Source organism: Strix uralensis, chromosome 16 (genome assembly GCF_047716275.1).
Source record: "Strix uralensis isolate ZFMK-TIS-50842 chromosome 16, bStrUra1, whole genome shotgun sequence".
In the NCBI taxonomy this organism is placed as follows: Eukaryota; Metazoa; Chordata; class Aves; order Strigiformes; family Strigidae; genus Strix; species Strix uralensis.
In genome coordinates this window covers 5,677,785-5,749,024 of record NC_133987.1, presented here as the reverse complement: position 1 = coordinate 5,749,024, position 71,240 = coordinate 5,677,785, and the positions used below count along the sequence as shown (strand labels likewise).

The following is a 71,240-nucleotide window of genomic DNA, read 5'->3' as shown; positions in this document are numbered from 1 at the left end:
TAAATTAACTATCTGTAATGATTCTCCCTACAGTCACACCAAGCCTGAATGCTAATCTGAACATTGCTCTTCCTAATAATGAAAACTAAAATGTATTTAGTGAGATGCCTTAATCCAGATTTCTTAGCCAAGGTCTGCGCTTAATTGTGCAGAGGGTCTGCTGACAGGACAGTTTTGCATATCAGTATTTCAGGGGACAGATTTGAAGTACACAGGGAGATACACTAATTGGAGAAAAGCAGAGGGGAAGGGGCAGTGAAGGCAGCTCTTGAGAAGGAATTTTAGAGCTTCTGAGGAAAGAGAAAATGCATTAATGAATTAAGGCTAAACATAATGAATGAATGACTTTTCTTTGGGGGAAAAAAAAAAAGGTCATTTTATCTCTAAATCTATCAAATTGAATAGATTGTTTCTTCCACCAGGAACTGTGATCCTACTCAGCTTCACTTTGCCTTTGGTTAAACTCAGAAGCTAAATTAACCCACTGGATTAAGAAAGGGAAACTTTAGGATTCATTAAGTAAACACCTCGGCACAAGTTTAACTGTGGCATTTATCCCCCCTCGTTTCCTCAGTGTGTTCCTACGTCAGCACATCCTCAAAATGAGACGCTCCCTCCTCTTTCGGTGTCCCATCCTTTCTGATCAAGCTGATCAAGGATGTATTTCAAAACTGGCGTTTGTTGAAGGTGGGTCGTTCAGCTGAAGGATATAATTAATATTCATGGATATGGAGGCGATGCCTTCAGTAGCACTCTCAGAAGATGCATCCCTGATAATCTGAGGTCAGACCATCACAAAACAGATCTCAGCTGTTGAGGACCAATACTATAAATTGACTTCAAAGGAGCAAGATTGCCCCAGCCTGGGATCAAACCCTGCACCTCCTTTAATTTTAACAGAATTAAAGTCTTTTGCACAGCAGGAGTAGTAGGGTCGTGTTGAAGGTGAGACACAACAGGAGCCTCACACCATGCAGGGACCATGACAGAGCTGCCCATGTCTATACCGGTGCACACCTGGGGTCTTGGGGTACATCAGCAGGTACAATGTGGGAAAACCCAAAGGGACTGGGGTGGCAGAATCAGTGCTGTGGATTGCTGCTGCCCCAGGAAAATACTTTTACCAACCCCTTAGATTTGAAAGAGGATTTGAAACACTGGCGCTGTTACAGACTTAGCCCGGACAGCCCTTCCTGGCAATGTTGTTGTTGTTGTTGTTGTTATTATTATTATTATTATTATTGTTACCTGCTTAAATAGGACCATCTCTTACACATACAGAATGGGACACTTGAAGCAGTAGGAAAGTAATTGCAGCCTTTTTCCTTGACAGGCACCTAGAATTAACTCTGCTGCAGCAGCAACAACAGCGATCTGAATATGTATATGAAATAATTCATTCTGTCAGATAAATGATTAGAGCAAAGGCCACCATGTTTTTCACTTTCTAAAATGTAACTAAAACCCATTTAGCAGAAAGATCATTTTTATGTTTTATTAATTGCCACCTCGTGATTATTTTACTTCTAATGTCTTTCTCAAATAGTCCATAGAAGTGTTCTTTGATTCACTGAGGGTTTTTTGTGGTTTCTTTGTGAATATTTCCAGGCAGCTGCTGAAAAACAAGTACACTGAATAGACCGAGCAAAAGGGTCAGTCTAATATAAAGAACAATAGAGCAGAGAATCAAAAAGAATCAGAAATCCAGGGAAATTTTAGTCCATGTGCAGTAATGAGGGTTTCTGACAAAACATCAACTCTTTTCAGGACTAACATTGCAAATTCAGACAAAAACGCCTCACAAATTCAACAGAAACTAGCAAGAGTTTTGTATTTGGAAAGGAGGGATATCACTGAAATGCAAAAATTTTTGTTGAGAAGCATCAGTAGACCTTGTGAGCAATAGGATACCAACAAATCAGTCTTACGGCAGAGCTACTGTTGATTTTGGGCTCAAACCCCTCAGATACAGTCAATATTACTCCCTGACAGCAGACACAGGAGCACAGCCCCAGGATCTGAGGGAAACCCCAGAGAAATGTCCTCAGCAGGGATCATGATGCAGAAACAGAGATGGAAAAGGCCAAGAGCTTTTTTTCCAGTGCATAAATTCAACATCTGGAGCGGCCAACTCCAGGTATGGGCTGTACATCAACCCTGGGAGGAGCCTATGGGGCACCTGCCTGGAGGAGTACAGTCTGCGTGGGCTCAGCATCAGCCTCCTGCAACCACCTAGAAACTGGAAGGAAGCCAGAAAATTAGTTTTTCAGTTTCTTCTAGGGGTGGGGACAACTGGTGTCTTTTGGATCCAGGTGGAGCATTGGAAGGTACTACTGTCACCTCCCAGAATATGGGGCTTGCCCTCATATTTTCCTTTTTCAGAGTAAAAGAAGAGCCTTTGTCTATTTTGTCCCCTTTTACCCCACTTTTCAAGGTTTCTGGTCCTTTAGCTAGGCAGAAAGTAGAACAAGAGACCAGGTTTGGAAAAATAATTTTGATCCAGAAACATCTTGGGTGAAGTCTGAAGCTCTCAGGTGGCATCTCCACCACCCAGCCTGGCGAAACCCTGTCTTTTGTCAGCTGATGTGTAACTTTATTGGTATTGCACATCTCCAGCCCCATCACTCCTCCGTGCACCAGCTATCCATTACAACAGTACTGCTCAGCTATTCACATCTAATTTGATTTATAACCCTCTAAAGTCAAGGGAAAGACCTGCCTTTGATTTCAGCGATTTTAGGATAAGCTCCTAATTTCATGCTTTGTCCGAGAAGCAGATAAAATGGATTTGAGAATGGCTTTTTTCTTTGGAAAATTAATCTTCTTTGAACTACTTCAAGACGCACAATTATTTCTAAAATGTCCCATAATAGAAATAACTGGTAGACTTGAAATAAATAGATTTTACAGTAATCAAATTCTTCAGTCTGGGTTTTTATCCTGTTTATTACCCTGTGAACTCCTCCATCATAAACAGGAGCACTTACAAATACAGAAATAAGTCACTGTCAGCGAGCTCAGAGGAGCTGAAAGATTTGCTCTAATCATACAACTGGTGCTTAGTGTCACCCGAATATCGCTGTAATTCCACGTGTTTATCTGATTCAATTACAAGGTGCACTGAGGAACTGAAAATATATTCCAAACACACTCGTGCGAGCGTGCCAAAACACAACAGCTCCTGCTGAAATACTCCCCAGTCTGCAGCCCCCGTTGTCCTGACTGGGATAGGGGTGGCTGGGATATGGGTGACTCCACTGAGGTGGGGTGAATCCCACATCTGCCAGGTATCCTTTGGTCTTTGAATAGATTCATTTAATTAAAAAAATTCTTTATTGCAAAATTAAATCTGACAATATAGATTGCACAATAGGATTCAGAATCTATGTCCACAAATATCCTATTTTGAAAAATTCCCTAGGGAGAAAATGTGGCTGACCTGTCAAAGCAGCCAGAATGGCACTTGGGAAGGCTTTTTTTTTTTTTTTTGTTCTTCTAACTGAATTTGTTTCCACTGTGAAATAGAAGTCATTTTCTAGGGAAACAGAAATAAAATTAAAATCAATACAGCTTGTCAGCCAAGCCAAAATTAGAAAGTTCATTGATTCCAGTTCACAAAAAATTGAGATTTTTCCATCCTCTCTCAGGTTCAGGGTGGAAAACCACTCGGAAATCCTAAAAGCTCCTTGGGGAAATAGGAAATCTGCTTTCCGTTCTGCTCTGCTTGAGATACAAGCTTTACACTGTGATGGAGGATTATGTAGTGAGGATCACTGTGCAGGGTGAAATAGGTTATACAGAGCAGGTTTAGCTTTTTCTAGAGGTGTGAACACTGAAACTTTGTCGCTTTCCCACGTTTTTGACTCATCATGACTCAGGGTTATGGCTTTGGACCATGGCTGATGCAGTTTATGTCTGCTACTGCCCCACTGCTCTGCCTCCACAAGGGAAAGATTGTCCTCTTCGGTGTAAAGTCCACGTGTTTTTCACTTCTTCTTCCTGAAAATATCGATGAAACTTGTTTTTTCCCTCCACCCTTAATTTTTTGTTTAATATACTTTTTACTGAATGTATCTATTTTATTGCATCCATTCAGGAAACAGAAGTAATATCATATGATAAGTATACTAATGAACAGCTGGAATTCATTAAGCGAACAGGAATACATTGAGCAAACATGTTTGTGAACAACCCAGAGATTGAAGCATGTTTGCAGAAAAGATCTATTGAACAGTTACGAGCAAACAAATTAGTAAAAATCTAAAACCAGATCTCACATCTTAATGGTAGAAAGAAAAGCTGTAACCCATCAATAAGCCATTAACCACGATGAGGTGCAATGACTGGGTCTCAGCTAGTTACCCCTCTGCTCTTCACGTCTCTCTGCAGATGGGAGGTGGATGTTTTACCCATACAGAGCCGAATGCCTCGGTCGCCACCGAGTTCTTTGAGTTGCCCAGCACCTGGGACCCCTTCCCCAAGGCCTGGCAGCTGCTCTGTGGAGGAGATAAGAAAGCCACCCCATGCCAAAATGTCCTCTTGTGACCCTCCCAGCAGGGAATGCATACATTTCTCATTATTTTGAAATGAAATGGTTTCATTCTATGCGCCAATATTTATCCCTGGAAACATTCAAGGTCAGGTTGGAGGGGGTCTGAGCAACCTGGTTTAGTTGAAGATGTCCCTGCTCATTGCAGGGGGTTGGACTAGATGGCTTTAAAGCTCCCTTCCAACCCAAACTATTTTAGGATTCTATAATTTTATGAAGTTTGAAATTCACATAGAGCATTGCGTTTGAATCACAACATTTCTTCACATTTAATTCCTTTCTGCTTCAAAATAAGAAGCAAATGGGGTGGAATTTCCTGCGTGGGGGAATCCAGCTCCTGGCCAAGCCCAAGAGTGTGCACACAGATACAGTGCCGTTGTCAGAGGCTTTGACACTCTCATAACAAGAGCTGTATTAATCCCTGGAGATGATTGATTTCAGGAAAAGGTTCAAGATATCTGCTGACATGAAGCCGTTTGCTGTAACAGGGGTTTTTTTTTCAGTTAATAACATGGCCCAAAATGGCACAAGTCTCGACTCAGTATCCTGTGCAACACAGCTATAATAAAATCCTGTCCTGGCATCAGTAAAAGACTGGCTGCACTAATGAGGTAAGGTTCTGTATTCTCTAGGGCAACAGAGAAATTACATTTAATTGCCAGAATAGAGCATCTCTGCTCATTGAACACAGTGCATCGCAGATGAGAATGATTCACTTTGCTCACGACTGCACTGAATACAGAGCAGAGCAGCCCCAGCTGTTATCGCACGACAGAGGAGGGGAATGCTCACTCATCCTAAGGCAGAGGTGCAGCTTACATGCCTTATCCACACATGAAACGGTTTTCAAAGAGAACAGTGTAAGAAAGGATGTGCAAGAGGTCTTAAATCTCTTTCCAGGAAGCTCAGTGATGCTCATTGACTGAGACAAAAATTTATGAGATATGCTTTATAACAACTTCTGGGTTTTATCCTTTTATTAGTGGTTTTTCTGAGGCGCAGCTCAGAAATGTCACTGAAACTCTTCAGGACACACAGCAGCGAATGATACTCAATTTGCAATGCCTGGAGGCAACTGGCTCTGTGCTCTAATGGGTCCATCACTACCTGTGACACAGAGGAAGGTGGATTTATCCCAGCCCTGCCAGAGGACTGTGTCACCCCGGGCACATCCTGCATCTGCACTCTCTATGCTCTGACTTTTTACCCTGAATAAATACACCCCCTATCCAAGGAAGCCCAGTGCTGGGGGTGCCTCATGACCCCACTGCAGTGAATTAGTAATAAATCCTCAGTGCCCATTCATCAGTGTTACGTGGGGACTTCGTGCCGGGAGTATTAATCTGCTGAATTGCAGCGTGTCGGTGTTGTGGAAAGGTAAGAAAATGGAACTGACAGCAGCTCTGCTCTCAGCGAGGCAACAAGGCTGCCTTAATTAGAGCTAATTGTAGCTTTCCATCACATTAAATTGTAATGCAGAATGTTTCAGGTTAGTCCACGCGTGAGTTGCGCTGGCTATCCCCCTCCTCCTCCCCAAAATGTTAGATGACATTTGTTTTTCTGCCTGTACAATATGCAGAAATGGCTACTCACAGAACGCAGCACGGACAGGACACCTCGAGGTCTGAAACAGGGAGCAGCTCACAACCAGCCCGTTGTATGTGGCAAATGGCCCCCATTAGCGCTGAGCCCAGCTGAGCATTGCTGGGGCCAGCACGCATGGGAGTCGAGCTGAGCCCTGCTGGGTGGTGAGCAGAGACCGTGGGGCAGGTTGGGGAAGGAGAAAGCAGTGCTGTTTCTCCAAGCATATGTGCAAGTCAGGTGCATCAGCACAGCTCCATTGTCTGCCTCCTAAAAAAGCTGGAGATGAAGTTTTGGGTCCATGCTCATCAGTGGTTTGGCATTGATAGTAGGTGGAGCTCACAGAGATAGAGGCTAACCATGCAAGTAGTGAGTCCTGCTCTGAACCAAGTGGGAGCTGATGAGCTGCAGCACCAGGCAAAACCATCCACACCCTGTCCCAGGGAAACCCCCCACCCCACCCCAGCAGCACCACTCGGGGCTGGGAAGTGGTTCTGTCTGGGTTTTAGTCCGCAGTGAGCACTCAGTCCTTGGCGTCTCTTTGGGGCTATTACTCAGCTGAATGTCTCTCAGATCCTGCCCAGGAAATGAGGCAGCACTGGAGTGGGGGAAATGCTGCTTTACAGCCTGGAGCTTCTGTATATTCATAGTAAATGTCTGCTTTTCATGGTGAATTTAGACACTTCAATGCCAAAAACCTTAAACCCTTTTTTTTCCAGACAGAAGCATGGTGCTTTCCCAGGGTTTCTCCTTCTTTCCAGAAAGGATGAATCACTCCCCCTCTCTTCACCAAAAACTCCCCCTGAAGAAGCTCAAGACACCCCACTGCCAGCCACCCCTCGAGACTTTCTACCCACAGCCCATTTCCAGCTAATCTTGTCTAACAACACCCGTATGCCTTACGGTGGGACCTGAATATGCAAAACCATAGGGGATTGAAGCACTGCTATTTATAAGACAGTATCTTTTCCAGGCATGCAGGCAATGTAATTTAAGACCAGAAAAACATCTGTCTGTCGGCAAATGCTGTTCGTGGTCGGGCAGATCTGCTCTGGCTCGGTCTGTGCTCCACGTTATGCCCTTGGCAGATACTTTCTCCTCTTTGTGCTTCCGTATCACCGCTGGCCGCCCTGAGACAGGAATCCAGCCTAATGATGAGCATCACTAAGACCAGTCATAGACTTTGCTTCCTGGCCATGCGAATGGACAGCTTTGTCTTCATCCGATGCATTTGATCCATGGCCAATGGTGAAATGTCAGAGTAGAGAGACATGATTTTTATTTAACAAAGGAGAAGGTAAGCTCAGCACAGAAGCACCTCGCAGCAATTGCTCATTTGATCCATGGTGGTTGTGCAAGAATAAGATTTTAAAATGCACGGGCAGTCCATATGAGGCCTTTGGCTGCAGTAACATTGGTTACCGCTGCCAGCAGCTTTGCTCTTATGCTACTGCCAAGGAGAAAACAAAATCTACCCCTGATCGTCACGCTGACCCCATACAAACCAGCCTGGAAGTCATTAACCTGAGAGATCCTGAATGGAGATCATTGCCACTCCCAAAAACATTTCACAGGACTGGATTCCCATCAACGGCAAATTTCTCAATATCAAGATGTTCAATTAAAACTCTTTGCTTTGCTTCTTATCCATTCTGCAGATATTAACAACCTCTCTCAGAGGCCAGTGGGAACGGAAGAGCTCCAGCTCAGTGCCCTTCTCTGCCAAAAGCTCAGTTGATTTTGCAAGTTGCTCAGACCAATCTGTAGCAGTCGCCTGCACTGTGGGAGTGACATTTCACAGAGATAAATGCAGTGAAGGCTACGAGGAGCCAGGCAGCATTGCACCGTGGCACTGGGAGGCACCGAGGTCCTGTGCCCACCCTGAACACTGACCCATAGAGTTGCATTGAGGCTGTGTCAGCCCCAGAGGTTTGACAACTGATGGCACTGATTCAGGTGAATTCAACCTCTGAACTTTTTTTGTACATTGGAGACTTGAAATGCTGCTTGAGTGAGACTCAAGAAAGGGACGCAGCTCCTGGTCTGCAGTGAGTCAGAGGTTCAGACAGTGAACATGTGCATTTCTCACCTTCACTTTGAAATGTTCCGGGTGCTCTGTCACCTCTTACCTCCGATTGCTCTGAAATTGCTGCTACTGTGCCTAGAAGTTACTGTACTACAGCCTCTTTTGAAAGTACAGTGCAGAAATGCATTTGATGATGGATGGGAGCTGCGCTGGCCAAGCTGGGAAGGGCACTGGGAATGCCACTGTCAGGGAGATGAGGCATTGCCTGTCTTCCTGACAAAGGTGTCTCCATTAGACCTGCTAAAGAGCAGCAAAAGTGGCAGCTAGCCCTTGAACCATTGCCGGTCTGCTGACAGCCCCCGAGGCTGCAGTGGGGAGGTGCAGTTTGATCCTGAGATTTATTCCCAGGTCTGCTGCTGTCGTACTGTGCAGACGGAGAGAAATCATTTAACCTTTCTGTGCCTCCCCTCTCCCGTCATAAAATGATTACCCTTATACTGATGTTGTAGGAGTGGTCTCAGGTGTCATGATGTGGCCAAGAAAAAGAGCGCTTGGATGCTAAAAATACTCATGGTATATGTCAATGTCAAGTGCTCCCGCAGATCAATGTTACATGCTGCCCTTCCTTCTCTTTTTCTCCAGATGCAAGAAGAAAAATGATGCTTTTGGCTACTGCTAGCTGTAGGTACAGGGCGCCGAGCTGAGCTCCTCAGTCTGGCAGCCAACATGGAAGAAAGATCTGTGTGGTTGCTCCTGGTGCTGGGTCCACCTGAGCAGACTGCTCCAGCTGAAGGGCCAAAGATCTCTTCCCATCCAGGCCTTACACTACTGACAATGTTGCACGTGCTTAAAAATGAGACCAAAATCAATATGACAAAAAATGGTCTCCAAAATTATACCAGACCAGCTGAAATCACCATCCCCTGCTGCCACGGGCATGTGGATTCCTGTCTGATGCGTTCACAGCTCAATGACTGATGTGGCACTGGAGCTGTATGAGTTGTCTGTGTGAATGCTCATACCTTGGCAGGTAAGAAAGATTGAAAGCACTAAACTAAATGCCAGGGAGAGAGATTCAAGTCTGTGTACTTTGCTCAGCATTTGATGTGGGCCAGGACCATGCACATCTCAAGGCGGTGAATCAGCCTGGTACCCGAGCACAGCTCGTGCAGGGGACATCACACACCGTCCCCAGGCTGTCCTGAGATTTCTGTGCCCACCTCTGACCCTGCCCTGCCTGAAGATTTTTCTCTAAGTTTCCTTCAATCACAAGTTCTTAAAAGCAAAGAGTTTTTTCCTGGGGTTTGTGGCAACTCAGGGGTAATACAAGGGCAGCAAAAGTTTTGGCATTGAATCTGTGTATAAAGCACATTCTGTGATTTTTTATTTAATTACCAAACTGCCTCATCTCTGATTTCCTCACGCAAATGAGTGATTTTTGCTCCCACTTTTATATCACAGGTCCTTGCTCTTGGAAAACTTTCTGGCTGGGTATTCATTAAATGTTAAGAGTAAAAATCTATAACTTCATAAAATAGCCTCAATTTGAGAAGTGAAGAATTATTCTCAGAGGAATGGAGGGGACAGATTTGGTTTATTGATATCTTAGCCAACTCTTCCACATTGCTTCTGCAACTGCCACCAGGGAATCAAAATCCTCCCATAGCTTCAGCCCTGTCTGCCACAGCTCAGGAAATAAGTGTGAAGCCCAAGCAGTGATAACTGGGGAGTGTTTAATAGGAGCTTACAAGAGGAGCTGTGAGCCATCCAAGAGCAGAAACGCTGCCAGAGCTCAGCAGCCTGAGCTGCCTGGGCTCAGCCCGGGGAGGGAGGGAAGGGAGAGGTGGGCTGTGGTGTGAAACCCTCCAGGCAAATGCGGCCTGAGCTCCTCTGTGCCGGGGAAAGGTCTGTGAGGATGACCCAAAATGTCAGCGTATTGATTGCGCTGGGGTGACCGACACATGTCAAGGCGCTGCCAGAATCAGTGGGGTTGAGCTGAGCCAGGCAACACGTCCTCAGACAAAAGGGCTTGTCTGGACCCAGCCCTTGCATTTATCTCCTGGGTGAAAAATTATTGCAATTCCAGTTTCCTTTTCTGACAGGAAAATCTTAGGTGAAAGGTGGGTTTCAGACTGACATTTTTATGAGGGCATGAGTGTGTTTGAGACTCAAACCTAGAACAGGCTGTAACAGCTCCTGGGGATGCAGATGGGCGATCCACAGGGAGAGACAGGACCTGCAGCTGCTCTTGCTGGGCGTGGGGAGGGCGAGCGTGATGTCCCACAGCCCAGCGATTCAACCAGCAAACACCATTTTAAAGTTGAAAAATAGAGATTTCAAACAAGAATCTGTGAAGAAAACCACCTTCCATCATTTTTACTCTGCTGTCCACAGCCTGTTTCACTGCCATGAGTTTTAACTTTTTTGAGATTATTCTGAGAACGTGCATGCATCTCTCTGTGGAAAATAGCAATTATTATGTGCTACGGGGTTCTACCCATCATTACTTCTGTATAAGCAGGCATGGTAAATCTATTTCATTCAGTCTAGCAAATTAAATGAGCCCGGTTGCTGGAATGCAGAGCAGCGGCGTGATGAATGACGTACCAGGTGAACTCTACCAAGGGATTAAAGAAAACTTCCAAGTCATTTACAAAAAGGCAGAGCAGCATCTATTTGCTCGGCACCATATAATTACAAGTAATCTGAAAACTGGAGAGGAAATGAAAGTGAAAAATCAAAACTCTCTTTCGTCCTGGAAACAAAACAACAAAGAGAAATATTTTCCTTCTCAGCTCATTTTGGTTTCCATACAAATACAGTCAGTGTGATAAAACAATCTAAACACTGCACACTGGTGCTGTGCCAAGGATTTCTTCCTGGATTTAGCTATTTTGTTTTGGGTCTGTCACCAAACTGGATTTTTAAGAGAGTCTAAAGGCAGGAACAGTGCTCATTGCCTAATATTACTCTAAGTAATGGGGGGTTTTGAGAAAATGCACAGAGTAAGTTATGCCACCTTTTATGTTACATGGGTCAAACTTCCCTGATGTGTGACACAGACATGAGCAAACACTCTTCCCACCATCAGACAGGCACTTTGAGAACGGCTACAAACCTCTCCCCAAAGGTGAGGCACAGAAAGGGCTTAGACAACATTCTTGACACATGCCTAAAGCCCTGTAAGATTAGCTAGTGCTAACCACACTAAACCCAGGGTTTGAAGTGAATTCATGCTCTAAGTCCTGCCTAAGTGGTTATGCAGCAAAACAAAGCTGCTTTTTATGCAAAGGGAAGCTGGGTGCAAGGGGAGATGGATATGCTATTTATAACCACTCTGAACTCCCATTTCCATTCAGCAAAGGCTTAACTCAAAACCAAGACTCAAGCCATTCAGGATTTCCAAATTTATATTTCAGAACAGGGTCTTAAATGTCTAAAGCTTGACAGCTTGTAGATGAGGTTTAACGGTGAATCAATGTTGAAGCTTAGTACAGTTATAGTCAATTTTAAGAGTACCATTATTCAGCAGGTTATTCAGCAGGTTCCTGGCAAACAGACCGGGGGCATCGTGCCCTATTGGCCTGGATGGCAGGAGACACCATCCCTCCCCAACACGCTGCTGCAAACACGCTCGCCCATCTCTCCGTGCCAGCCTGAATTAGTATCACTTTCATTTTTGCATTAAAAGGTTTTGACCAGTGTTTTGCCAAAGTCTGCCTATCTGCATCAAATGAACTTTTAATGTGTAATAGAAATTAGGTCTACACGATCCGTTTCCCACCAGTTCTGGCTGATTGGCATCGGCCGCGTTACCCGCCATTAACTCTTCATTAGAGATCATCAGCGATTTCTGTTACTTTGACAGGTTCACCGTAAGCCTGATTAGCCTATATTTATCCAGGTCGTGTGGTTTCCCCTTTGCAAATAGTGTTCAGCATGAGCAGCCCTGGAAGGCTCCGGGAGCCTGCAGAAAGCCACCCACTTCTCCTCGTTACCTATTATATACAGCATTTCTTCTCATCCAGAAAGCTTTCAGTTCCTCCCAGATCCAGGCTTTAGCTGTAAATGTTTTCTCGCTTGGTTGTGAAATCATAGCTTTCACGCTATTTAATAAATTATTCTTAAGCAGTTCCCAATTGTCATTCACACGCTGCTGTTTAAATTCCAATTAGCTTGTAATTATTTTTGGCTTTGTGCAATTGGCCGCTTGAAAGCACCACACACTCACACATGAACATGTATATATGTACTTTATTGCATTAAATTATGCCATTGCTTGGGGATTACTATGTTAAAGGCTTTGAAAACTCTTCCTGGGCTGCCCAGCTGACATGGCAGTGCATAGAGAGCTGCTCTTCAATTTTTCCACTTTGTTCTGGAGTTCAGCACAGCCGTTGCATTAATCGTATCTCTGCACACACCCTCCCGGCTCCCCGAGCATCGTCTGGGCTCTCAGCTAAACACCACAGAGGTCTGGCTGCCTTTTGTGAATGCCAGGGGGCTGCTGTGATCCAAAATGACACCCCAGCAGAAAGCCAGGAGGAAACTTAGTTTAATATTTAATGTTTCCATAGGAATCATCTGTGCGAGTCTCTGCCACGTGGTGCAGACGTTGTCATGGCACAGAGCCCCAGCCTTGAGCGGGAGGGGAGAGCAAACACACATTGCTCTCACCGAGTTCAGCACGGTGGAAAAATCCATATAAAACATGCCTTTTCATTTAAAGAGCTGGTTACAACTCAGATAACTTCAGCCATTATATATAGCGTGGTTGAAAGCTGAAAAAAATAAAAGATACGCCTTCATGTAAAAGAAGGAGAAAGGATGAGCGTGCCTGTGGACACTGGCTGAGACGTTTCCGACGCCTTTTTACGCAAGCAGAGCTGTGGCTGTGGCCTGACCACGCAGGGAAATGTGTTTGCAGAGCAGGGAGGCTCCAGCACCCCAGCACTCCACAGCCAACCGCATCCCGGGTTCAGCACAGGGGCACCAATACCAGGAGCAAGAGCCTTGTGTCCTTTCCCAGTCATAAATGCTCATCCTTGAGCACATGCTTCCAAATAGACAAAGCTCCTCTTCCTCCAGCACGAAGCCAGCACACTCCTAAAAACCTAGACACTTTATCAATTAACTGATTAGAAAGAAGCATTCACTCCCCTGTAGACCAGACCAATTTTAGCACACCAAGGCTGCAAGGAAAACCACGGCTTTGCCAGCTGACCATTACGTCCCTTAAATTGACCGCAGGTATGTCCATTTTCTAGCGGAGTATTTTTTAATTTCTTAGTGCAGTCACTGCAATAACTGCCCCCCTCTCTCTAGCAGAGAGAAGGCAGACGGGCTCAGCATGTCCTGAACTCGCTGCTCTATCACACACAGAGTTTCTTATTAATTTGCTGCAAGACTTCAACAGTGTGCAGAACTGATTTATTTATTTTTTTTTCCCCTTGCTCCCTGCATGGACAAAAGCCAAGCTTTATAAATCAACTGTGTAAACAGAAATATCCTTCTTCCTTGAATGTGATTATTATTTCAAAAAAGGAGGCTGTCATTTTAAGAGGCAGAGAACCTGTTTAATCTGGAGACACTGGCTCTGATGCCAGGCGCTGGTTACCATAACATTTTTCTTCTGTCCTAAGTTTCAGAGTAAAAATAAAAATCTCTCATACAGACTGTTTTTGGACAGGTTTTGACCAGCTAAAATCATTTTCAGAGCCCCAAACTCTCTTTCTATTGAGTTACATCTATAAACTATTTTTATATCCATGCAAATAAGCTCTGTGGCGGCCTCACACCCCCCTGTGAAACCAGAGCTCTGCCCGGGTGTGCTCTGATTATACATTTTTTTGCCTTGAAGAGCTTAGTCTAAAAATAGGCGATGAAGAATGGGAGAAGAGATGTGCCATCCCCAGGAGGGTGGAGGGGAGCTTTCCCAAAACCCCACGCCATCAGCAGCAGAGCCAGGAACCAAACTCCAATCTCCAGGGCGCCGTCCCTCTGCTTTAAGTGCTTCGGCATTTGCGTTTGTGCTTTTCTTTGCATTGGTTCTTGTTGCAAGGATGTACTTGATGCAAAGCAGCTCCCATGTCTCAGCAGGGCTAACAGGTATTATTTACTAATTGTGTTCTAGTGATAAATTATTTGCTAGATGATGAAGGAAAGAAACTCTCCAAAGCATGCACAGGGTGCTCAGGACACACTCACTCGCTTGCTTCTGGGAGGTAGATAGCTCCAAATCCTGAAAGGCATCACTGTCACCCATGTGAGGCCTCTACTGACTGTGCCACGAATGCGTTAATGCAGAATATTTGCTTCAGGTGGTTTGTGGGACCAAATAAATGCATGCAGCAACCCCAGCGAGGCGGCTTGGGAGGCACCAGTGCAGGACACACCGAGGAGCTGCTCCCTTCCATGAATGGTGCTGAGCAGTGCCAAGAGGAGAGCAGGGTACCTGGGGAACACGATGGGGGAGAAAAGATAACACAAATTTGATGTTTAATCCAGAACAGAAAGGGAACAGAACAGAGAAGAGGAAAGGCTTTTGGTTGGCATTTGTGAGGCAAACTCATTTCTTTTCTTAGAGACTCTTTGAGGTCCCTCCAAAAAGAGCATGAGTAAGGTTTTTTCCTTTTCCTGGCAGCTTTGGGAAGGCTGCAGCCGCATTTCCCCCCTTGCTGCCCGGGGGTCCATGTGCCCGTTTCCGGGTGGCTTCTGCCCGGCACAGTCTGCTCCTGCCTGTGCATGTGGGGCTGGGACAGGAACCACTGCAGAGGTGGGAGGGGATGGGGACAGGGATGGGGACAGGGGAGCTCTGGGAAGGCTGAGCTGGAACAGCCCAGCACCAGAGGGTGAGTCATGAAGAGCTGGACGCTGCTCGGGTTCATGTCAGGACAGCAGCAAAACTCTACATTTTGCCTCACTGGTCCTTGTTAACAGAGCCTCCCAGTACAGCACCAGCAGCACGTGTAAATCTTTCCTCCCCCTTGATACGGGGACATCCCTCTCTCCACAATAGCCCCTAGTCCCTCTCCTTATCACTCCGGATGCAGATTTTTGAATTTTAAAAAAACCCAACATGCTGCAGTCTGTTTTAATCACCTGCTAGTTTTACTTACCACCACCAACATAAAAACATTCTCAACACAGGTCATCTACAAACAATTTGAGTTCTCCCTTATATAACCCAGGTCCACCTACAGCTTTAAAGGTTGTTTTGTTTCTTACTGAATCCTTCAAAGATCTACAAAACCCCTTTTCCATTGTGACAGCTGTCAGGGCTCCAAGCTCTGGGGTCGGGTGACTGCTGGGCAGTGGTACAGCGGTGCAGAGCACTTAGGAGCTGGGGCACATCAGCACACGGAGCAGAGATGGTAGAACCTCTCTGAGGACCTCAGCTGAGGTGTCAGCTGGGTCAGGGAGGGATGGGGAGGCTTTGAAGGGGTTTTGAAAAAGCCGAGTGGTTCCCAAGATGCTCTCACATCTCATCCCTCCTTACCTAAGGCAGAGAGCATTTAAAAAAAAATAAAAGACATGACCTAGCCAGCACGTGCCCCTGTGGACGGGTGAGATGTGAAGTGCTGGGGTCTGGTGTAGGGCCGGTGGCAGAGCAGGAGGACTACAGGGGAGGAACATTTAAAGCAACAATTTGTGACCTGAAGTGGGGAAGGGCACTGCGAGAGGACAAAACACACTTCTCCCCTCCTGATGTTCTCAGGACAATCAGAAGCATTGCTTTTCTTTTTCAGTCTTAGTGCAGGAACGATGCTGGAGCTTGCACTATATAGGATACCCATCTCTTTTAACTTCCTCTTTTAGAATTAATGCGAGGCAGTTGCAAAACAGAGAAAGAAAAAACAAAAGAAAACCAAAACCAACCAAACAAACAAAAATTCAGAGCTCAAACCTAGTTTCAAATAAAGCCATCAATGTGCTTTTTTTTCAAGGGCTGGAAATGACCAAGTTTGCAGTTTCAGCTACAGAAGTGTGGGCACTAAAATCAAAAGGCACTGGCACTGTGCTGCTCTGCCCTGGAGCCGGGGAGGTGCGTGATGTTCAGCACACTCTGAAACCCCCACGTCTGCCCCGTGCTGTCCTGAGTAACTGTGTCTCAGCAGTCCCTCGGACAAGGGCAATCTGTGCGACATCCCATTTTATCTCTTGGCTAAGGGATGATCCTGTCATGCTGTGCTTGGTTCTGCAGCCCCCTCGCTCCACAGTGGCCACCAGCCCTCTCGAGGGACTCGCACATGGCCAGGACCACTGTGTGCTCCTCAGCAGATGGGCCACCCAGGCAGGACAGGGCTGGATGGATTCTCTGAAGATGCCCTCTGCTCAGCCTCTTTTGGAGATGGTCTCCACGCCTCCCATCCCACAAAGACCCTCGTGGCACCCTGGCCATAATTGCTGCAGTTAGCCAGAGGATTCAGTAATGCAGTCCCAATTAATGTGAAATAAAGACAACTTGCTCTCCAGCCATTTCTGGGTGTCGTGGAATAGTTAATAAAAAACAAAATGCTACCAAATAGGTAGTGATGGGAGAAGACCATCTGCAAACACACGCTGAGGAAGTGTCACCCCTGTGCTTGTGTTTGACCTTCCCCTCCTTTCCCACTCACAGGGTGCTAATACTCATCGCATCCTCCCATGGATGGTTTGGCATCAGGCATTATCCCCAAAACCTGTGAAGCAGGGAGGGAAAGCAGCTGCACATCACCCTCCCGAGACCGGTCCCAAATCTGCTCACGGAGAAGCAAAGTGCTTTGTTTTTCAGCAGGGAGGTGCATGGGTCAGTGGGGGTGACGTCTGCCTTTAGCGCTGGCCTGTCCCCAGGCACCTGCCCATGCACCTACACCTTCCCCCAGCATCACTGCAGGGGCAGTTTCCATTGCTGCACCCCTTCAGGAGGCTTTTTCCACCTTTACAGCTCATGCACAAAAGCCAGAGCTTTTACTGTGGGTTTGGTTGGGTTTTTTTCTCCTTTCTCCTGCCTAAAAAGATGCTGAAGTCTCCCAAAGAAAAATTATTTCCATGCAATCCCAGCACTTTCTCTCTTGGCTGGAACATTGCATGTGGTTTTGGGTCTGTGGTTTTTGATACTTTACTTTTTTTTATTCACAAATTTTTTGGTCTTCATTTCCATCATTGTGAGAGGCACTGTGCAACCCGACAGACTGGCTGCAAGTCCTGAGGAAACTATAGCAGGACAAAAGCACCGGAACTCAGCACGAGTTGATGCAAGCAGAGAAACAAGAAAAATCCCTGCTTTTGCAAACAACCTAGCTGCTGGGTTTCATAAGGAGCCGGACTGACTTTCAGTGTTTCATTTGGACTCCAGCTAGGAAGCTGCAGCTGCCACTGAGAACTAAAAAACCTGAATGAACAGCAGCTTTCATATTATGCATCCTGCTAAGCAACAGCAAGGAAAGTAAAAGACGGGGTTCTGAGTCACAAGGTAAGTTAAATGGATCTGAATAAGTTTGGGCAAAAAAACCAACTATTGCTATAGGGAACAAAGTGTTCCCACCCTGCAGAAGCAGCTTGCTTGAGTGAGTCATAAAAAGAGGTGGTCTCTGCCTGCCCTGCTTCGTCTCGCTTTTTCTGCTTCACTGCAGCAGGCAAAGTAAGTGCAAGGCCGGGTTATTGCTGAGCTGGCTTTAATCTCTTCTTACTAACACTCCTTGTTTCATTAACCACCCTCAGCACTCCAGAATGATGCTTTCTTCTAGTCTGGTTTTGCTCTTAGCTGTGGCTGAGCAGTGGGACAGGGGTGACGGAGGCTCCCCCGCTGCCGTGAGAGCCCAGGGCAGGAAAGAGCCGTCTCCTGGTGTCCTCCACAGAGATGGAAACTTTCCGGGGACTCTGCTTCTCTAGCCTCACTGGGGAATGACAGCTGTTTGAAATGTGCTGCTCATCCTGAGCCACAGCTTGCAGTGGGGATGGGATGGTGCTGCTGCTGCCAGCACCCGCGTCCTGGTGCTCCCACCCACCCAGCCAGGACATCACCGCATGGGACCCGCTCCAGGGACACCTCTGCCTGCTTTATTTTGGCATACAGAAAGCCGAGTTCCCAGAGTCACTGAGTCAGAGATGGCAAGTCATGGGAAAGCTGCCTTTCCGCTGGGAAGGGTGAAGGAGAGTTGGGTGCCGTCCACTTCGTCAGGGTGATTTGCTCTATGGGAGAAGCTGCTCTGGGAATGACTTACTGTAACTTGCCCTGTGCCTCGGCACCGCTGGGCTGAATCACTGTCTGGGCTTGCTACGGAGATGGGACCGCTTTCAAGGAGCCGCCCAGCACGGAGCGGGGCCATTTCCAGGACATTGCAGGCATGTTCCTGGCATCGGAGGTGCAGGCAGGGACAAGGAGAAGGAGGGAGGGAAGAGTTGTTTGCTTAGGAACCAGCAAACATCATTTTGCTGCCTGTCTGCGCTGAGATAAGCATGATAACAGCCCCAACCGCAGACCAGAAGAGGTGGAACCACGCGAAGATGCTGGTACCCACGTGCATGGGACCGTTTCCATACAGGCACAGCCTCTCCTCCCATAGCGCCTGCAGGGAACTGTGTTAAACCCCCACAATCGCCCAGGTCTGAGTGTGTGCAGGTACTAGGAAGGGATGTTCGCTTGGGATCCTCATCTCTTCCCATGTCTGGTAGGTGAAATGGCAGCTGGAGAGAGCACATGGTGACTGCATGAGCCACTGCTGCTCAGGGGCACATACTACTGGGGGTGAAAGTGTTTCACAGCTCCTCCCAAGACAGAGGAATTAGGGTGATTTACCCACATTGGAAAAAGGCACATGCTAAAAAAGCACCAGAAAATAAAAACCAAACCAGATAATTAGAAATGGAGATACAAACTCACTGACCAAAAGTTCACGCAGGCCATTAGAAATATGGATGCGGCTAACACCCCCTGGACCACTCCACAGCTGGATCCTGGCTTTGCCTCCATTCATGCCCTGCTCACAACTCGCAGGGCTCAAACTGACCCGGCTGTCTCTAGCAGCACTCCCAACCCCTCTTCTGCATCACCCCAGTGTGTTGGATAAACACTGCGGACAAGAGGGCGTTAACATCGGTCATCTGCAAACCACTACAGACAGTGGAAAATTTTAAACCGCGTTGCTTTTCAGGATCCAAATATTCTTGTCTGTGAGCCCTCAAATCGTTTCGTGGCTGCAGACAGGCTCCTGACGCTCAGCTTGAGCAAAGCATCTCTGTGGCATCGTGTCGGAGAGGAGATGCCCCACACTCATCTCTTACACCATGGGCAGAGGAACCCCTGAGCTGTTGAAGCTTTACTTTGGAAAATGCACAAGCTCCTTCAGCATTTTGGGCTTTTCTACAATAAATTGCTCCTGAAGAAATTTTAGATCCTCCTGGGGAAGAAAATAAAAAATCCCGAACAAATAATTTCCAAGAGGAAGTCCAGTGTCCAGAGAAACTCAGCCCTAATGATGCTTCATTTCCTGCTGCTGGCGATGCAAGGAGCTCTGGAGCAGTAAGGATGTTGAGGCTTGAAAGAAGACAAAAGGTAAAAAAGCAGAACCAGAATATTTTCCGTCTCTGGAACGATGCCGAGGTTCGCGACTGACACAACCATGTGTTTTCCATCTCTGTGGCGCAAGGAAGGTTTTAGTCTTAACTGCCCTCTTGGGTTTTCAGTCAAGATTTGTCACTAATTAAAATGGGCAGTGGCTAGTGTTGCCCTGTGCACGGTGAATTTAAAGCAAAGATAGTCATAGACTGCTTTTCCTGAGCAAAGCCATAGGAATAACAGGAAGGAAAATGTTAGCAGAAATTTAAAGTGCAGCTCAGGCATCCAAGAGCAATTTCTGCCTTGTGAACTCTCAGCATGTGAGCTCAGCACAGTCATCAGTGGGATTTATTCTTTGACCATCCCTGGAAGGTCAGGACATACTTCCACTGGGCCCAGTGAAAACACAGGCTGGGGTAGGTAGATCTGTACCTTTGACATCCCCCAGGGGCTGCTGGCAGTGCCAAGGGACCCGCCAAGGTCTGGCCAAGATTACGGTTCAGGTTGCAAACTTGACGTTGCTAGCCATAGCCTCCAGGCTGACTTGCTTTGCCTTCTTGCTTTATTTTCTCTATGTGCAGAGCAAGTGAGCTATTTTTGCAGATATTATGGGGATTTCTTATCATTTCTATTACCCAGATGTGTTACGTTATATCAAAGTGTTAGAATTCTTCAGGTACACAGCATGATTAAAAAGCTTTGCATGAGCAAATGTGCCTCATGCATAAGCTGTCTACCTTGAGCTATAAGATTAAACTCAATCATGAACCAAAAAAAAAAATCAATCAAGGTGCTCTCTCCAGCTGTAATAGTGTCAAGAAAATATATTTAAATAAGAAGTTGCACACAAGAAGAAAGAATCACATCATTTAACTCTCTGAACTGGAACTAATGGTTTCTGCCCTTCCCTAGCAAAGGTTTGTGGCATCTCTAAAGCCCTGCATGGGAGGAATTTTTTTGCTGGCAGACACTGGGAATGTCAGGTGTCTCTGGAAAGCCAGCACTTTTGATGCAGGTTAAAAATGAGTAAATAAAAAGCTTGATTGATTATATTTAAGTTAGGGTAGTTCCAGGGTCAGTGCAAAGCAAAAATATGTTATTTAATCTTCTGTTCTGCCTTAGATTGAGCGTGGCAGACAACAGTGTCCCTGGTTTGGGCATTGCATCCTCACTGTGAGGCAGCAGCCATTAAAGGGTTCCTATTACCTGCTCTGCTTAGACAGGCAGACACACCCTTTCAACAGGCTCCAAACAACAGTGTTTAAATTTAATGCAAGGAGACTGGTATTTTCACTTGCTCTTTCTTCTTGTTTTTTTGCCAGGCAGAAATACCTGAACAAACAATCCCTTTTGCTAACATTTTAATCTTGTCTTTCTACTCAGAAATTCAGAGAGGAAGAAAGGGGACAGAAAAAGCAAACGGTGGCTTTAAACCTTAGCTAAAGGGTGGTTTCAGTCAAAGAAACCTTTAATTACATTTATACAGCTCTCCAACAATAGCACATATTCTAATGTTACAATGAACACAACCATCAGCCATCCTCACCACCAAAATTCACTGAAATTAACTGCTTTTTCATCAGGTTCACATGTCTCATTTCATCATTCATAAATTTTCATTTTGTCTGCCAAAATAGTGCCAAAAAAAAAATCTGCCCATTTAGCACATGCAGAATTTCCTCCTTAGCCTCGGATTAAATTCACACTTGGTTGTCAGGTTTCATCCTGGTTCCGCTTGCAGAGGCTGGGGGCTGTGCTGTGCTTCATGGCTTTGGAGTGGGGATGCTTGAAAGGATTATGGGAAGAGCAAATAATTTATCATGAAATTACCTATTGCAACCCAACGGGTTGTGCGCTCAGCCTCATGGTGAGCTTTCTGCTTTGCAAGCACTTTGCAAGAAGTGTCAGAAGCATCAAAACAATTTACATTTTTCTACACGTCGCCGCAAGCTTTTCAGCTGAAACATTTCAAATTGTCAATCAACCGTTTCAAAATGAACCTGAGCTAAAGCAGAGCCAGAGCAGCTGAACTGAAAGAATAGTTTTGAGAGAGGGAGGGCTGAGACCATCTTCTTGTTCCCAGGTGAAACATTTAAAGACTGCAAAGTTTCTAAAGACAGGAGAGCAGTTTTCCTCCCAGCCATTAGGATGTCTGCATATCTGTCATCATCTCTAGATTTTTCTACCTAATAGGAAAACCAAGATTTCTGAATTGAACCAGGTTGAGATTTGCAGGTTTCTGGTACGGAAGACAATAATTTATACATCCAGTTTTAATCCGTCACTTTCAGGATGCTCCCGTGGTGTCGTGAAGGATGACCAAGGAGGAACGTACTCAGTTTTGCAGCCTCGCGGCATTCAGTGCAGTACTAATGCATCATTTCAGATGCATGTCGGGTCACGGTGGGAAGGAGGATGGACGTCCCTCCCATACAGGGATCCGAGTGATGTGCAGGAGAGGCAGCCTCCCTGCCTGTGCTCTGGTGAGTCATGGCCACAGCAGAGCAAAGCCCAGTTTGTCATTTGCTGTCTTCTGAAGAAGGTAGACATGTGAAGCTGAAGTCAAATCCATCATCGCCACGTTTAACAAAATAAGGTCACAACGATTATCTTTAAGGGAAAAAACAAATGGCTAAAAACAATCTCTCACTTTACCTCAGAGATCTTAAATTCTGAGCTTCATCCTTTTTACTTTTTTTATTTATTTTCAGAGAGTCAGATTTCACTTCAGCACCACCACAAGAGTTATATTTGCTTCTCCCCTGAAACTCGGCTCAAATCATTCTTTCCTCCAGATTGACATGATCTTGTTACAAGGAAATCCTTACGAGGTTTGTCTCCTTTCCTGTTGCACATTTAATTTCTCTGGTTTGAGGTTTTCCTTCACCTGATCTCTGGTTTTGCACTGGATGCCTTTCAAACATAATCCCATACTGCTGAATTCATCGTTCTTTTCTTGCAGTCCTATCAGACACCTTTCTCTTCACCTCTTTCTTATTTTACTAATTCTCCTGTCCTCTGTTGTGTTATGAGCAGACTGCAAATCTGAAACTCTGTTTATTCACATCCATCATTACTGTTTCACCCAACCACAGCCAGTGCAACCAAATACATTTCTGCCATGTTAGTGAACTAACTTCACTAACTTTTAAAGGAAAATGAGGTGGTGGGGTGTCAGCTCTAGAATACCCTGAATTGACTGGACTGTTGCATCATTTGCTCCATTTTTTTTTTTTCCAAATGCAATTTCTAGCCAATAACTTGAGTAATTGTTCTTCATGAATCATGCAAGTAGCCATGATTTCTTCAACGGGTGCTTGGATTACCATAATGTGAAATGTGCACAACCTGCACACTGATTTTTCATCCAAACTTTTTTTTTTTTCCTTAAGTCACTTCTAAAAATAGGAAAGTCATTAATCTTAGGGAGAATAATGGCCTCTGAAAATGTAAAGTAATTTCTTCATATTTATGAATCCTTTCCTTTTTGCCTATTACAAATATCCCTCTTAATGAATGCTCTTTCTCCTTCATGAAGGTATTATGAGCAATTATGTCCTCTGGTTTTAATGTTCTGATAATGTAATCAATTGCCCTATACTTTATATCCCCAGGTTACTGACTACCCACACTCCTAAGGAGAACTAAATAGCTTTTAGTCCCCTGCATTGGCCCTGATTGCTTGAGACTGAATGAACATGGGGTCTTCTTTAGACCATTATGTATGTGGACAAACTTTAACCACAGCAGAGGAGACCCCAGAAACAACATGTGGACCCCAAATGCGCTCTGTGCTGCAAACCTTCTGTTCTGGTCATGTACAGGCTGGTTATTTATGACCTGCTGTCCATTTAGACTTGTGTTGCATTTCTGTTCCTGTTTGGCAGCACAAAGATGGCTTAAAAGGAATGAAAATTAAGAAGAACTTAATGAGAATGAAATTCAGCCCCTGAACACTGATATAAAAGGAGTATTAATCCCTCCTCAGCCTTGTACCTAGAATGAGGCACAATTATGAATAGAAAGATCATTTCAAGTTATGACAGATTTGAAGAAAGAACTTTCACTTCCATCAGAAGGAAAGTTATTATGTTGCTGCTAATAAGTATTCATCAGGTTTCCAGGGAGCTGGATTACATCAAGTAATAAAAGGTGTGAATGACAGTTCTTTTGGGGCAGGTAAGAACTAGAAGAAAGCATCTCCCAAGAATGCCAGTACAATCCAAATACCTTACCCCATACTCACACTCTTTTTTCCATATTTTCTCAACTGGCCCATTTGGTGCTCAGTGAAGCCTTTGCAGAGCTCCAAGGCGGAATTCCCTCCCTCTGCAGATGGGACCTGTGTGTTCATGGAGCTATTTCTGAAAGCCAAGACATCTACCTACTACCTTCCCCACCTATTTCAGGAATTAAAGATGGTAGAAGAGAAGCTGTAAAAGCTGCTCCCAGCCTGAGGTCAACAAGAGTCTATCTGATGACTCTGATGAATCTGACTTTGGATAAGGTCCAAAAAGGCATCAGTCCAAAATCTGTCCTATGTGAAACACCGCTGCAATCAGCAGAAAGACACTAATTATACATGGTACGAGGAGGCAGTTACCTGTCTCTGGTTCCAATCCCTCCCTGGGAAGGAGGCTGATGGCGAGCTAGAAAAAAAAAAGCTCACCTCCTTTACACCGCCTGAAACATTTTCTTTCTGTGCATTTCACCCAGTATTTAGGGCCTTTGGAGCTTGCCAGTAGCAGATGAAAATGTAGTAGGCTATCTCAGAAACTAGTGTTTGTGCAGAACAAATCCCAGTTCGGGCTGTTTGTTGCAGTTATTTAGCTTTCCATTCTGCACATTGGAAAATAATAACGGAAAGCGTACACAGAAATTTTGCTAGGAAGAGCACATGGGTATGGTCAAAGCCACAAACTGCTTGGTGAAGTCACCTTGGAAAGAGGTTACCACCAAGAGGCTGCGAGAGACTATCCAAAGAGAAACGCTTTTGATTTCTTTTAGTTTCATTTCCCCTCAGGTTTGTCCTTTAAAAATCAGGTTTAGGCTCTATGTTTAAATAAAGTTTCACTTTGTACATCTGATTTTGAATTTTTCAGGATGGTGATGCAATAAACAGAGCAACACCTCATGTCTTTTACCCAGCACCTTTTGCAAAGGCTGTTCCAACAGCAGCCAGGCAACGAATGTGCCTTGAGCAGAGTTTGCTACGACAGCTTTAAACATGTGTTTAAGGGTCGTTTAGATGGGATGTTGGGGGATATGGTGTAGGGGAGAACTTTGTTGAGTAGGGCTGATGGTTGGACTCAATCCCAAGGGTCTTTTCCAACCTGAATGATTCTGTGATCTCAGCCTTATCTTCCAATCTCAGCAGGCTGGGGTTTTTTTTGTGTGTGTGTGTGTGGTTTTTTTTTTTTTGTTTTGTTTACCTGGTGTCTTGTCAGATATTTCAACTGTAGGTAATGAGACAGGGATTGCCTTTTCTGTTGCTTGTAAACAGTACACAGTGGGGCACCCTTCCTACCTGGAGTCTCCTGGTGCCACTACAAGAAAAGCTAATAATTAATCAGAAGAAACGCACCTTGCGGTAGCATTAACAGATGGCCCATCAGAAGCTCTGATTTGAATCACCGCGTTAATCATTCCTGTTCCTTTGCTCCGTCCAGCTGGCTCCATTGAAGATGAGCACAGTGTTTCTTCTGCTTTTGGTGTCCACTGCGAATGTCGGTGCCGTGCTGGAAAAGGCTCTGCCGAGACGGGAACCGCGGCGCCTCTCGTGCGTGCGATGCTGTGGGCCTTCGGAGCAGCCCGTCTCCATCATCTCCTCACGATACACAAGGATGAGCAGCGACCCTGCCTATTCGGTACCCAAAGTCCAGCCCAATATAGACATCACCATCCTCAAAGGTGGGTAAAGCTGACTACCATGATAATATCCTTTATCTTACTTGATCACCCTCATTTTGCAAGCTGTGCTCCTCCCTACACCAAGAAACTCATCCACTTTATTTACCCAAAAGAAGGTCAAGGGGTGACATGGCACAGGCTGTAAAAGTGTGCAAATGAGAAGCTTGGCAAAAGGCTCTAATCTGTCAAAAACCAGAATCACCAGAAGCTCAGGTTAGGTCACACCTGAGACCTAAAAACTAGGAAAGACACTCACTTTTTTCATTGAACATTTTCTGTCTCAATAAGGCACGCAAATAAAATCTAAGCATACAATACATGCCAGGAGTCCTGTGAGCAGGGATACACAGGCCAGATAAATTCAACCACCTCTCCCAGGCCCGAATCAGACCTCAGCAAAATCAGTAACTTTTCTTGCCCTAATCTCTGCAGGAAGGAGCTGGGTTCATGAACACCGGATTCATGTAACCAGTCTGGTCAGGCCATGGAGTTCCGCTATTGGACATTGAACGTTGGCACCACGAGCTCAGTGAAGCCAAGCTTTCACCTGGCGTTTTTATCCTTCTGAGAATTAGGAAGGTGCCTGTGTCTGAGCAATGCTTCCAGATATCTGTGCTGGGAAAACAATGTTTCAGCAGCTGCCTTGCTGGTTATCTCCAGCAGGATGTGTCGGCAGCTTGGGCTTCACGTGCTTGCGTCTGACAAGGTTTTCCTTTACACTTGCAGGTGAGAAGGGTGAAATGGGAGAGAAAGGGTACCCTGGAGCAGTTGGGAAGGAAGGAGAAAGAGGGCTACGTGGCCTTAATGGACGGAAGGGCCAGAAGGGCCAGCCTGGCCCACAAGGCCATTCCTGCAAGCAGCTCTACGCTGCTTTCTCAGTGGGTCGGAGAAAAACCCTTCATAGCTCAGACTACTTCCAGCATGTCACTTTTGACACTGAGTTTGTGAACCTCTACAAGCACTTCAACATGTTCTCGGGGAAGTTCTTCTGCTACGTGGCAGGAATCTACTACTTCAGCCTCAACGTCCATACCTGGAACTTCAAGGAGACCTACCTGCACTTGATGAAGAACGAGAAGGAGGTGGCCATCCTCTACGCCCAGCCCAGCGATCGGAGCATCATGCAGAGCCAGAGCCTCATGCTGGACCTGCAGGAAGGAGAGGAGGTCTGGGTGAGGATGTTCAAGCGGGAGCGAGAAAATGCCATCTACAGTGAGGAGTCTGATGTTTACATCATCTTCAATGGCCATTTAATCAAGCCAGCCATAGAGTAGCCATTCATCAGCTTTAGGGTCAAAGCTTTGGTAGATACATTAGTGTCTTCCCTTTTAGAAACGCATATGTCTAGTTCCACTTGGAAGGATTACAGGCCTCCTGGCCTGCTGACAGGGTTGTCTGTCCATGCCAAGGACACCTGTGTGGGTGGAGGTGACTGTTTCAAGGTGATGCAAGCTACATAAGTACTGAGAAGGCTTCAGCCCTTATGTGCCCTGAAGAATACACATGCAGAAGGCCCCAGTTCTGCAGCCCTGTATAGATCCCCAGTAACATCCCTAAAGAGTTTGCCAAGTTGGTAGCAAAAATTTAACTTCTTTACTCTGCTTTAGAGAAGACACTTTAATTATATCTAAGGATCATCTTCAGATACCACTTACCCAGGTGCTAGTTAAAGAATGTCAGAACTCCTACAACAATACTTGGATATCTTTGCAGTGTTCAATATTGTTAATAAGAGTCCACACTCACCAGCACATACACCAGGTCTGCTCCACTCAGGCAAGAACACACCAGTGTTAAGAACAATAGTTAGCACAGTATATTTACCCTAAATTACATTTTTATTCCACTTCATGCAACATGACATTCTGAGACCATAAGCATAGCATCACAGAATGGTTTGGGTTGAGAAGGGACCTTAAAGATCATCTAATCCCACCCCCCCCCGCCATGGTCAGGGACACCTTCCACTAGTCCAGGTTGCCCAAAGCCCCATCCAAGCTGGCCTTGAACCCTTCCAGGCCTCCCTGGCAACCTGTGCCAGTGTCTCACCACCCTCACAGGGAAGAATTTCTTCCTTAGATCTGATCTAAATCTCCCATCTATCAGTTTAAGACCGTTACCCCTCATCCTATCCCTATACTCCCTGATCAAGAGTCCCTCCCTCGTTTCCTGTAGCCCCTTTAAGTCCTGGAAGGCCGCTCTAAGGTCTCCCCGGAGCCTTCTCTTCTCCAGCTGAACCCCCCAACTCTCTCAGCCTGTCCTCACAGGGGAGGTGCTCCAGCCCCCAGAGCATCTTCATGGCCTCCTCTGGCCCCGCTCGAGCAGGTTCGTGTCCTTCTGATGTTGGGGGCCCCAGAGCTGGACACAGCACTGGTACTACATAATGTTAGAATTAGATAAATAACAGCATATCCGTCTGGTAAAGCTTTTTCAGAGGCACATAGTTTTTAGTACAACTGTAGCCACATGCTATAACTTTGCTAGACTTCTGTACTGCTAGCAATACTTCTTACACAAGAACATCTAAAATGGCTGGGAATATGTGTGTTTCCTATTTTAAGGAAAACAGTGGGCCCTGCCTTGGGATCCAGTTTCAGAGTGCTCATTGCCAAGCTGGAATTTGAGGCCATGTTTATAGCATCTTACAGCATACCGTCTTATAGCACCCTCATTTCTGGAAAGTGAGAACACTAGAAAGAAAAAGGGTGCTTTACTGTAAGCAGCAATATTTTAAGAGAATTTGGTTTCTTTTTTCCTGAAAAATTATTGACCTAACAGTGGAAAGGTACATGCAGCATCAAGAAACATGGTTTTCCCCAGTTTCTCCTTGCCCATTCCCCCAATCTCTTGTTTGCATCCCAAGCCATTTTTATGAAGGATACATGAAAAGTTCTTGCTAGACAAACTGCTTCACTGCTGTACCTCGCCTATCCACCGCTGTTTGGAAATGTAGCCAAAATAAAGATATTGCTTTGAGTACACTTGCTTTGAGTAGCCTGGTTTTGTTTATTTATCTCCATATGTTTTTTTCACAGTCCAGGGCTAATAGCACTAGACTAAACATCCAGTCCCATATAATAGTCTCAGGTGGCAATATCAGTTACTTGAACACTAGAGGACCCCAGAAACTAGACTGACACCAACTCTTCTCCTTGCAGGCCAGTAAACAACCATCATCATCAGGATGGGGAGACAGAGAAGTTAGTGACCTCTTGCTGTAAAATAAATACCAAACATTTGCGATCTCACAGTCTTCTTGATAATAGGAACTTTTAAGTAGCCTATGCGCAAAGTAAATGCGTGATGAAAATGGGTCCACAAGCCTTGAAACATCATGTCTGCTCCTGCTTCCATCACAGCCTGCAACACTGACAAAGACAAGGGGAAAACCTACATAGATTTAAGAAACACTCCCAAGGGGATTTTATGCAGATAATCTGCTGAGCTGCTGTCAGCTACCCCAGCTGCTTAGGTCAGGCCATTGCACAGCATTCCCTTCCCACCCACTTTCTAAAAAAGCTTCTTAATCAGCCATTCCCATTAGGATGGTGGTAAAAGCCCCAATGGCTGCGTTGCTTCCTGCAGCACATCATTTAGTACTGAGAGCAGTAGCAGGGAGATGCCAGCCCTGAGCAAAGACATGCACAAGCAGAGACCTTTCCACTGCACCCGACTCAGTGGAGGCATTTGCAGACTGTTTTTTCCCAGCCACATACCACATTGGAGACCTCAAAAGCTTTTTCCCCCCTCCTTTGTCCCTACGTCTAAATCATTCCCTACCCAGACCTAAATTTTGCAGCTGCAGAATATCCTCCTCTGGGTGCAGGGTACCGCTGGCAGAGGACCTCATGAGATGCCTGTGGTGGAGCAGGGATTATTCACTAAAGCTGATGTGGTCGCAGGGCTGTCGTAACATTCCTCACATATTGAACCACTTCACCGCAGGTTCAGCTCATTCCTGTCTGCAGTTCACTGCATTGACTATAATTAAAAAGAAAAAAAAAAAAAGGCTTAAAGTGTCATGCCCAGCTGGAGTTACTGCCAGTGCTTAATCCAGCACTGGAAAAAACACACCCAGAATGCATTTATGTTCAATCTGCACTGATTTTGGAAAATTTACTTTCTACCAGGAAGCAAGAAAAAACCCCTCCATCCATCTATATCCCTAGACACACCTAGACTCCCTATAACACCTAGACAACACAGAGACTCTGATTATTGAAGCAATAGGACACATTGAAAATGCTCGTGACTGATACAGCAGTGGCATAATCAGGTAAGTCACTAAAGCCACATTGGTTACAGGTGCAGAATAACCTTTCACATAATAACAAAGGTTATTGGGTTGCCAACCTTACTCAAATTAGTTATTTATAGCATGAAAGAACTAGAAGTCTCAGGCTTCTGAGTTCTTTAGGGAAAAAATTTGAAATACCTAAAAAGCTTAATGTACAAAGACATGTACTGTCACCTTTTGCATGCATCCCTCAGTTTTTTCCAACTTCAAGGGCTGGGACAAGCATCCCTATTTAGAGAAGTTTAATGAGCCAAATCCAAAGCTCAAATATTTGAGATCTGCGCATCAACATACAGGCAGCTTGCCAGGGCCTGTCTTATAGAAGCAGAATTTAAATCCCTTTTTTCCAGCAATATGTGGCTTGGAGAACTAAACTTTGAAAAAAAGCTTTTTAAGTTCTCTTTTGAGGAGAAGAAAGTGGGGGGTTTAAGTGTTGAAATTTAAATGAAAAGGAAAAACTTAATTTGTATTTATTTTCCCAATTATTTCCCTAAATTGCCACTTTGTGTTTCATGCTTTGAAAAGAGTCATCAGGGCTCAGTCAGAATCTTGTTTCCAAACCCTTCAGTGAACAGTATTACACAGAAATGATTAAACTGCCTCAGCTGCCATAAATCCCAGGTGCATTTTATTAAGAAACATTAGCTCTCCTGTAGGTCCCTCTCACCCCAGGATCCCTGTGGAAGATGAAGTCCCCATGGTACAAGGCACCAATAAACCAATTTGCCAAAATAACCTTACCTGGCCTTGGGCCAGGGCCAGAAATAGGGGAAGCAGAGGGACCTGTTAAGATCATATACAGGGACCTGTAAATGGAGAACAGAAACCCTCTATAACAACAAAAATATTACAGAAAACATAAGATGAGAAGCATCTACCCCCCAAAAATCTCTTTTGTTTGACATAGGAAGATTAAAACAGACTTTAAGACAACATACCTTTAGTTTTCTGACTGCAATCTGCATGAGATTTACACTTACTAGCCCAAACTTTGACAATAAGGAGGAGATAAACTCATTTAACATCCTCTCCTTCATTTCTTTGGCATCAGAGTCCCAGATGAGCTCCTCACAGGGAGAGAGTGCTGGGACAGCATCTGTCCCTGTACCAATAAGGCAATGAATTGAAGACAGCAAGAAAATTACCTGCCCATATCCACTGGGGGTAGGGCAAGATTTCCATTCAGTATAAGGAAAAAAATAGTTCAACGAGAAGAAGAATCAGACTCTGCAGCTGCAGCGTGAAAGACAAGCTCTCCATCCCAGAAATGCTTCAACAGCATCCCAAGGCCTGCCAGGAATGACAAGGGCAGCTCTGGCTTAGAGCAGAGGAATGAAGCACATAGCTACACAGGGCTCCTTTAACCTTCCTTTCCTGTAGATTTAAGTTTCAGCTTTTTTTCATTGAGAAAAGCCTGAAAAAGCCACAAGAAATAGTTCCCACTAAAAATCCCCATATGAAGAAGCTGAGCCAGGCCTGCTTTCACATTACTTTAAATTTGCTTCAGCTGCAATTTCCAATATCACAAACCCACACATAAGAAATCCTGCAGCAAAGCTCAGTAATTACTGGGATCTATCTGCCCCATTGAATCCTCTGCTTAAGTTTGTCTTATGACTTCCAAATGTGCTCACCCAGTACTTTTGACTGCACTAAATGGAGCATTGCCTTATGACTTACAGAATTTCGTAGGGTCCTTGTTTAGCTACATAATTGCTCTATAACTTGGTTTTGCTCATTTTCTCTGTTCTTACCTTGCAGGTGTAAGACAGGAAAAAAAATCTTTACACTTGTAGATTTAACCTAAAAACACCACTTTTCTGAGTTCAAACACAGAAGCATCTGACTTGTAAGAGTCTGACCCTCTTTTCTTTGTGAGCTTAAAATAGTCCAGACTTTTCTTCCTCTTTTCTTTTCCTGGAGCAGAATTTAGGGGTGGTGCTTGAACTCCTCTTTATATGCAGAAGCAGGAAATTACTTGGAGCCCACCTGAGTCTGCCTTAACAAGCTGAGGGGCTGTATAAGGCAGCAGTAAGGGCTGGGGTACCTTCTGGCCTTGCTGGGGGAGGTAAGGCTTGTGTAGGTTTAGTGAGCAACATGCTGGGGAAAAATTATAGGTGAGAATTTTCCCTTAGTATTTAATAGAGGATTAGAGAAGACACTGTATTTTACCATATGCTGAGTGCACTTATGTTTTTTCTGTGGCCTGTGATGGGCTGTAGCAGTACTTAGTGTGAGGGTGGTTTTACAAGGACTCTCCTTGAGTCCTAATGCTGGTCCTGCAACTTTTTCACTGACCAAGCAGAAGATCTTACTCTTTTTGTGAAATCTTTAAATAATGCTGTAACTACTCAGAAACACCCTCTTGAAAGAGGTGTTGAAGGTTTTATAATCCTGGCTGTGACAAACAACCAGTGTTCAGGTTAATAGCTCTTACAGTGCTATTAGAGCTCATTATACCTGGCAGAGCTGGTGACTGGGCTGGAGCTTTGTGCTCTTGATGCCAAATGGCATCAAGTAAAGTAAAACCTCTGTGTGCTCCCTGTTTTCTCTCCTAATTATTCTGTTCCTGCATGCTTGCTCCTGGTCAAACCCCGCTGCTCTGTACTGTCAGCTGTGTTTAAGTTGATTAAACTTCTGAACTTGTTCATTGACTCTGAGACTGTTCTTCAAAGCAAAAGTCATCTCCTTGAAGAGAGCCCTTCTTATAGCACTCTTTAATTCTCAATAAATAGGGCAGGAGGTGAAGAATAGGTCTTATCTTGCTGTTGGTTTAGCAGTGAATCTGAATCATAGTTAATTGCTTTGCTTGCAACCCTGTGATGGTAATGAGTAGTCAAAGCCAGGTGAGAAGCAGACCTAAGAGAACTGGCAGCGTCCTCTGAACTAACCACTAAAGCAATCTGGCCCCTGGGCTCTCTCCTGCTCACCACGTGCTTGTGCTATTGCAGAGAGAGGATGCGCTTGTCCTGCTGCTGCTCCTGCTTTACAGCAGCTCTCTGACCCAGGGTTAAAGCTGCTAAGCCTGCAATCTTGTTCTGTGCTCGGTCTATCAGCTGTGCTCTTCAAAGATAGCCCAGTTCCTTGATTTGATTTCAGCCTGTAGCAATAAGCCAACCCTTAGTAACTGCTGTAATCACCCTTCTCTTCTGGCTGATCCTAAGCGAGGCCTGTGAGCTAGTGTGAATCAGGCTTTCCCCAGCCAAACCAGACTGGTAAAATCCCTATTCTGCCAAATTCCACTCAAAATGTTAAATTCCCCTAAACTCTATCTCTTTGTGTGTTTTTTCTGCCTGTAAATATTCAGAATGGGACCTGACAGCAAACATGTTTCTCCCCAGCAGCAGTTTAGTGCTGCTCCTCTGATCCCAGGTTGGGCACGCTGCGTTCGGGCGGGCTGTGCTATAAACCTGTCCAGGCACTAAGGAGTTTGCTCTGAGGATGTGCTGGACACTTGAAGTCTGATTACCCTCCTCATCCCTTTTGAAACCTCTCTTCAGGTAACCAGGTCTTAAAAGCAATGATGACATGAAAACTAAAGCCTGAAATATTCTTCCTGAGCACATCTGGGGATGTGTGAGAACATCTGTGGCATGGGTGTGAGCTGCAGGCATGGGACACTCGGCGCTTAAATATCAGTTTCTCAGTGGATTAGCTAATATCACAAACACCTATTGCCGTGCAGTGCCTCACTGCACCCTGCCTGCTCTGCTTATGGTGCTCCCCTCCCTCTGCCATGGGGATGCTGCAATCTGTTGCAGTGGGATATCCAACAGATCCTGTATTTCCACCTTCTTGCAGCCTTTTTTTTGGTGTAAGGAGGCTGTTTCTGGTGAGGTTTCATCCCTCCTCATTTTTCTGGAAGGTTCCTTCTCTGGCAGTCAGGGTAAGAACAAAAGGAACCCCTGCCTTCGGCAAACTGCTTTCTTCCTCTCAATAAGGAAACTTTTATTTTACAGCAGGAACAGGCAAATAACATCATTGCCGATAAGGAAACCAGGCAACAAATAAAGCTAATGGTTTGCGTTTGGATGAGTTGAATGGAACTTAATGATTCTGGTAAGAACCTATTCACTATCAAGGATTTAAAGTAGCAGATAAAATGCACCAGATAGAATAAGAAAGTGTTAAAACAAATAGAAACCATTTACAAGCTAGGGAGCAATACATAGCTAAAAGGCCAGAGACTTTGGCCTGCACATGCTCTGGGGCCATCACTGCTTCCCGACCTTTGCCCTTTAGTCTGCTTGGGTTGGAGGTTGGGAATGGAATTTCCCAAACCCTTGGGCTGTGTCTCCAAACAGAGCAGCAGTGGGTACCCCAGGACAGGCTGGGGAGCCCCCATCCTCCTCCTCACGAGTTGCTCAGGGAGAGGTAGGATGTGGTGGTGGGGGGTTCCCTGCTCTTGCTCCACGCTGTGCACCGCGGCTGTCCCTGCCAGCACCTGGTGATGCCTCTTCCTCCTCCTGCACCCTCATTTTCCATGGTGGTTTTAGCAGCAGCACCTGAAAACAGCAAACCCGTGTGCTCTCACTGCCAGCTCACGCTACCTGGCTGCTCAACACCTTTTCTTTGCCTGATTTTGTGAGATTTTATATGCTTTCTGCCTAACCAGGTCTTCAGTTAGAAGTCCCCAAGTAAAAAAGTTCACAGGCTGTGTGACTATAACAGGGCAGGCTGTATCTTCTTGTGAGGAGAGCTCAGAGCCGGTTACTTCTGTCCTCACAGTGCTGAATTTGGCCGCAGCAGAAACGTGGGCAGAGCTTTATCCTCTCTGCCAGCACTGGCTGCAGCTCAGGAACTGGCAAACAGGGAGGATGAACTGGTGGAGCCACGCTGGTGCTGCGGTGACGAAGGCTTTGCTTCCCCTCTCCCAAACCAACGGATGTTTTCTTGACAGCAGCTGCACCACATGCTGCAGCCAAAAGCTGCTGCGGAGGATCTGGGCACCCCGACAATTGCTGCCATATGTTGGGCATGACAACCTAATGATATTTGCAACTCCTTTCTTCCAGGGAAAATTGCATTAAATCCAACTCACAAAGAAATTGCTTCCTCCCTTGGTCGTGGGGGGACCAGACACCTTTTTGCTGGCTCAGGGACCTGAATGCTGCAGTGCGGGCAAGTGGCGGATCTCCTCCTGCCTTTGCCACCAAAAGGCCATTTAAGGAGAAAAACTTCTGTTGCAGGAAACAGAGGAATTGCCACCAGGTTTGGGTTTTTTGCTAACGCAAAATGCCAGTGCTGAGCAGCTGCCTGAGCATACCCAGGGAATCACATCGCCTTGTTTCCATGCAAGGAAGAATGCAAATCAATTACTGAACAAGGTCATTCTTCCCTCTGTTTCTCTGTCTGTACTTTTCATCCCTCTTAAGGCAGAATTTCGACTCCCCCATTGATTGAAAAGGCACCTGTACAGTGAAACATAAACCACACACTGCTGTGTAGATCTTGCATGGTAAGCCCAGGCAAGCATTAGCATCCAGGGAGTTAAACACTGTCTGCTGGCTTTTTGGGGGTCTGCCACTCTTATTTGCGGTGCCTGCCTCCCATTGATAAGAATTTCTCTGAAGTGGCCTGGGCAGGAGTTCCCCATCACTTTTGCTTTCAGTCCTGGGTAAAATCAAGGAAGGAAACGCTCAGAAAATGCTCCAGAAGGAACGAAAATGCCAAGGCTTTCAAACTGCAGTAAAAAGCTTTGAAAAGACACAACTGTGAACAAACACAGGTTCTGGCCCTGAAACCTGCTTCTCTCCATAGGAAACGCTCCCTCAGACCACACACTAATGGCAGTTGTTCCCCAGGGTGGAGAAACGAGCTGACAGCAGCATAATGCTGCCCCGATGATGCTCACTGTGTGCAAGACTACTCGTCTGCTATTTTTAATATCTAACAAAATACAAAAGGAACTGCTGGGATAGGTGATGTGGATGCCAGCCCCTCCTTGCTCTCTCCTGCCATGCTTTCTGTGCCCATTTGGCAGCAGTGCTGCATGGCTTGGCTTTACTATACATTGCAGAGAGAGAGTGAGCCTTGCTGCTCTGCTGGGAATGGAAATACAGGACTGGGAGGAATAATGCAGGAAACATGAAAAAACCTACCAGGCACACTTAATTTGGGATGCTACTACAGCCGTGTTGAGTCATAGAGGCTCCTTGCACAACCTTAGCTCTAGCAGTGGACATGACTTTAGTAGGTCTCTGCCATGCTAAAACAGGGACACTTAAAACAGACTGTAAACAGATAAGGTACTAAATTATCTCATTAAGAAACAGAAGAGCTTAGTGGTCTGATGACCCAAAGTGAAAGTGGATCAGGGTTAAGAAAGGGTGTTGGTGCATTCAGGATTTTGGCAAGGACTCCTCCCCAGCCCTGCTCCCATTTGTGAAGGCTGAAGGAATGGCTGGTGCAGGCTACACAGCTAAACTATTTGGAGAAATTGTGACTCAACCCAATATAATCCCCAGTCATTCTCCTAATTGTACCCCCGAGACCAGAATGGAGTAAAATCAAGAAGGTAGATAATGAGAACTTGGCCTGCATTTAGCAAATTCATGGAGCCTGGGTCATGAAGCCATCACTGTCTGTACCGATCAGACCTGGTCCATTATTGGAGATGATTCAAGTTATTGTGTCCTGGGTATTTCAGGTATTTAGTGACGGGTCTCCTAATGGTTTGCACATTAGCAGATGTTGGATCATCAGTGTCTCTGGTGTGGCTGTATTTTGTGCTCAGTATCTCCCAGTGCTGGGGTGTTTCACCTTGGATGATTCTGAAGTGGAGCAAATAGCATTTATTTGGTGTATTAACCTTGTCTAATTGAGTCTCTCTGCTCATTAAGAATAGCAGTTATAATTTATCAGCCATAAAACTGCTAACTGCATTTGCTTAATTACTGGCAATGTCATTTTTTAGGGGCTTTGGGGAAGAAAGCAGTGGGTGTTCAGAGCTGACAGATACCACATCCTCCGTCAAGCTGGAAAGCTCCTTCCTCACTGTGGCTCTGGGCAAAGCAGTTTGGCTTCTTCATATGGCCTGCAACGCTCTTCTGCCCGTGCAAAGAGATTGAACCTCTCGGCACCCGCTGCCTTCACTGAGAAGTGGACAGCTGAAAGTCAATCTGCAGCATCTCAGGATAACCCTGTGATGGGCAGGATAAATAACAACTAGATGATCTGTACCCCAGGCATCCCTCCTGTTTTGCTGTGGTTTGTTCACCTGCGTCAGGAGCCGGTGTCTCAGGGTGCGTTGGGCTGCTCCTCTTGTGTGGAATTGAAAAAGTTGTGATGGTGCTGCAGGCTGAAGCTGCAGCAGTGCAACAGCCTCTGAACTGCTGCACTGTCTCATGGCCTGTCTCTTTGAAAGACTGGTGAAAAGGAAAATACCAAAAGCTTTTTTGATTAAGTGGCATCGGTCAGAGGCAGAATGGCTTTGCAAGTCAAGTATTAGGTCTTTAAAATGCAAAAAGAGCCATGGAACTCAATATAAAATTCCCCAAATGCTCTTAGTTTCACACTGAACAATACCCCATGGCACTAGATAAAATATCGTTCCAAAGTCATCTGTGAGTTGAATAGGAACCTGCTATTATTGAAGTTTATTGCAGAATTCATCTCTCTCTGCCTGGGATCTGTTTTGAATCCTTGGTAAGTGTCCTGTAATCTCTTCTCCCCAACTACTGGGTTGCAGCTTCAGCCAATTGCTGAGTAAAAGGAGTTTGTTTCTACGTTCGCATTTGTAACCAAATTAAATATAACACCACTTTTTGTGCAAAGTGGCCTGTGCACAGTAAGTCGTGATGCAAAGAACTACTCGAAAAAGACCCTTAGAGGATTTAAGGTGCAGTAGCACGTCACAAGCCGCAGAGCCAAGCGGTACTTTCCCAGGCCTTGTGCTGCTTCTGGAGCTTGCTGTCATTGTTACTCACTGGAAATGACACTTGCTAAATTGTCAAGTGCCACAAATGTGTGCTTTCATTTCCCTCTGAAAGTCAGTTTGACTGGAGGAGTATCAGTGAAAGCCTGTGTATGCAAGATCCTATTGTGCTCCTCTGATGCTTACACTCATGAGAATTTAGCAATAACAGTGAGTTTTAGTCTTTATCACTATTAAGACTCAGACCTGTGGTGCAGCCGAAAAGGACAAAATATCTCAGCTGAAAAGATGCCTTTGACACAGAAGAGGCTACACTGATTTATTGGTGAAAATACAACAAAAAGTGTCCGAACTGGCACATTCAGTGTAATTCATGTCCTCTTCCCATTCGGCTAAGCCCAGTTGATCACAGAGCAGGTTATTCTCAAAGTTGATTTGAGCCCAAGTGAGAAGTGCAGGGGTGTGCTGAGCTGTCCCGAGCCTGGTTAACCAGTGCGACATCAAGAAATCAGTTCAGAGCAGTTCTTAACTAAATTTTGCAGAACCTGCATCTTTCCTTTCTGGTTTTGTGACATTAAATAATAATGTAGCTAGTAGTACCTGTTGAGAGATGTCCCATGAAATACCAGTTTCCCGCTCACCTGAAGCCCATCCCTGGACCAGCAGCACCTCCAGACTGGGCCAGCTGAGCGGCCACAGCACCCAGTGCCCAGCATGGTCTGGGTGACACAGACGTACGCCAAGCCACCAGCCAGGGTCAGCTGCACACTCTGCTCTGGCTCAGCCAGACTGAATTTAAACATCTCAGCCACGTGTCATACACATCTCAGTTACTTCTTATGATTTATCACAATCTTCCTCAAACTAAGATCTCCCCAGTCCCAGAGTGAATCAGAAAGCTGGCAATGCATGGTCAAAAATCTTGAGAATACTGTATTTTTTTCACCTTGATGTGCAGCAAATGCCATGCTTTGAAATTTTTCAGCATTTTAATTAGATGATTAAGATCAGGCTCAGCTTTCAGGTTGTACCTTTTAAAGGTTGCGGAAGGAGGATTGTTGAAAAAGGGGAAAAAAGGAAGGGAAACAGCTTCGTGTATGGGCTTTTTGTACAATTCCATTTTCCACACTCTTTTTTTGTGCTCTCTGGAAATTGCAAATGCTCTTTGCTAAGTGCATCTCTCACAATGCTGGCTCCTGCTCACTGAACAATATGGACGTGGTTTAATATCCTATTGGAAAATTTCTTGAGGGATTCACAAAGGATGAAATCCACCCCCGGGCAGCCAGCCAGCACCAGGTCTGTCATTGTGAGATGTAAGTGGTTCATAGACTTCACTCTGGCCTCTTGCACAGCAGTGGATTTCACCTAAATGAACTGCCTGAAGTGATCTGAGACTAAATTCATGCTGGTTTCAGCTGGTATCTATCATGCTGCCTACCGGCATTGCAGAACCTGGTCGAGGATCCCAGACTGGGAGGCAGGGTTGATGTTACCCTGCCAATAAACCCATCCATTTCAGGGGTGCAGAAACCCCCCATTCACATTGCATGGCTTGATCTGTATGTTCCAGCTCAGCTCCACATCTACATCATGGCTACACCAGGTCAGAAATGCAATGCAATTGCATTTCCCCCACATAAGATTTTACAGGTGTTGAAGAAATCCAAATAAAACTTGGTGACATGAATTTATTCCATGTAAATGACACTTTGCTGCGCTGATTCCTGTCTGGAGTAGTCAGCCACATGAACACCAGAAAATAAAATATTTGCAAGGCTGAGATGTGAAGCCCATCAGACCTCTGTCTATCACCTGGCATATGGGACTGGATTCACACATGTGGCTACAGAAAGTGCATGCAGCCTGTGGTGTGAGGCTTAATAGCGGTGCAAACAGGAAAGCAGAATGATCGCATTAATTCTGGAAGCTGCACAATTAATTCCCCCTGCCCATGGGAGCTACTGTCATCACATCTCTTCAGAGCCAGCATTTCTTCTCGTGACGTGACGCTGCTCTGGCGTGTGTGCTACCTGTCTTTGTTCTGCTTGTTTGAAGCCGCAGTTTTTCAGAGAAGTTGGGATAATCTCTCCTGTTGCACAGAGCTGCTGCAGCCCCAGTGTTAGTGATGGCCATGACTCATATGTGTCAATCTGAGATGGTAGGAACAGCCTGTGCAATGTGCTGTGTTATTAATTTCAGTAAATATGTTTTTGTTGATCCCACTCCTTATTATTTTGTGGTGGCTATAGGTTCATGGGCTAGATATCATGGACAAGCACAAACTGAAAGGTGTTGTCTGCTGGAGAGATGGTGACTTGGATGATGGACCTGGACTTCTGAAGCCTTGGACCTTCTATGTGGTGTTGCTAAGAACCCTTCATCTCCACCCTGGTTTTGTTTGTGCTCTCTGGGCATACTGTTCACTCCCAGGGCAGGGACACAACCCACTTTTATTTCATATTTCAAGAAGGCAAGATGATGTTGCACTGGGAAAATCCAGGAGAGCATAAGTTAATTGAGACCTTGGGAGGGAATTTTTTTTTTTCTCCAGATTCTCCACAGAAGGACATGGTGGAACCTGCCCCTGGAACACTGGGAGGGGAAGCCCAGAATCTCCCTCTGGAGTTTCACAACAGGGAAGCCAGAGGCAGGTGCTCTGGACCAGTGATGGCTGCACACCTGGACCTTCCATCCAAACACTCTTCACTTGCACGAGGAATATAAAACCCAGGCCCCAAGTTTGCTCCTTAGACTGCCTGGCAGAGGGACAGCCTAACTATATGAAAAGGTAGAGTGAAACACTCGTCCCTGATGGTAACTGCCAGGCCACAGCAGTGCTGCATGTCCAGGGCTGTGCTGTGTGTCCGTTTGCAGCATGGGGGCTGTTGAGTCAAATTCAGATGCAAAGTTATCTGTTGGTCTCACATCACTAGAGGTCACATCACTAGGATCACTGTACATCCCCTGTAGCACCCACATCTTTTAAGGGCTTTTGCTTTTTCATTACTCATGTTGGAAAAAAGCAAAACACTACAGCAACTCTAAAAGTTCATCCTAGGAAATGGAGAGTAGACTGAGGGAACAGGACATATCTGATGTCTGGGTCGACTCATTGCTCGAGGTCAGAAACCTGGATCGAGAGCTTAAAGGCTCAAGTTATACATGGTAAGAGACCAAGTAGAGAAAGCTTTCCCCTTTAGTGACTTTTCAGGGAAAGATGAAGAGATACAAAGGATTAAGTGTTATGAGATTACAGCAGGAAAGAGAGAGAGAACACAGAAACCCCAAAGCATCATCCATCTCATAGCAACAAGGCTGGATTTAGATGGAGTTATTCAAACAATACAAAAATGTGCAGGAATAAATGTGACATGAAAACAAAGTGCAGGTTGAGGTGACCAACTAAGACATTTCGGGTAACTGAGATGGTGGAGCTGGATAAGCCGTTCTGGGAACAAACCACAGAAGTACAAAATTAGCAACTTTTGCCTGTTTTCTGGTTGCAGAAGGTAATGGGCAGTTAGGAGGACCAGGGGAAAGGCACCGTTTGCACATGCTGGAAACATGGCCTTGCGATTTTTGAGGATACTGCTGCATGTATCAAGTCTGTGCCAGGACCATATGTCGCAGAAAACATTTGGATCCCAGTGATAACCCCGTCCCTGGGGCCAGCAGCACACAGAGCCTCAGGGAACAGAGATCTGGTTTGAACAGTCTCTTAGGATCCTGCTAGTCCCGGGGGGGTTTACATTAAGGCACACATAAGCGATACTGGTTTTGGAAGTTAGACTACATTTAGCTGCAACTCAAAGAGGGAAGGAGTAAAAATATCATCCCTGGCTCTGCTCTTACTCCGATGTAAATCCATTGGGCTGTGGATATGCTTCTGCCTCAGGCCCCAATTCAGGTCTGTGCCTGGGTGCTGCCTCCCTTAGAGAGCAACCAGACAGAGATCCTGATGCCAGGGGAGTCCGTGGCCACCCTACTGAAACCCAGGAGGCCAGAAGTCACTGGTGAAGCACATTAATCCCACGTCACTCCTGACTCCTCTGAGATACCCACCCAGAAGCTGCCGTTTGGAGTTGCTGCATTCTGCAAATGCCACTTATACAAACTGAATATGTGACTTTTCCCCCCTCACTTACACCCATTTTTACTGGAATAAAAAGTGATACACTTAAGAAAGGTGTTCCTTTATCCCAGCTGATGCTTGTTTTACTTTTGCACACATACTTCAGCAAAGCACTTCGCTATCCAGCAGTTGAATATTTGTTTATTGAGAGGTCTGCATGAATCTCAATGAATATTCATAACTAGAGACTTAAACAGAAATGGCAACAAACAAATATATTTTTCAACTTTATGAAGGTCAGATGGGCACAGGGCAAGGCTTCCTTGACCTTCACGTGCACGTGGGTGTTTGTTTTCAGTAGCGCAGCAGGAGAGCTAACATTTGTAATATTTTAGTGAATCAAAGGGTTGGCCAAGAAAGGAATAGTTAAAGCTGAATAGGAAGTTTTAATTTGAAGAATTGTCTGTCGAGGTATTAAAAATGTCAGTCAGTCCCTCAGGCTTAGTGACTGGATTTGAAATGTGTAAAAAAAATAACTGCATTGGGGAGTGTCACTTCTGTCTGTTTTCTGAGAATGGCTGGCTGGGAGGACAGATTTTCATCTGAATTTGTCAGTCTTTGTCAAAGCATGACATGTTTTGATGAAATGTGTTCAGAGATGCTGTCAGCTTGCCTGGCTCCTCAGAAATCCACTGCCAAGCTGCTGGGGAAACCCCTGTCTCCCCAAGAGCAGTGTATAGGCTTTAGAAAAAGAGTGAGTGGAGCTTCTGTAGGCATAACTCAAGTCTGCGGAAAGTCTTCCTGGGGTAAGGAGAGGATCCCATGGGGCAACGGCTGCACAGCATCAGGGTAGATGGTCTGCAGGAGCCATGGAGGAGACCTGCAAGGAGCATATCTGCTCCTGGAAAAAAAGCCCAGGGCCAGGAAAAGAGCTGCCAAATTAACACTGAACTGCTTTATCTGGGCCACACTGAGGGGATGATACCTCAGAGCCCAGGAGGGCTGACCCAGGGGCTGGATTCTCCCTGGGAGCGGCAAGCAGACCCTACATGTTCTCTTGGCTGCAGCTGCCACTGCGCTTCCTCCTCTAACCCCACCTGGGGACAGACATTCGTTATGAAACCGAATTCCCCAGACAGTTGTTTGTTGGAAAGGTCATTTGGCTGTCTTATCTGAAAATCGATGCATTGAAAGCTTTCCTAAATTTGCTCATTAAATATGATGCATTGCAACATTATCAACGAAAATGTTGGCAGGCAGGCTTCTCGCTGGAACATCTATTTTCCGGTAACTGTGGTCCCAATCCTGACCTAGGGCTAGTGGGAGCAGAGGTGGGGTAGGTCTGGCCCCTGTTCAAAACCAGGACCCAGAATGATACCTTTTCAGACCAACCTTAATTGTAAATTCTTGTAGTACATGATGTGACACTGTGCCTGCAGTTGGTGTTGTGATAAAGCTCCCTACGTGACTCAGGTCGGGTCCACAGATCCCTCCAAGGGGCAGGACAGATGCAGTAGGATTAAAATGGAGGTGAGGCAGATCCAAGGATGAGAAGAACAGAAGAAAAGGTCAAAACTGCAGGAGAGGTGATGGAGCTGGGGGAAGGTGTGGGTGTCTCTGGGAAGGAGGAGAACTAGGTCTTGCAAAGCAAGTGCAATTGAGAAAAAAACCTCCTGTCCTGAGAAGAAAGACCTCAGCTCCCTGCAGGATATTACTGCTGCTGCCGAGAACTACAGGGTCTGCCTACTCTTTAGTGAAGAGCCCTCCAACCCACGCATCATCCCTGGCAGCCCTGCCCTTCTTTTTTAGAGACACTGCGGCTGTGTTTGTACATCAGGCATTTCCACAACCGGCGTTTCAGATACCACTGTCCTCCCAAGAGGACCACTGTGTTTGAGACCAACTTCCCAGCTCTCCTCATCAGCTCCCCTCCCGGACGCGGCAGCAGCTGGTGAGTGAAACGGCGGCGTTATGAACAGTGCCCTCATCCCCTCGCCCCTCCGCCAGCCTCTCATAGCAATTTGTCAAAGCAACGTGAGAGTCAGAAGCAGCGCTGAAATGCTTTGCACTGAGATTTTCAATTAGGGAACACAAAAGCCTGTTTAATAAACTCTTAGAGGCTTGTTAGCTGAGACATAATTAAGATTAATGTTGACTTGGGACCAGAGGAAACAGGGCTGAAAGTTAATCAAAGCGGGGAAGACAGTCTCCACCACTAGGATAATGCAAGAATGAGTTTTCTTCATGCCATAGCGGATGGTATCAGGTGCACTGCTATGCTGGAGGGAGCCCTGTTTATATCTCCCTATTCTGTTAGAAGGCAAACATTAAAAGGGGCAGAAAGCAGTTCTTTTCTTCTTATTCCCCAGAACGTGCTTGCAGCCCTTGCACAGGCAGCTGTTTTCACAACAGCTTTGCACACTCAATAGCAGGTTTGGAATAAAGCTCCACACTTGGGCTTGACAGTGATCTGGATGTTCAGCTGATTGATTTCAGATGTTTCCCCGAGGCTGTGATTGGCAGTAGGAAGGGTGGCAAGCACACAAGAACAATTACTGCCTGTTTTGCCAGGCTGGTCTCACCCCTGCCTCAGACAGCAGCTTAGAGGGGGCAACCCCACACATGGGTCGGACAGACAGAGCCAGCATCCATGCACACACAAGAGCACAGGGCAGACACAACTTCTGCATTCCCTGCTTTGATCTCAGTTTTATTAGCCTGTTTTTCAGGTGTCTCACTCCTCAGATAAAACTTTTCTTGGTTAATTCCAAATATGATCAAATTCTGTGGAGGAAGGAGAGAAACCCTCTTTGCTCTGCTAATGCAATGCCAGGCTTTAATTCTTTCCCATTCATCTTCATTTATTAAAGTCCTTTTTCTTTCCAAGGAAGAAGATTTTCCTGGCTGAATTCATAAATCAAGCCAGGATAAGTAGGTGGTAAAATCCACAAGCAGTTACACACTTATGCCAGTGAAACAGCCTTGTTGCTCCCTCCGAGCTGGGTTTTCAGGCATCATCTGGCCAACCACACACTACACTCCTCAGATTGACTCCCATGGATGTCGAGCTGTCTGTGGTTTCACTGCTGGGTATATACACCAAAAAATGTACTCTGGGGCCTGCAAATTCAGTTCCCACTTCTGAGCATCTAGAACCTCGTAACACCGCCTTCAACAGCCAAGCTCTCACTCTGGCAACGTGAGTGGGGAAGAATTGTCTTCCCTGCCCCAAATCTGGTACCCAAATGCTGCAAACCCCCTGTCCTCCCAGAGACCAGAAAAGGCATCAAAGAAAACAGGAGTGATGGGCTGTTTGGGGGATTTGTAGGTGAGACCAGTGTGGATGAGATGTAGGCTAGCACAACTTGGGGCCAGGCAGGAGGCAACAGCAGGAACTGGAAAAAATTTAACACAGGCACCTATTCTCTCTACAGAGCAGCAAAATCCAGGATCATGAGGCAGAACATGGGAGGGAGAAAGTATTTAGGGCCGGGGAGTAGCGAAGCACTGCGGGAGGAGTGGATGGGTGAAGGCAGGCATGCACCAAGGGGGAGGCTGGAGTAAGGGGGACACATCCCAAAATAACAACTGGACCACACCCCTGAGTCAAATCCTGAAGTCTGCAAATGTCCTCATGAGGTGGAAATTGTTAAAACACTGGCTCCCACACCACCACCACAACTCTCACAGATCTCTATGGAAAATAGCCCACTCGCTATTGAGTTGTGAGGCAGAGGGGTTTAGTCGTTTCTGGTTTGTTACCTAGAATCTCAAGACATGCCTCATCATAAACTATGCACATACAGAATGAGCTGACGGAAGGTTGCTGATGTTAATCGCAAGCTGTGTGGAGATGGAGAAAGGAAGAAAGAGGTGAAAAACCTGAAATGCTTACAAGCCACAGGAGGCCCCAGAACTGCCTGTCTCGCTGCCATCCCCCATCCCTCATCCCATGCTCTCTCATTTACATCTTTACCAGGTAAAGACCACATGTTTTTTTATGCTGGCTAAGTGCACAAACGCAGGAACACCACTCTGCTCTGCTCCCGTGCCCTGCTTCTCCCATCACCTGCTACTTAGGGGCCCCACTCTGCCTTTGTGCAGCCTCTAGCACCAAGGAGCACTCTTCTTGGTGTGCAGGCACCACTGCAATAAGCATGCCCAGTACCAACTGGCTTTTCACTAATACTAGTGAAAAATAGCACTGTAAATCAGTAGTTACACCAATATTGACCAGAAATGTAAAACCACTCTCATGGGCCAGCCAAGCTGGATTTACATGGCTGTACTTGCATGATGGCTAATTTAGGCTTTAAATAGGGTGGTACAATGACACCAGACCAGTTTGCACCTCTGTCTTTTCCTGTTACACCTCTACACCTCCTTCTGGGTGCAATCATGTTGACTCTGTGAGCTGAAGTCTCATGGGATGGCCCCATCTGTTTTTACCCTACCTGATGCATTTTTGTGCCAGACCATGAGTCCTCCCTGTCACAAACCAAAAAAACTTTGCTAAAATTCCTGCAATTGATTCCCCTTCATTGACCTCAGTGCCAAATTCTCTTTTCTTTAAAGTCTAAGATAGTTTTCCTGCTGCTCTTGATCTGCACAGACATAACCTGAGGATAGGGCTTAATTCACCATGCACTGACTACACCACCTTTGATCATTCAGCCAAACTCTAGTGCATGATCAAAAGGGAGAGAAAACAAGAAAATATTCAGAAATGGGTTAAAAAAACCCAAACCCCAAAACAGGTGTAGGGGAGAGAGTGTCTATCCATCACCATTACTATGTAACCAAGAGGTGCGATAGCACTGATTTATCAGTTGCTAAACATGGAGAGTAACACATGAAAAAGCAAAACCTGTGAGCCCATTTGAGCCCAGGTGAGGGTTTCAGTAACAAACCTTTTCTAACTTGTTTGATTTGGACTGAAATGGGTTATAGAGGGCTCACCTGAGCTGCTAGAGCAGCAGGGAGCTGCATCACCCGCTGCCAACCAGGGACAGGCAGGTGAGGGGGGACCAAGGCCAATTTTTGGGCAGGTGTAGGTGGAGCAAGTGGCTATGGGGCTGACGTCCCAGTGGGACAGCCCTGTCCTTCAGCTATTGCGTGTGGCAGGTGTGTTCAGTGCAGGCAGACACTTCACATGCCTGCACTTTGCCAGCCAGCAAAGGCAAATCAGCCAGGCTCCTGGGAGCAACCACAGGAGTTGGCAAATACAGCGTTAGCATCTCTGTGGGACCTCTTCCATCAGGTTTTTGGGATAGAGGATGGATTTCATGATTAATAATATGCCCGTTCTCATCATCCTTCAGAGCATAAATCTTGCTCGCAGTGGATTGAAGGGCTGGAGAGAACAACAGCTGCATATAAATGCCTTTGGGCTGGACAGGGGCATTTCGACGCTGTGGCTCAGCTTGAAACAGTTAACAGTGGCCAGGGAAAAGAAATACATTGTCTTTTGTTCTGTCATTGTGGGGGAAAAGATAAATTAATAATCTATTTGTGTTCCTAAAAGATGGTTCCCTGCCTTTTTTGTGTTATTTTAGCAACAGAAATGACATATTTCTCATAGATCACACTGCTGCTTCGTAATAATCTCTGTGTTTTCACAGCACGGTCAATGTGCGCTCTCAGCCCAGAAAGCCAACTGTACCCTGGGCTGGATCAAGAGCAGTGTGGGCAGCAGGGCGAGGGAAGGTATTCTCCCTCTCTGCTCCGCTCTTGTGAGACCCCCCTGCAGTGCTGGGTCCAGCTCTGGGGGCACCAAAATCAGAAGGACACGGACCTGCTTGAGCGGGTCCAGAGGAGGCCATGAAGATGCTCGGGGGGCTGGAGCAGCTCCCCTGTGAGGACAGGCTGAGAGAGTTGGGGGGTTCAGCTGGAGAAGAGAAGGCTCTGGGGAGACCTTAGAGCAGCCTCCCAGGACTTAAAGGGGCTACAGGAAAGGGGGGAGGGACTCTTTATCAGGGAATGTAGGGATAGGACTAGGGGTAATGGTTTTAAACTGACAGAGGGGAGATTTAGATGAGAGATAAGGAAGAAATTCTTCCCTGTGAGGGTGGTGAGGCCCTGGCACAGGTTGCCCAGAGAAGCTGTGGCTGCCCCCTCCCTGGAAGGGTTCAAGGTCAGGTTGGACGGGGCTTTGGGCAACCTGGGCTAGTGGAAGGTGTCCCTGCCCATGGCAGGGGAGTTGAGACTAGATGATCTTTAAGGTCCCTTCTCAACCCAAACTATCCTATGATGCTATGATTCTATGGCGTATATTCCAGTCATTAGCAACCAGCAGAGAATAAAATCAGTCGGTCCTATTTAGAAAAGGCATGGTTGGTTATAAAGCGCTGGCAGAATCCTTCCACTGGCTGTGGTTTGAAATCAGTCATCAGCACAACCTGGCAGATGCAGGTTGATAACTCACCCACTAAAGGTCTCTGGTACTATGGCCCTGTTGCTGAGAGTTCTCTTGCTCCGACAGACAGGATGGCAGCAACTGTCCAAACAGCTGCTGAAGAATAAAACCTGAACTGATGTTGGATGCAAAACCTCTTACAAAAGCCAGAAGTGCCTGGTTATACTGGCGATTTGCATGGAGGAGGAAAGGACGGATCCAGTTTTCTTTTTAATTTTAATTCAGACAAGTGTAGGGGTTTTGAGGCAGTCTGAATGAAATGCCTCAACACGTGAAGCTCAGCAGCACCCTGCTCACGTAGGTCTGCTCAGAGGGCAGGAAATATGTCCATGGCTCAGAGATAGGGAGGGAAATTGCAGGCGAAGCTGAGTGCGATTGAACATAGACTACAACAGATAAGACGGAGCATATATCAAAGGCAAGTCTGACTGCAGAAGGACTAAGACAGGCTCCAGCAGCCTGGGTTTCATTCCCGTTTCAGCATTCAGGATGTCAAAGACCCTACTTCATGCTGCATGATGAAATGTTCCTTCATGTGCTTCAGAGATGTGATTTCCCAAGGCTTTACCCCAATTTCATTCCTCCTCTTCTGTCACTGTGTACAAATTACCTGCATTTTCTCCATAAAGTGAGGATATTATTTCTAGCCTATATTGCACACACATACATAACCCCTAAGCGCTGGTAAAAGTTATCTGGCTCATAAACCATTTGCCTAATCGCTGTTGTGGTTGCCGAGTGTTGCACATGGCTGGTACCTGTCACACTGAGTACTTACCCAGGTTTCGTGGAGGTATTTCTTGGCACGGCTTAGCATCATCATCCTGACCGTGCCGCTGAGGGATGGTGGTTAACGTGGTGGATGATCCATCAAGGCCTGGTTTGTGTGATCTATTCAATCCTTTACCCCACAAGAGACACACTGAAACCCAATTTTCTTTCAAAGTTGTCCTTCTCAGGGAGGGTAATGACAAGCAGGCTCGCAGTGCCCAGAGCAAGCTGCAAATTTTCTGGAGATGCATTGTCAATGAGAGCCACCTGATTGTCAATCTAGCACAGCTTTTACCAGCAAAACCCCCACCCAAAAAGGGAAAGGAGACTTATGTCAGAGACACACAAAATCAATGCAGCAGAACTTACCCTTTTTATAAAAAGCGACTACTCCTGCAAGACTTTGACAAAACTCACGTACACTCCACGGTGCTGGCACCGAACACGCACTTTGCGATGGGACTTTCAAATCTCTCTGCCATGTAGGACAGGTGTGAGAAAGGAGGCACTGAGTTAGTTTTACAGGCTGAAAACTTTGGGAATCACCTCACACCAAAGTTGTAAGATTATAATTAGGAAGTGAACCAAGATCTGTAGAGTCCTAAGTTGACATCATAAGCACAAGCCCATCTTTTCCTCACAGAAAGTGCATGACAGGACAGTCATCCCTTCCTCATTAGCTCCCCTGTTTTTATGGGAATATATTGCATTGAATTAAATGTGTTTGCAAACCCAGAATTCCTTCTGAAATGCACATTTATGCATTCACTTGAGCGTGACCATTACTGTCTGCTTAGTAAATAAAATTAGTTTTGATTCTTTTTAAATTAGAAAACAAATCAGTCATTAGCCTAATGGAAAGCTTTTTTCAATCTCATGGGTACACGCTGCACACATTTCTAAAATGTTTTCTCTATTTTTTTATGGCAAATTAATAGAAGCCAAGTCCTGCTCCCCCGCTGTAAGTCAAGAGAGGAATTAGAAGGAAATTCAGACACTTTTGAGTTTTTCCGTATTCTGGTGCCATTCTTTCTTTTACGGAGTCAATCTTCAGCGCTTTATCAAGACCAGTTTCCTTTGAAATCAAGGGAAGGAGGATCCCTGGCTTGATCAGCATGTAGATCGGGCTTTTCAGCATCCTTTGTGCCTTTCTGATGGTCACTTATGGCCCAAACATCAAATGAGCCATTGAAAAAAATGGGTGATCAACAAGGACTAAGCAAGGATTCATCATGGACTGCAAATTTCATTTTTCACTGAAATCAGCACTGATTTGCTCCACTTTTGTTCAATCATCTTGATGTAGGAGTAAGCTCCAGGGCTGGCTTGGACATGCCAGTGCTGCCACCCGTGGAATGAGCTGAGAGAACAGCCCAGCGAGGGGAGAGACCTAAGAGTTACCATCATAAGCAACAGCCAAATTACTTGAAAAAAAGACTTTTTAGGACCCAGAAAATATCCAACCAATTTTTGGTTTTGGTTCATTTGATGCATAAATTGTATACTTGGTCCAGAATGTTTTAATAGAGGAATGTGAAGAGAATTTCTGTAGCATAAACCTGAAGACCATGGTGGATGATTAGTGCATGGTAACTCCACACAATACACACTGACCTGACTCTGAGCCAGAGAAATGAACAGAGAAATTTCTCTGGGTACACAAAGGGCTTATAGTTTGCACTAAAACTCTTCCTCTGTGGTAAAAGATGATGCTTTTGTTAGCACAATATTAATGTTTATAAAGCATCTTGGCATGAAACACTGTTGGCTTTTCTTTCCAGCATGTTATAAAATCATCATGGAAAGAAAAACAGAGTATCCCTAATGCACCAGATTATCGTTACACTGGTGTCTCCTGATACTGCACCAGATTAACGTGACAGAGCAATAAAACTCTGGATCTTCATTTATCACACCTCTTTAGCTCTCTCCCATGCTCAGAGAGGTTTGAAATGAATATTAGATTTTTCCCTGAAGAGAAAATAAGAAGTTACCCAGAAATCATCGATATTTCAACTCTGCCAATTTTTACTCATGTGTTGGTCTTGTGAGCATATTCAGTTCTTCTGTGTTCTTACCTAATCCACTGAGGAGGTTTTTTATTTTCTTTGGTTTTGGAGTTTATGCTTCCATCTCCTTCTCATTATATTGCTTAATCTCTAGGTGTGTGACTTATTCTGGCAATGCCATTTTACTTTTGTGTTAAAGTAACACTCCTGCAATCCCTGGGGTCTGATACACCCCAGCCTGAAAGATGTCTAAAAGGGGTGTGAGATCCTGGGAGGAAATGTCTGGAGGGACATTTTGGGTTTGCTATCTACCCTCTGTCCTCAAACCACCACCCTGAGTCTGCTGGTGGTTTTGTCTGACTTCAAATTCCCCCATCTCTATTCTGAGCAGCCTTCTTGCCAACCAGTACCCAGCTCACAACTTCTCTATGCCATATGCCGGTCTCTGCCCCAGCTATAAGCTTATTTTAAAATATAAAAGGCTAAGTATGAGACTGCTGCTCCTTGCACATTCTAATTCTCTTGGTGCTGCTGCTAGTCCCAAGCATATAAAAGGTTTCTGTTAGACTGCTGGTTTCGAGGCTGTTGGGAGCACTTCCTTCAGGTTTATCAGTAATACTTCATAATCCCCAAGTGAAATGATCTCTCTTAAAAATGAAGACTGAGATGCCCAAGCAGCCCTTCTCTCAGGCAGCCTTAGGAAAATACTAGTGAGGACTGGCAGTGATGACACCCTTCCCCTCCGGTCCCCGATGCATTGCCTCTCCCCAAGACTGCCAGCTCTGATTTTTATGGAGCTTCAAGCACGTTGGTATGAGACAGAAAATTATAAGGTGGGTTTTTTTCGGTGCTGACGTTCAGCCCTGAATGCTGTAAGACAGAAGTCAGTACCATTCTTCCCAGTTTTACAGATACACAAACTGATGTACAAGGGGTGAAGTGACTTAGGCAGGTCTCACAGCCTCAGGGGCAAATTCCTAAATCTCGCCCTGGCATTTCAGCTATTTTATGCTCATAACTGTGTCTTGCTACTTCCACAGCCAATACTAATATAGCATATAGCTGGTGAGAGCAACCAGCATTGCTCAGCTTTGCTGCTAGTGTGAACGACCCTCTGGTTTCTTCATTCTGATAATTTTCCATGTGCTCAAGAGATCAGCTGCTCCAGAGGATCAGGCTGGTGATGGACGATGTCATAGATGTACTCAGCAACACATTTTGACTTGAATTATGCATCCCCGTGCTTCTGCAGAGCAAGCTACCAACGCTGCATACATGGGCCACCCTCCCTCTGTGAGAGCATTAATTATTACTGCTGCTTGCAAAATGATCTGTGAGCTAAAATGGGTTTTTCTAATTCTGTCACTGGAGAAGAACTTCTGGCTAATCAACTGGAGGCAGATGGAGTTGGCAGAGATGACATAAAGGCCTGCACTAATTACTCCACGTGTCTCAAGAACTGATAAGAGAGTTGATTTATGCCTGGAACAGCCTGATAATTCCGGAAATAATAGATATTGCATGACTTAATTAATCATTGTAAACCTGGTTGTGCTGTGATTTTGAATTAACAGTCGTGATATAGTGCAGGTGTATGGAAGGTGGGCTACAGCCTGCTGCTGTGAGAAGCCTAAATGTACCTACTAATGGCCCAAAGGAAGGACCAGGCTCTGGATACATCCTGCAATTGTCTCTCATTGTATCTGGTGAGTTCTTGTGCTCTTGTGCTTGGGGAAGGTGAGTGTGGCCACGTATGATGGCACGGAGAAGGAAAATGGTGCATATATATATACACAGCAACAGTGGGAGGGAGCAAGAACTTGTTTAGGAATCTGTCCATCCTATGAGTTCATGCTAAATAGTTACATGAGTAGTAAGTAGTTTTAAGGCCTGAGTAGTTCTAGCTCAGGCTATAGCCCTGCCTGGTGTGTTTGGCCCTCAGGACCAGGGGCCATGAAGGCAGGTCTGTTCTCCACCTGCATGGATGAGAGGGGACACCCTCGGGTGGGAGCAAAGGCTCTGTCCACCCTGAGCTACATGTCCTGCTGGCTGGAGTCAGCCTACGGGACAAAACATTATTTTGCTCTGGCTGTTGTCCTGCTTTTTCAATTTTTCATACACAGACCATTGCAGCTCTATGGCCCACCATGGGACCTCCCTGTAGGACCCCCCACCTCTCACTGCAGGGTGATATTTTGGACATAACACAATGTTGCTCTTTGTATTTGCAGATGCACAATGTTTTCCTGGAACAGCCTGGGAGGATGAACAGGTTTTACTCTGTTTTCACCTTCCCAGGAGCTTGTTTTCATTCCTCCACTGTGGCTGTTGAAGTGAAGATAGATGTACAGGCTGGTTGGGACCCACCCATGGTGGGCCAGAATATATATCACTGAACAGGAACATGCTTTTCCCAACCAAACATCAGTTAGAAATATCTTAGGTATGATCACAAATCCAAAAATGAACTTGCCTGTTAGAGCTGATGGAAAGGCAGGTAGATCCAGGGTCTGTTTTAGCCTATTAAGAAGCCCAGTGACTAGGTCTCTGGGCAGGGATTTAACTTCTCCTTCTGCAGAGTATTTTAAGAAGTATTTGTGTACCACAGTGCCACATGTTTTAACAAATTAGACCTGCTTTTAGCACCTTATGATGCTAAACATGAGTAGATTTTGAACTGTGCACGTCAGGACATGGTTTGGACTGGGAACTACAAGCTCCTGAGAAGGACAGTTAAGAGAAGCAACAGGTCTCTGCTTCCAGGCAGTGCCGAAGCCCTCAGTCAACAGGACTCGTGGAAACAAGCTGCCGTGGTCTAGCTGATAATGGTAACTTGGCTTTGAAACATTTTCAGACTCCTCTGCTGAACTTGCTGAGCCTTTGCGAAGCTACAAGGAGGAGAGGACTGCAACCTGGATCTCATTGTGGAAGGCCGACAACCCCAAAGTCTTCAGTAATTTCATCACGGGGCCTCTCACTTTAATCGCTCTTGTCCACCCTTCTCCTGGTTGCACTCTAGAGGAGAACCATCTCAGCATCATGCTCTGTTTAGAGTTATTTGAATAATCTGCCCTGCTTGTACAAATACCAGCCTGATATTTACTGCTGGTGCCGTGGCTCAGCCATGTCCCTTAGAGATGCTGTAGAAGGCCACCAAAGGTTGAAAGGACAGCTGAGATGCCCTCTCCTTTTGTATCCCCTGCCCAGCTTGCTATTGTCTACAAATAAATTTCCTTACAGAAGGATTGTTTGACCTGTGTGGGTGACAGTGATGGTAGAAAGCAATTTCTACAGAGAACAAATAGTTTCTGCCTGGATTAAAAGAAATATCTAATTTGCTTTCTTCCTTTTTGTGTATGAAGAGTCCTTGATTTACAGTGCAAGCAGCTTGGATCAGATACGAGGCAGGAACTGGGTCTGGGTGCTGTTCCTTGCTCCCCTCATCCTACTATATGGTCTCACATTAATCATTTGACCTCTGTGTATCTATTGAGCTCTCAAGCACCATGAGGCACAGGGACTTTCCTTTTGGTGTCTGAGCAGGACAGAGCCCCGTAGGTCCCTGTACTTGGCCCTACCATACCCAACTGTATTGCATCTACGATGATTTAAGCATCAAAGACTCAGCTGTATCTTGCACAGTGCCTGACAGTGCTTGGCAAAGCCATGAAATGGATAGTCAGAAGGGGATTGAACTTGGTTTAATTTCTGAAAATACAGTTTATATTCACGTTCATACTTACATTCAGAACCAATAAATATACACAACAGCTTTCCAGGACTTCACAATCATTGTCACTTACATAATAATAAAGTGGTTACATTACATTTTATATGCAGTTTGGTTTAGAATGTGAAAGTATCATGAATACATTGAACCCTTTCAACAATGTTTTCCTAGTCTTGTTTTTATTCCTTCTTACTGTGTTTGAAAGATTCCCAAATACTATAAATCTCTTCTATGGGTTGACAGTAAAACAATGTAAATGGACTACACAGCACTCTATAACCATGGCTCATACACAATTTTAAGATCAGTGCTGTGGCCTTTTTTGTATGAAATTTCCTCTTAAGAAATAGTGTTTTTCTTTTAAGAGATCTCCTTGAAGACTTCCAAAGATATTATCTGAGCTGTTTTCTGCTTTGAGTGGATCCCAACAGTGCAAAGCAGCCATAAACTCAGCTTAACAAGGTAGTTAAAACAGGTTTAGTGTTGTTTTGCATCACTAGAGCAGTACAAAGTCAGCAGCGTGTACCAGTAAATCAGTTCTCTAGAGTACAGAAAGTGGTAACACACATCTGACTTAGCTAAAACACCCTAAGAGCTTCACACAGCCCAGTATAGCCCATAACGCTTCTGGCTGGGAAAGGGAGGGGAGTGAAGAGAAGTCTATGTACATTTATTTGAGCTTGTGGGTCTCCAGATTTTAGATTTGCTATGAATTCATCTCTCCTTTAAGTCCCCAAGTTCTCCAGGTCTACAAGTGCTTTGCAGTACCAAACCATGCCCTTAGACCTTGCTAGTCTGCATATGTCCATTGAATTCAATATTTCTCTGGGTTAACATTGATTCCTGCAAGCGGCTGCTGTTCTCTTGCCTGTGTTCAATGGGGTCACCATCCTCTACACCATTGCCCTTTTGGAGGCAAAGGACTTTCTGAAAACTCTGCTTGAAGTTGTCAGAAAGAAATCCATAAAGAATGGGGTTGGCACAGCTGTTTGCATAGGACAGGACCACCACAAAGAAGTACACCCCTACCAACACAGGGTCTTCTGGAAGTATAAATATCAAATTGACAATGTTCATCATGTAAAATGGGAGCCAGCAAAACACAAAGACCACCACAATGATCACCACCATCCTGGTCACCTTCCTCTCTGATCTTCTGCGCCTCGTAGACCCGACTCGGATCCCCGAAGATTTGACTTTAATCACAATCAGCAAGTAGCAGAGACAGATCACCAACAAAGGACCAAAAAAGCCAAGGACCGATGTGTAAATGATGAACGCTGCTGACCAGATGTTGACAGGCTCTGGCCAGTTCATGTTGCAGGTGTGAAAGTCTTCCTGCACATCTGAAAAGATGATGACTGGAAGCACCACCAAGAACGAGAATGTCCAGACAGTCACACTGATGAGCTTGGCCACCCTGGGACGTCTCCACTTGGTTGATTTAATGGGATGAACTACTGCCAGGTAGCGGTCCATGCTCATCACAGTCAAACAAAAAATACTAGTGAATTGGTTAATACCATCTACAGTCATAACCAGCCTGCACAAAAAGGAGCCAAAAGGCCAATAGGAGATGGCGTTCTGGGTGGCCAGGAAGGGCAGGCCCAGCATGAAGAGCACGTCGGCAACAGCTAAATTCAAGATGTATATGTTGGTGACAGTTTTCATCTTGGCATAGCGCAAAACCACATAAATGACCAACGTATTGCCACTGAGTCCGACTGCACATACAAGGAGGTAACAGATGGGAATCAGGACTTTGTGGATGTATTTGAATGAGGGCTGCTCTGAGAGCGTCCCATTCTCCGTCACATTTGTCAGCAGTGAGGAATTCACATCGCTGGAACTAGCTTCTGTACTAAATGTGTTGGAAAAGTATAAAGGATCCATAACTTCTACTCCTCAGTTTTTCTTTTAAGGCTAAGAGAGATTAAGCTTCACGGGCATTTTGTTCCTAGGGGAAAAAAAAAAAAAAAAAAAAAAAAGGAAAGAAAAAGAGAGAAAGAAAGAGTGAATTCAAAGTAGACTAAGTTTTACGTATAATTTCATTTTCTATCTACAGTCAGAATCTGTGTTTGAATTATGCAGTTAGTACCTGTGATGAGATCAATGCCTGAACAAAGGAACTGCACAATGAGAGAGCCCAAGGGCTCATCCCAGTAGATGGTGGTATCTAATTTTCACAAGCTCCATGCAGTGGGACCGGAGCTGGCTGTAACTATGAAGACGAGAGCCTGCACGGCAGGAACACAGCATGCAGCCTGCCACGAAACGCAAGCGAGAGGGGAGAGGGTGATGGCCATCACGCTTCACAGCCAGAGCTGGAGCTTTCTTGCAGCGAAGATGTCTGAATGCCCCGGCATGTGGGCTGTTAGCGTCCAAAGCCTGCTGGTAACGAGGCCAGTTCTTCCTCTGCTGATGAGAAATGTTAATTCTTACATGCCTCCTGTGCCACTTGGCAAGCAAACTTCACCATTGGACTGTATCACTCTCCATAACTTGTTGCACACATATTTTCCTCTTTTGTGAAATCAAGGAGCAAGGGGGATAATACCCTCTACTTCCCAACTTGCAAAAAAACTACACAAATCCAGAACCCACCTTTCCTCCTAGCTTTCTGTCTAAAAACTGATACAGAAAACATTAGAAGATAATTTTGAAAGACTCTGACAGAACAGCACATACAAATCAGACTGAAAGCACAGCCCTGGCATTAGCACCAAAAGATTTAGAGTCAAATTTGGTGCAATTCTGCTGTTGCTTAGCAGAGGGAGCCTAGAGAGGCTCAGGGACTGCCTCAGCCCTGCCTGACTCCCCTGCAAGCTCTGGGTGCTTTCAGAATCCAGAACCAAAGATAGTTCCTGGCTCTTCCTATCTGAAGCTCCGCTACGATGTTTCACAGGTCTCCCTGTTTACATAGAAACAGTCTCAGTTTGATATATTCAAATACCACTTACTGCCTGGCAGAACCAATTGAGAACCCCCAGGGAACATTGGCAGCTGTGTAGGTGGGGAAAAAAACCCCTCCATAACCACTGACAAAACCCTAGGAAGAAAAATCAATGAACTCCAAGATGGAAAGGGCCATGTCTGAGAACACTTTTCCATCGGATCAGGCCACACACACACAGATGCAAAGACTGCAATGGAAAGGAACAAGCTGTTTCTTTCCCATCTCTCAAGACTATTCTTCTGTTACTGTTTCCGAATCCTTCTCTTCTCACCCTGAAATGTGCTTTTTGTCTACAAAACACCTTTCTTCTGCAAGAAATCCAAACTGCAGTGGGCAGCTTCAGGGATACAGACAGCTGAACAGATTTGGCAATAGAATATGTTTTATTAGACAATCTGAAAAGGATTGAAAATTCCCAACACTCTGTTTCTGTGGTGTGCTTGATTCACATGAATATTTGTTCATTCTTTGTCTAAACATGGTCTAAGCAGGTGTTTATAAAGCTGCCCACTATAAAAAAGTTAAAGCATATGCTTATAAAAAAGGGAAGATTCAAAACATCCATCTGGCCCAAGACCTCTCCCAAGTCCAGCCAGCAGACAGTGGTGAAGGTGCTCAAGCAGGACGTGCCCAGCAACTTTTGTTCCTGTCATCTGATGGCTGGGTTTCCATAATAATCTGGGGCCATGAATCTGGATTCCAAACCACCCAGCCCACAGTGCACCAGTCCTTTCAAACACAAGCAAAAGACTGTATCATGTAAGCAGGCAAGAGACTTCTTGTCTCCAAGAGGAATGCAAACACCTCCATGGGCTGGTTACTGTGCTTTCTCTTTGGGTGAGAAAAACTGCAGTGGGTGAGAGTAGAAGGCCCTCCAGCTACCAGTAGTAATCATAAATATGCTGTTCTGATTTGGAAATGTGCAGATGGGAAGTAGGTGTCTCACATGTACCTCCGTGGCTGGGAGGAGATGTACCAGAGAAATCAGAAATCCAGGGTGGCTGGGATGGGAAAGCTGAGAGAGCTGCCAAAGCTCAAACAAACGTTGGCTTGAAGCTGGGGATGAGAAAGGGGCAGAGAGGATCTGCAGGTTCTGAATATGCTACCAGGGGGTTTGGGGTTTAGGTATTGCAGCTACGGGCTCCCTGCAAGAGTCGCTGCAGTCCCTGACAGCACACTGCAGGGAGAGGTCAGCTGAGACCATGCCCCTTGTGAATTAAACAGGACTGGATTAGGGCTTATATAAGAAAAGGCAAACTCCAGTTCTGGCCAAAGAATGGACTTTTTCACTCTGTTTTGAAACTAATTTTAAAGTTATATTAAACCTCAGATTACTTGTGTGGGAAATCTGGGAGAAGCCAAAGCAGCACCACACTCCTCTTGACCTGTGAGGGTTTTGATCTTTGAAAAATTGCATTTTCTTGCAACCCAGATGCTGTGTGACCCAGCTGTTACCAGTATCTTTGAAGGGAAGAATATAAAGGAAACAGGTGATGGGATGAGGCAGTTGTGTTTATAAATTCATATTCATGGAACTGCATCTTTGGACCAAGTATGGTGCTGACATTGGGAAGGCACTTCTCCCCAGACTAGCTCAGCAACATCCAGTCTGGGCCAAAAAGCAAAAGTTTTCTTCTGGGACTGCAAAAATAGGATGGTAAAAAGAACCAGCACTGCCACTCAGCAGGGGAAGGTCAGGAAATGCAGTCATGTGTAGCTCTCATCTTAGTGCTATAAAAAATGAGGATGGACATCTTTTTTTTTTCCCCCCTCACAGTAGATATCCTTGAAATTGTTGACTATAAAATTACACAGTAAGCTCTTCAGGCCTGTTGCTCCTTCTACCACATTTAGAGTTCAAGCCTTGGGAGAAGCACTGAGGAAGAGGAGTTGCTTTATGTGGATAACCTGCTGCAAGATATCCCTGCTTGCCAAGGGCCTCAGGTTCTTTGAGCCCTCCGTTGCTGGCATTCCTGATGCACCCAAAGGTTTTTCTTGAGGGACCTTTGTGTGTCTTCCACAGAGGGGCACAACTCTTCCAGCCTCCTTCAACAGCAGCTCTAACAGTCGTCTCTTGCTGCTGCACCATCCCCAGGAGTCAGAGATACTTCAGCAGTTTATCAGTCTGCTGCTTTAGTGTGTTGGGGCTCTTGTCTTCATTTTGTGTGAACATTAATCTTTACTCTCAGGTTTTTTGTACCACTTGATGAATTTTGCACCTTTCCCTTCAACAGCAGGTGGATTCTGAAGGAAATGCACTTGCTAAGGTTCTTATGAAGACTTTAGTTTCTTCACTTGGTGCCAGCAAGGTGTAACATCATCTGAACATTTTCCGTACACTGCCTGGGGATGTGATGTGCTTAGTCATCCAGATCTGGAAACTGAGCCCAGATCTCATTCAGTGCTTTATCCACTAAGCCATTGAAACCTCATTGCCTTTGCCCTGGTATGTGGGGATTCATTATGGCATGGTAACAACAACAACAAAAAAAACCCCTGAACACCTGCAAAAGCGTGTTTTGCTGGCTGTCTTTGTTGAGCATAGATGATTTTCCCCTGTCTAGCTGATAGCTTGCCCCTCACCAGCGCGATTTTGTCTGAACTAATATTGCCACTACAGCAGTTAATGACCACAAACCTCAACAAAGGGTGACTAAATATAATTAAGGCATGCTGACTGATATCTTATACACTTGTTTTGGTATTCTTAATTAATGGATTAATAAAAAAACACCTCTAGGGGACTTTCTCTTGTCCAGATTTTTTTCCCCTTTGGTGTTTGATCTCCAAGGCATCATACTGGTATACTCCATAAAAATATGTGCTTTCTGCTTAAAACACGTGAACCAAAAAGGACAATGGAGCTAAGAACATAGATCCAGAGTAATCACTTGTATAATTCCATGTTCTACTTTTACAGAGCAGTACACTGAAAAAAATAAATAAGCATCCACTGCAGCTAAACATAACTGACTGCCTGTGTCCCTGGCCAAGAAAACTGAGAGAAGAAACAGCAGAGATGTTATGGTACAGACCGTTCTGCTTGGAAGAAGGTTTTTAGCCTTTGCGAAAACTTCTCTAGCAGGTATCCTAAACAAACGTGCTTTTGCTGGGCACAAGAGCAGGTATCCATCTAACAGCACAGAGCAGCCCATTAGTGACTGAAGCATCATCACAACATAAGGAAGAACAAACCTGAAAACAGTCCAGGCAGAACAAGGTTGAAATTCTTCCTGGCTGTAGTTACAATAGCAAAGTGATACAAAAAAAAAAAAAAAAAACACCAACCCAAAACCCAACTCTATGAAGCGCATTGCATGAGTATAGCTGGGATCAAGAAGGGATTACATAAAGAAACCTAATTTTACATTTGATCTCAATGCCTATTTACCACCAGAATCATAACTCCCTCTTACACAGCATCAAACATAATTGCTGTGAAGAGAATTACAACAGAGCAGCAGATTACTGCTTCCAGGTGCAGAACCAACAGCAGGAACAGACAAAATGGTAATCCAGACAATTTTAAAACAGATGGCCTTGGTAGTAATGGGAAGAAAAACACCTGGATAAGTATCCAAGAAGTATCTAATAGCAGCAGAACTTTGTGGTTTTTCCCCTGTCCCATGGAGTTGGCTGTGTTAGTGGAGCAATTTACTGTAATGAAGCAGAGAAAAAACTCTCCTGGTCCTTGAGTAAATTTGCCCTTGGGGGGGGGAGGATGAGTGTTCATCACCCACTTCTTCGGATACAAACCGTGGGGCTCACGGGTTGTATTTCCATGGACCGAGCAGGGAGAGCCAAGGGTTGCTGCTGCAGGAGGGAGAGGGAGCTGCTGGGGGAAGGGGACAGGCCGGAGGTGGTGGTGTGAAAGTTGCTGTGACCTGGCAGAGCTCTGAAATAACACAAACATCCAGGCAAGGCTCTGCGCGAGGAGGAGGGAAACACAGCATCGTGCCAAGACCTCCCCAACTTCTTACTGTTATAATAATATTCTTGTACTAAACCAGTAACTGCCTGGGAGCACAGAAATCTCATCATTTCATATACAAAACTCTGGTTTTCCCCACTCTACCCTGTTCCACCACCTGGGGTCAAAAAGCAAAAGGATTCAGTTCAGATGGGAACTTTGTCTTTGCTAAAGTCTGCCATTTGGTATTTCTCAGGGTATGCTTCTCAAAAAAACAAAACCACAACAACCCTGGAGTGACTGATTTTTCTCTACAGAATACATAAAAAAACAACTTTCTTGCACTAATTTGGTTTTCTGTTCTGACTAGCTGTATTGGTACTAAACCCTGATCAGCTGAAGTCAAAGTTGAATAATGCCTTGCCACTTTTAGCACTATCAAAATCTTTAGGAACTATATTTTCAAGTTGGCAACAGTTACCAGCCTGCTCAGCCCAGCCCAGTGTTTCCCAGAGCTCTCTGCAGAGATGTTACCTGATTCTATTTTTAGTTTGCAAACAAACAGCCCATAAAACACTTCTGCTTTTGCCAAATATTTGCTAAATACTTTTTTTCTTTCTCCCCCCCCCCCCCCCCCCCCCCATTTCAAGCTCTGTTATGTTCAGAGATTACTCACTTTGGCGGAGCTGGTCCTGTCACACAGCCGTGTAAGTCACATGTTTCTGGTTTTGCTCTCAGATCGGTTGATTTAAGCAACTTCAGCCAAGGGAAAGTGTGGAGCCCGACACCCCGGCACTCACACCCGGGCAGGTGCAGCTGGGGCTGAACTCTGCTGCACCGGCACATCACTAAAACCAGGGGTTTTTACCAAAAATTTTTCTCTTCTGCCCCTCTCTCCCCCGCAATCCACTGACATAACTGATTTCAGGGACGTGACAGATTCAAAGACAATTCAGCTGAGGAGGATTTAACTGCGGGCTGTGTCTGCTCCCAGGCTGAGGGAGAGCCAAGACACCCACAGATCCCTATGGCTCAGGGACCCCTTCCAGGAGAGCCCCAGTTTGGGGGGAGCTCCCCAACAGCTTCTCTGGCTGCAAAAAGGGGAGCAGCTCCCGGAGAGAAGCCTCGGGGGGACCTCGCAAGGTGCGAGGGCTCGGGCACAGCCCACCCCAGCAGCGCAGACCCGCTCTGGCCACCGAGCTCGGGTTCCCCAGGAATTGGGATTCCCAACACCAGCACAAACAGCCTGATCCCAGCGCTTTAAGCACTGGCTGCCTGGTGTCACCCCCATGTCTCCTCCCCAACAGAACTATAAAAAGTCTCTCGTTTACCCCAACGCAAGCCTGCCAAGTTCAAAACACCGGAGCTGGGTTGTCCTTTCCCCGCACTTCGGGGCACAGGGAACAAACCCTGCCCCGTCCTGGGGGTGCTGGGAGCTGCAGAAAGACACATGGGGCTACTCCCAGGACTCCGCTTTGACCTTGACCATCCCCTTCTTGCTGACCACCCTGGAGCACATCCGACCCCCTGCACGTCCCTCCCGCGTTTTATCAGAAAGGAGCATCGTGCGCTCATCTCTGGCCCCCCATGGCTTTCCCTGCCCCCCCTCCCGCCAGGCCGGGCAGCATTTGGGGCTCTGCCACCTTTTGGGGTCACGGTGGGGCTCGGGAAGCGCCGAGCGGGTGGTGTGCGGGGCTGTGCCAGCGCAGCCCCCCCCCCCAGGTGCTTTTCTCCTCCCTTTCAAGCCATGCGAAGGACTGTCCGGCTTCAAACACCATATCCCCCGCTCGGGCGGCGGGTGTCCCGTCCCCCCCCCCCCCCCCCCCCCCCCCAGCAGCCCCCCCCAGCCGGGACGGGCTCACTCCGCTCGCCAGCAACGAAAGCAGCGTAAGAAGGGCAAACTGGGGCGGGGGGGAGCCGCGAACGGGACCGAACCCTCCGCGCTGCCTCGTTCATCCCAGAGAGCCCTCAAAAGCGGGGTGCGCTTTGCAAAGCCCCAGCCTGCCCCGTCCCCATCCCTCCAGTCTCTCCTCGCCCCCCCCGCCCCATTTCTCCCTTTAAGCTCCCCCAGCCTCACTCGCTGTTCCCTTCTCCCCCAGCAACGGTTACCTGCAGCTCCAGGGACTCCTCTCCGGCGGGTAGAGGCATGAACCCCCCCGGGCTGCCTCGCTGCACCGGCTGTAGCCCCCCCCCCCCCCCCCCCCCGGTCCTGGAGCGCACCCCCCGCTTCCCTCCGGCGGCGGCGGGCGGGGACCGCGGCCGCTCCCCCGGGGAGGAGGGACGGGTCTCCCGGCCAGGGCTGTCTCCGGCGGGGAGGGGGGGGGGGACGGGGACACACAGGGAGCAACGGCAGGGGAGGAGGGTGCTGCAGCCCGGGAGGAGACAGCTTGGGGCCACCCACTCTGCAGAAAGTTGGGCTGGAGGTAGGGAGCCGTCGGTGCTGGAGGCGGCAGCCCTCCGCCGGGATGTTCTGTCCCCCACTACCACCCCCCGGCATGCCCGTGCCCCCCACCCCAAGCTCAGGGACTCCCTTACCTGGCTCTGTCGCCCGCTGCTATGTGCCGGCCCCCCGAGGAGGCGGCAGCCCCCAGCCACGGGTGGAGGGGGGGGGGGGGGGGGGGTCTGCGCCTTGCGAGGAGAGCGGCGGCTCCTGGGAGGGGCTGGGAGCACCCACGCTGTGCCCACGGAGAAGGGAAGGGGGTGTCACAGGAGATCTGCATTTCCTCCCCTGGTCTAGCTCCCTTCCAGCTCCGAGAAGTCTTTTTAAAGACTCCCGCAGGCTCGTTGGGAGCGAGCCCCCTCCCCGAGCGCAGGGGACTCACCGCTGCTCCTCCGAAAGCCCCTGAGCCTTGCAGGCTCCTCCAGGGAGGGGAGAGGAACCATCATCTTCATCACGTTTATTTTACACTCCTGTCCCCAGGCACTGAGCCAAAGGGAAGACTGAGGGACAGGGTTGCATCCTGCCTCTCCGTGGAGAACGGGAGCTGAAGTCCCAGGTGGGGATGTTTTACTCCAGCTGGCTACAAATCAGGCCCTGAAATTACTAGCGAGTGGAAAGATGTGGGGCTTAATATCCAGGCTGCCAGGCTAAACTTGGTGTTTGATTTAATCCCTCCTAAATTCCCACTGGCTTCACCAGGGTTCTACTGGGCTGAAGTATTTTGTCCTTTGAGCGCAACAAGTGGAATAAAAGTTGTACGTAGCTGTCCACACTCTGCCCCGCACCCTCCCTCTGCTATTACCTATAACACCCGTACCAGTGTCACCTAAGCCCCTTTGCTCGGCCACTTGCCCCTGTGTATGCGGTGGGGGTGATCAGAGGGGTGGCTGTGGTGAGCCGAGCCCCCGCCAGGCGCTCCTGTGGTCATCAGCATGCACGAGGCGTCGTGCTCCGTAATAATGTATATGATCTTAATCCACTGCTGAGGCTTTTCAATTAGAGATCTGTGATTGAGTCAGATGTGCGAATGCAAAAAAGAGAAGGAGAAAGCTGCTTGTGGCATGTCACTTTCTAATTCAATCTGCTGATGTATTTATGGTCATGTATTGCTAAATTGAACTAAGACTCCAGTCTGCTCTTGCCATGACAATGGGGAGAGTCATCTGATAAAAATAGAGTTGGGATGATAAACAGAAAAGAAGAGGAGATTTTGATTACCTTCTTTGAAAACATGCCAAGCAAAATGTGATACAATAGCCCCACTGTGAATATCAGCTTGAATCAAAATAGGGCTAATTTAATGAATTTCCCTTATATAAATTATTAGCATTTTATTATCATTTGCAATATATAAAAAAAGTTGCTGAGAAAACACGGTGGTCCCTAAGTTTCCCTGCAGAAAACAGCACTTCTCTTCTAAACACCTCACCAAAAGCATTTTTACCAGCATCCGTGCTCTGTTAGAGGCAGGATTTTCAAAAGCTCTCAAGGTTTGTCAAATTCTTCACCCACCAAAGTCAACAGCGACGCTCCGTTTCAGGGCTGAATGAAGCGAACACAAAGGCTATCCGAGCACGCTACCTGTCATCGTGCTTTTAATGGCTAATGGCCCCAGGCAGAGACCAAAGATCAGTTACACCAACCGCAGAATAAACATGGGAGGAAAAATAACTCCTGGCACATGAGTGTGGGCGCAGATTGCCGGCAGCGTGGGCTGGGCACACAGACCTTCAGAGGCGCGTGGGAAGGGTGACGGCCCGGATTTGTTGTGGTGAGGGTCAATGTGTGAGGCAGATGAGATGTGTGGAGGACAAGCACACAACTGTGATGTGACAGTGGTCTTTTTTTAGTTCTACTGGGTCTGTCCTTTTTGCTGCATGTAATATTTTATAGCTGTATCTATGTATCTTTAACATTTTCCTGTTGAGGTTATAGAGAGGGAAGAGATCTAATATTGAGCTAAAAGCCTCAAACTGCATTATTTTATTTTGTTCTACTTTTCATGAAGAAACACCTCTCAAATAGTCGTAACTTGGATACAAGTCTATTTATTTTGCCATTCCTTATCACATACAGAAATTCAGTGTCATAACATGATCCCCAAGTGGTGCATTTCCTACTGTAATGTTGAATGATGATGACAAATGTAATGGTAGTAATACATTTTAAAACAGTGCATATGTGTAACATGGGGGAGGCGACAGCTCCAAGGGAGCTGTAAAGACAGGTTGCATGGGAAGCTCCTCCTGTGCTTTTGAAACTGCCTTGTCAAAATTCAGCTGAAGCAGAAAAGATGAGTTGTGACCAATATTTTTAGAAGGAAGAACTCCTGGGGAAGAACTTATGTCAGCAGCCTCTCCTGTTGAACGTGGCAGCAAGGAACGGAGACTGATTGGTAGCGAGGGAGCAATTATTGGTGTGTAAACCATCTCAGTGATAGACTTGGGTCCAAGCTTGGCTTGAACTAGATGGAGGTGTTGAAACTGAGGCCCTAGGGTTGGATTGCCTCTGATTAGGACTGAAGTGGTGCGGTAGAGGAATCTTTGAAACTCAGATGAACAGAGAAACCGAGAAGGAGCAGAAGATGCGTGGTTTGCTCCCAGATTGTTTCTGGAGACATTGCTCTAAAAATTGATTGTATGCTAATGATAAAAGCCAGACTTTTCATAACCACAAGAGAACTATGGTCAAAACCAATGAAATCAGTACTGAAAAGCAGGCAAGTCTGCATAACTTTGCCAGGCTGGAAGTCAACTCTTTGGTGCTTCAAAATCTTCCCAAGTGGTAAAGGAGTATTTTTATTTTATTCCCCCAAGAGGGAAGTATGCTCATGGTTAAACAGCCAGTTGGGGCTGGGAGACGCGTCCATTCCTCATCCCCACAGGACTCCCCAAAGCACAGGATGGCCATGTTGTGAATATGCCCATCCTGGCAAGCTGCACCATTGACAGTAGGTTTTCCTCCAAGGATTTTAAACTTTTTTTTTTCTTAACATTACCAGTTTTGAGAAAACAGACATGTATGGGGTAAGAGCTCTAGTATATTAACTTGAAAGAAAATTTTCTGCCATTCACTGTTCAAATCTTCAGACTACACTGGCTACAGATGTCTACCAGCCCTCCACCTCACGACCCCTGGTCATGGCCATGGGGTTGGGTTTCCAATCTTTGCTTCTCCTGGGAGCTCCACATGCAGCAGAGACTTTTTTTTTTTTTTTTTTTTTTTTAATGATTGGCTTGCATTCAGCTCAAACATTTTCAAAGCTCACAGAAAACATGCTTCAGCTCAGCTTCTAACTGGAAGACAGTTACTCTATTCAATTACATTCACAGTTTGGCTGGCTGAAGCCGAATGTTTTCACTTTGCCTGCAGAATATGCTGTGAAAAGCCAGGCAGCGGGAATCACAGTGAGGTTGAGGTGTTTTCACTTCTCTTTGTTATTCTCCTTACAAGGAAGAAAAATCAATGCCTTTCAAATCAGTGCATTAAAAATCTCTCAAATGGGCTGTAATTACAGGCCCATCTGTTGTCAAATTGTTGAATCGCCTGCGGCAGAGATGCGTGAAGATCTTCCCAGTTGGTCATTACTGAGCAGCCCGGGGTTACTCCCCACCATGGTGATGCACTGACAGACCGCTCTGCCCCTTGGAAGCCCTCTTTGAGGAGAAAACAGGGGTCAGGGGGCTGGGTTGGCTCATCGCTCCCTCGAGTGAACATTGCTTGGCTATTTGCAACTTGGTTGGGAAAGAAAACCACTTTTATTTCCATGACTTTCAAATCACCTGTTCTCAATAGCCATGGAGCAGACTCATTGCTCCTTCAGCCCTAGATCTGGTAGAAAAACTGTTATTAGAGCCTAGATTTTTGCCCAGTCCTTCTGAGAGAAATATGTATCTTTACACGGAGCTTACTCCTCTCCGAATAAACCCATCTATAACTCTGTACAGACATTGAAGTACTGTTTTCCCAGCACTGAACAAGAATCACTAGTCTTAATCTTTAAGTGGAAAAATTTCACATACACCATTTTGTTTGTACCAGCAGCATCTTGGGGTTTTCAGCCAATTTTTCTAGCAGTGTAGTTTTTAAATGAGAAGCTCCTTTTCCATCAGGAGGACTTCATCGGATGGGATTCTTTTTTTTAACCAAGCATTAAAATCAGTGAGACCTTCATGCTTTGGGGCCATGCCTCAGTGGCAGGTATTCAAACTGCTTTTGCTAAATTCATTGATGATGAAGGGTTCTGTGACCTTCCAGCGCTTGGCTGGAGAGATATGGTGCCACATGCCATGGTTTCCCACCATCCCCGTCCCTCCTTCTTCTCCTGTCCTCGATGGATCACTCTCCAGCAGCACAAGTGATACTGAGCAGACAGGAATGGCCCTGGAGCTCTGATTCCATAAGCTTTTTGCAGACCATGGTTTTTAAATATGAATAATTTATTAAAATAATTTTGCCTACATCCTGTTTTTCTCTATAGTCTTTAACCGGCATCCTGTAAGAGTCTCTCAGACAGACTCAAGTGACATTTGAAGAGAATTTTGCCATCATATTGAAATGAAGAGGACATTGGCAGGATTCTAGCTGCAAAGCAAGCCCTTTCCAAAGAATAGCTGGGTTTCATCAAAGGGATGAAACAGGAAAAACATTTGAGGTGACCAATGGTTAACTGCAGAATATTTGTAGGAAGACATTTGTATGTGCACATTTTTTCCTGTTTTAAAGCAGTCTACTTCTCTGTATTGTGTTTGGAATTGTTTGCATGTTTTTTTTTTCTTTCTGATAGACTATAATAAAACATAATTAGATGCATTTTCCTTTAAACGAGGTGCTTTGTTTTCAATGAGATCATGTCCAAGCAGCATATTTTCTTCAGAATGTGACTTCCTTCTGTTAACCTCCTGCTTATATCTGTTAGGAGAAATGTGAGATGTTGTATTTTGAGAACCAGGTGATTTGCAAACCTGTAGCTCAGATGAAGGTATTTCTCAGAATTCTCATCATTTTCTGCATTATGCACCTGATCCTTAGGCAGCACTTCTCTAAAAGCTCCTGCTAATCTGCATTACATGGCCACTACACAAGTGATAGGACAACACTCAACACACAGGGAATCCAGATGTGGCAGGACAAGACTGATTTTCCATGAAAATTTCTTGTCTTCTACCTGTTCAATGGAGAAACCATCATTATTAATTAGTAGGAAGCATGTAACCCTTTCCAGCTATCTTCCAAGGAAAGTTCACTATAATTCTTCAGAGTTTAGCCGTGCAAAATACATGTCATACATAAACATCCTTCTCCCCTAAGCACGTCGATGCTGCTGAGGCGCTCAAAAACTGATTTGGAGATTGAACTGGTGCTGGCACCTTCAGAAATGTGCTCTGTGGGCTGGGGATAGGAGCTGGTGAAGTCAACAGGTCTCTTGTGACCTCTGTGGGTGGCTTTTTGTTGTACTCTTGTGACCGGGAAGGAAAGTGATGAGCTGAGTTACTTAATGATTCATTATTCATTTTGTAGTTATTAATGTGAGCAGCAGCCAGCATCTCAAGGCTGCAAACTTGTTTGGTTTTCTGCCAGATTCCTCATTATGCACATGTAAACACAGGCAAATCATTTAATAGAACAGTCTTTATTAAATAAGGAGCGAAGCTTTATTAAATAGAAAGCTCCTGAGCTCTAATGACAAATATTTACAAGCTTGGGGACTTGTTGCAGGATTGGAAGGGATAATAGCAGCAACTTGGCAAAACCGAGTATTTGGTAAAATACTGCACATTTTAGAATTCAAATCCAGAACTTGCTGCTCTCTCTGAGGAGAAGGGTAGGAAGATGATCTTTGAATTACAAGTGCTCTCCAGTGAAAAAACTTGGAGTGTAGAAGTAATAGCATTCACTGGCATCTGTTATAACCATAAACAAGTGTTTCCTTCATGTTATCTGAGAAACACTCAAAGCTGAATGATAATATTTCTGGTGAGCCAAACCATTTTTTAGAAATTGTGGAGTCAGAAAGACTTGCAAGATTTGAGTTGTTTCAGTGCAGGCCAGGAAGGTTTTCCCACACCCTGTACTACCCGTGACAGACAAATCCCTGCCTCAGCCCGCCCTACAGTGCAATCTCTCATCTAGGGCATCACTCTCAGGGGAACAAGGCTATAAGCTGCTTAGAACAAAACTCAAGTCAAGGGGTTTTTTTAGTGCTTAATCTGTTGTCACTACCAAGTAAAAGCAGCAAGAAAAGCTTTTCCAAAGAATGAAAATAAGTTGGGAAGTAAGAGAAGTTGGAGGTATTACAAAAACCCATGTAGAATCCTGCATCTTTTGTGCTAGGGTTGCATCAAAGATGCTTCCAATAGCTCAGATCTGCAGTGAGACACTGTGTGTGCTTCCACCACATGAAGACCTTAAGGTGAGTCATCTCACAGAGAAAAGGGAGGAAAACAAACCAGATTTGTCAGTGCTGATCACTATCCACTTTGTCCAGCGCATCGATAAAGAGGTGGCTGTGCACTGGCAGAACTGGTCTCCTACCTTAGGGACAAAGAGTGCCTGGGAGGATCAGCTGGTATTTTCAACTTTTCTCTCATCTTTGAAACAAAGTTCAACCCTTCCCAGGAGAGGTGGGGTGAAGGAATGTAACCTGCAAGCTTGGCCATGTCAACTCTGGGGCGTTAATGGTGGGAGCTGGTACATTCCCCACAGTACTGCTTGTAGGTACTTCTACCCACCTGCAGGTTCACATGGAGGGGAGATGAAGGATGAGGACCCTGTAGACACTCATTTAGATCTTATTCCTATCCTAAAGCAGCATTTTAGACTAGCCTAGCCTAGCCTAGCCTAGACTAGACTAGAATCTTTCAGAAGAGACCCTCAAGGATCATCTAGTCCAACAGCCTGACCACTTCAGGGCTGATTAAAAGTTAAAGCATATTATTAAGGGCGTTGTCCAAATGCCTCTTAAACACCAACAGTCTTGGGGCATTGGCCACCTCTCTAGGAAGCCTGTTCCAGTGTTTGACCACCCTCTCAGTAAAGAAATGCTTCCTAATGCCAATTGAACCTCAATTTTGAATAGTCCTTGTGGATCTTGGACCACGGTCCCTTGCATTTGTATCTCATGCTCAGACAAGTTGCAAGCAGTCCTTCCCACGCC

General features: G+C 45.8%; 2 protein-coding genes across 4 annotated transcripts; one reads left to right on the top strand and one right to left on the bottom strand.

Annotated features, from left to right (window-relative positions):
• Positions 1-19,665: 19,665 nt before the first annotated feature.
• On the top strand, positions 19,666-26,879 carry C1QTNF8 (C1q and TNF related 8). Its single transcript, XM_074885510.1, has 4 exons — positions 19,666-19,740; positions 22,407-22,526; positions 25,365-25,605; positions 26,332-26,879. Exons 1-4 carry the CDS (start codon positions 19,666-19,668, stop codon positions 26,877-26,879), a joined length of 984 nt encoding a protein of 327 aa, XP_074741611.1.
• A 27,855-nt stretch (positions 26,880-54,734) lies between these two features.
• Positions 54,735-64,525, bottom strand: SSTR5 (somatostatin receptor 5). 3 transcript variants are annotated; one of them, XM_074885738.1, is made up of 2 exons: positions 64,467-64,525; positions 54,735-56,735 (listed from the first exon to the last, which is right to left on the bottom strand). In XM_074885738.1, the coding sequence occupies exon 2, from the start codon at positions 56,669-56,671 to the stop codon at positions 55,559-55,561; it is 1,113 nt and encodes a 370-aa protein (XP_074741839.1). In that variant the 5' UTR covers positions 56,672-56,735; positions 64,467-64,525; the 3' UTR covers positions 54,735-55,558. The 3 variants fall into 3 exon arrangements, with proteins under 3 accessions (XP_074741839.1, XP_074741838.1, XP_074741837.1); XM_074885737.1 differs by lacking the exon at positions 64,467-64,525 and adding an exon at positions 63,754-63,814; XM_074885736.1 differs by lacking the exon at positions 64,467-64,525 and adding an exon at positions 62,321-62,515.
• Between the last annotated feature and the right edge of the window lie 6,715 nt (positions 64,526-71,240).

Excerpts from the sequence above, each read along its gene's own strand:
- C1QTNF8 (XM_074885510.1), top strand. The coding sequence starts at position 19,666 with ATGTTGAGGCTTGAAAGAAGACAAAAGGTAAAAAAGCAGAACCAGAAT. Across the intron at positions 22,527-25,364 it reads TACAAGGAAATCCTTACGAG|CTGGCTCCATTGAAGATGAG; the intron begins GTTTGTCTCCTT and ends TGCTCCGTCCAG. Across the intron at positions 25,606-26,331 it reads AGACATCACCATCCTCAAAG|GTGAGAAGGGTGAAATGGGA; the intron begins GTGGGTAAAGCT and ends TTACACTTGCAG.
- SSTR5 (XM_074885738.1), bottom strand. The coding sequence starts at position 56,671 with ATGGATCCTTTATACTTTTCCAACACATTTAGTACAGAAGCTAGTTCC.